Source organism: Manacus candei, unplaced genomic scaffold, assembly GCF_025592945.1.
Source record: "Manacus candei isolate 608988 ecotype Guabito, Panama unplaced genomic scaffold, ASM2559294v1 h1tg000017l, whole genome shotgun sequence".
Classification (NCBI taxonomy): domain Eukaryota; kingdom Metazoa; phylum Chordata; class Aves; order Passeriformes; family Pipridae; genus Manacus; species Manacus candei.
This window is the reverse complement of record NW_026138065.1, coordinates 27,900,107-27,962,346: the sequence shown is the minus strand read 5'-3', so window position 1 is coordinate 27,962,346 and position 62,240 is coordinate 27,900,107. Positions and strand designations below refer to the sequence as shown.

At 44.2% G+C, this 62,240-nt stretch overlaps 1 protein-coding gene across 9 annotated transcripts; it reads right to left on the bottom strand.

Moving 5' to 3' along the window:
• Positions 1–6,620: 6,620 nt before the first annotated feature.
• On the bottom strand, positions 6,621–40,113 carry FOXN2 (forkhead box N2). Of its 9 annotated transcripts, none has more exons than XR_007903975.1 (7): positions 39,673–39,794; positions 25,969–26,519; positions 19,335–19,459; positions 15,004–15,068; positions 12,078–12,146; positions 10,151–11,638; positions 6,621–10,120 (listed from the first exon to the last, which is right to left on the bottom strand). XR_007903975.1 is itself a non-coding variant. In XM_051783716.1 (7 exons), the coding sequence occupies exons 3-7, from the start codon at positions 26,503–26,505 to the stop codon at positions 11,121–11,123; spliced, it is 1,314 nt and encodes a 437-aa protein (XP_051639676.1). In that variant the 5' UTR covers positions 26,506–26,519; positions 37,368–37,515; positions 38,465–38,915; the 3' UTR covers positions 6,621–11,120. The 9 variants fall into 9 exon arrangements, 8 of the variants coding, with proteins under 8 accessions (XP_051639676.1, XP_051639681.1, XP_051639674.1 ...); XM_051783716.1 differs by lacking the exon at positions 39,673–39,794 and adding exons at positions 37,368–37,515; positions 38,465–38,915 and having other exon boundaries at positions 6,621–11,638; XM_051783721.1 differs by lacking the exon at positions 39,673–39,794 and adding an exon at positions 40,057–40,113 and having other exon boundaries at positions 6,621–11,638.
• Between the last annotated feature and the right edge of the window lie 22,127 nt (positions 40,114–62,240).

Sequence of the window (62,240 nt, the reverse complement as noted above, 5' to 3'; positions counted from 1 at the left end):
TGGAATGCCAGGCAGTGTCGGGTGGTGGCCACAGGATCCCCAGAACACCACCTTCTGCAAACCCACCCACGTTAATATAAGTACAGGTTATGGCAGCAGAACTTAATGCAAGCTAAAACATGATGTGTCAAGCAAAGAAATCCCTTTCACAAGGGTCATGGCATTTTTGTTTTTCCTGTTGGTTTTCATGAGGGAGAACGGAGAGCAAAGGGTGGGCAGCGTAACAGAGGCTGTGCTTCCCTTCTGTCTGTGCTCAGCAGCTACTATAATGGGTGTTGAATTTTAGATGCTGTCTCAAGACAGTTAATTTATTTAAGAATTACAGGGATTGTTTCAAAATGTCCTATTTTCAAGCTCGTTTATCCTCCCTTCCCTGCTCAAACAGTGCCTCCCCCTCTGTCCAATTAGTCAGAACTTGTACTCACAGACGCTGTGAATAGGTGCAGGTAAAGAAATAAACAAAGAATACATTTCAAATTATCCAGAATGTTTTCTGTGCTTTGGGAAAATAAAATCCATTGTCATCACTTACATGCTTACAAGTATTCACAACAAAAGGGTTTCTAAGAGACAGACAAAGATTCAAAAATGATTGGAAGGGAGCCATCTTCAGTCATCCGACTATCACAAGCAGCACATAAACCACATCCTCGGAAGCTGCAAACACCCTAAACTGGTGTTTTGTTTCTGTTATCGTAGCAACGGCAAGTACGAACAGCAGGATATGTGCTCACAATACCGGCTCGTTATTACTTGTGGTGACTCTGTAACAAACTGCTTGTTATATGTAACCTTTCACCTCTTCAAAGCCTGATTGTGCTGATAAAATTTAAAAAAAAAAAAAAAGTCAAGTACTAAAGAAAAAAAGTATATGCATGTACAGATATGCACTTCACAGAAGAGTTTACTTTAATAATTATTATGTTCATTATCATAATTTTAGTATTTCCATAGCAGTTAAAAATAGAAATGAGAACAAGTCTTTCTCTCTCTCTCTCACGTCCCTTCCCAGCCCATAGGATAAATAGCTTGAGTCATCTATAGGGTGTGTGCAAGGCCGAGGGAGCGGTGCCTTTGTACAGAAAGAAATTGCTGAGAACGAGAAGATGGAAAAACTGAGCCGGCAGCTGCCTGTGATAAGTCAGAGCTGAATTTTGCAGCTCACATTCCACTTGGGCACAACACATACCGGCCCTGGGTGCAACAGCAGGAGCGTCTGTACCTGCACAGCAAATCCTCACTGACACTCGCTGCCTAAAACAGCAGAACCCAGTAACAGCTGAAAAAGTTTGATTCTTACTTTTTTTTTTCGAATGCGGAATTACCCCTGTTCCAGGGAAATGAAACCTCTCCCCTAGCTCTGCCATCTTTTGTTGAAGGTCTGCACGTCTTCTACAGCCTCATTCCTTGATTTTCTTCACACTTGCAGGAACCTTGGCTAAGAAACCTTGGCCCAGCTCAAACTGCCTTCTCTCAAATTCCACAGTCTTGCACGTTTGCTGGAGAAAGAAAAATAAAAGCCATATACAATAAATTCTGAGAGACAAATTGCCTGATTTCACAGAGAAAGATAGAAGACTGAATTGAGGAGCACTGTGAAGATTGTACAGTGAGAAATGGATGCTCTTTCACATACACCAGTTGTGGACACAGACCTGCAGGCCTTCAAAAGAAGTCCCAAGTCACCCATGAGAGTAACATCCACAAAAAACAGGAGCTGTTACCTGAAGTAAAGATGACATGGGTTTGTCTTGGTTTTCTCATCTCCAGAGACAGATATGTGAGCAGAGAAAGGAGAGAGGTCTGAAAGATTTACTAGTAGTTCAGGAAACATTTTTATCAGAACTATTCCCATTCATGTTTTTTGTTGTTTTTTTGGTTTTTTTTAAAAATTTTTAAAAATATTGTGGTGCCTCTGGAAATAATTTGAGCTTTCGGAAAGAGCTAAAGGCAGGTCTTTGATGTGTATAAAGACTGTCAAGGAAAAAGAAGAGGGATGGAGGAGACGTGGGCAGGGTTCCTCACTGACAGAGCACAGGGAGAAGGCACAACACCACGCAGAAGGAGACAGCAATAAATAGTTATTTGTACAGCACAAGCCCGATGGGAAAGGGAACTGGAAGCAGTGGAAAGGGAAATGCCTCAGGAGGACTGAAAGGCAGAAGGGGGGTATTCCAATCAAACTGACTGCTGGAAAAAGTGCCTTGTTGGAGACAGGTTTGTCTTAGTGGATTAGTATGAATTGGGAAGGAGAAACAGCACGAGGAGCAACACAGTGTTGGTTTTGAATCCTAACAATGGGAGGAGAAAGAATCTTAGGGAGGATTATGAGGCGGAAATCAACTATCTTAACATTTTTAAAACTATGAATAATTTTTTTTTAATTATACTGCATTTAGGGGTCAGGGAGGTTGTGCAGTTCTCAGTGTTTTTTTCTTTTTTCTTTTTTTTGTAGTTATGATACTGACCGCTAAAAGCAGAGTTATTTCAACTGAGTGAGGTATCACATACCTTTAAGAAGGTAGCACTTGAATGCACTTACAGAGATGTGCATAGTAATTAGTCACAGAGTGACACAGTTGGTCAGAAGTATTTTCCTTTTTTTTTGGTAAAATACAGGAATAGGCTTCCAGGCTTCTACATTTTAGATATAAATGAAATGTAGATAACTATAAAAAACCTGAGCACAGCAAACAAAACAACAAAAAACCAAACCACAAACCAAACAGCAAACAACCTCCCGAAAAAGAACCATGAACAAAAAAACCCCTCTCCAGGACTTCATCATTATCTATAAATATTCTATGTAATAATTTAAAAGAGTTAAAGTTTTGCGGTGTTAAAAAACCCTTAAATTTCAAGATTACATCTGTTTTTTCTCAATGGCCATAGATAATACAACAAGCTTCTTAACCAAGATGAAATTCAGCAAGAAACAAAAGGATACATAATATTACTAAAAATTGAAGCTTAATTGTTATTGCCAGCTTCCCATCCACGAGCATTCATTCACTAGAAATCCAGCATTCCTTAGAAGGAAAGCAGGGATGAGCCACTTGCACAAGCCAGGAAAGAAAGGAAGATTCACAGAACAATGCACAATTGTCACCTCTAGTTGCATCCCATATTTCTGTGTATGGGTCAGTGCTAAAAGGAAATTTGGCATTGAGCTCTACCTGGGGCACTTGGGCTTCTCCTCTTTTTATGAGACATTATGTGTGATAAACAAAACAGCAACACTGTGAGGATCAGGGTACTTGTGAAGTTGGGACACCAACAAGTAGGGATTAACAACCACATCGGAAATAATGAACCTTGACAGATCTAGGGTTAAATACTTTAAAATTAGATCCTGCTGAAAGCCGAATCTTGTCGCTTAGCAACGGCTGCATGGGATGCTGCTGTCACTCAGTGGATGCTTCTCTGGGGAGTTAACATCATGCTCACAGAAACTGGGTTATGATTGGGTCAAGGTGACATCATGCAGCATGACAGCATCATTTTTTAAGGTAGCATCCACCACAATCACACCCAGAATTGTGTAGCCACTCGGAGATTTAAGGGAACATCTTTTGTTTTGGAAGGGCTCAGCTCTGCCTACACCTTACCTGGCCCACGAAAGGGCTCGCAGAGTCTGTGTGAAAGGGCAGGTCGTGTCAGCCACCACAGCACAGCCAAACTCAACAGGTGGATTTGTCATCTTTTCAAATTCCTCAGCACCAAAAGCAAAGCAAAATACAGGCTGCAATTTGGGGAGCTCTGACTGTATTCAGAGCATGGAAACCTCCACCAGCAGTTCAGAAAACACGCACAAAGCTTATGAGGGAGAATAAAATGTACTCTTACCGAAAATAACTGGAAATTTAGTTTGCTGTGCTAATTTTAGCATTTAAAACCACTGGGAACCTGCTGGATCTTAGTAAGAAACCAAGATACCAAGTTAATTAAATTTAAAAAAAAAAAAAGCCTTTGAGGCAAATCTTTTTTTCAACGTGATGCTGTGTTAAGGTTGGTACAGGCACCCACAGAATTTTTCTGAGTGCCTGCCTGCCAACTTCAAAGCATGTAAGTGTGAGTGTTTCTGATCTGATAGAGACCAACCTGCATTTCTAGGCATGAAAATACCGAAATGCTTAACTGCTACCAGCGTCTTTGGATACAGAAACTGGGTCTTCAGTCCAATCTAGTATGCTGACCATTAAGAGCATTGGAAAGTCAAGATACCACGGAAATGGGGATTATGGAAACCAGCATAAAAGCAACACAAGGTAGATATACCTAGTTTTAAGATACAGACGTCCTTCTCTGATCATTGAAAGAGCACAGACCTTCATTTTTTGGGACAGGCTGTGTCAAAAAGGAGCTCCTGGTGAGCAGGAAGGTTACCAGGAGGGATCACAAAGAGTCAGGATCATGAGAGATCTCATTAAATCAACTTCCAGGTCATGAACTAAGAACTTTTTCTGCTGACTGGGGCCTCACCACTTGGCAGTGATGGAGGAGAACAAAGATAGGGACACATTAGTTGATAACAGGATTAGTCAACTGCATGTGACAGGGTAAAGGCCATGCCAAGCCTAGGACATACAGACAAGAGTGCTGCAAAGGCAGGGAATTATTAAGGTCAGATTTCAAAGAAAAGCACTCTAGAAGAGTGGGTTTCACTCTTCTCATGTACATGCTGGCAGGCTGAATTAAAACTGGAATTGATGTACAGAAAAGTGGTTAAGAGGAACGAAGATCATGTCTTCCAAAAGGAAAGCACATAATCTTGGTTTGTTTAATAAGTCAAGAGTCTAAGGAGGGAAATGATTGCTTTTGTACTGATGCAATAGGAAAATAAACACGCTGGTGTTTAACGAGGAGCTGTTTAAACTAACACTGGCGGACAGCAGTTAATAATTTTACATTAGCTCTAAGTAGTTTATAATGGTAAGAGCAGGCAGCTTTCAGGACAGCCTTCTGAAAGAAAGAGAGAAAAAGAAATCCAACTGATCTGAAGACTGAAAATTCAAGCAGAGGTGATATTGCTTTGCCATCTCAGAGGGGAGAATGAACCTTGTGGGTAAAAACAGGGAAGAGTTTTTATGTCTAAATATGCTGGGGGAGTTCACAATAACATTGCTGGACTATGATGTGATTACCTCTAAGCACACCAGATGTTCACAGCTACATGTATTTACTCAAGACTACTCAAACTAAGAACACTTACAGGTACCTGTAAGCTCAAAATCTGTGAAAGAGTAACCATATTCTGTGTCAAATTTAGACAGCCATTTTTTCAAAATAAATCTAATCTAAGAAGTATTTCCTCAGCAACTGTCCTTAAAATACAGCTGGTGTAAGTGCATAATTGCTTCAGTTAATGCTTTATTTTGAGAGTTGTGGCTTCATACAGAGGGTAATTTTCAGCAAAGCCATAACAGAGGAAAACACTCTTGGGAAATTTAACAATGAGCTCAAGGTTCTCAGCATAATACAGAGAATAACAATTAGAAAGTTATCATTAACATATGATACATAGTTGTGATTTTGTCCAAACTAATTAGAGCAGTTGTTCTCTTATCAGTATATTAAGATGAACACTAAATCAAATATCTTAATAGCACTTATGTATTCTGTAATGTGTGATTTAAATTTTATTTGATATGGCAATGAAAGCAAGTCTTTGTTAACATCTACTGTATCATTTCAAGTATTGAGAAAGTTGTATTGTCATCAGATTCTACAGAGCAAGCTTAACTCAGTGATACTAGTAGGTTAAACAAATAAAAATAGAAAAGGTGGACCAATGTCTGCGTTTAACAGAGATAAGCATCATGTCACATCTTGTTTCCCTTCTCTGGTCTTTCTGCCTCTCAGGCACTGGAAGGCACTGGAATGGCACATGCCACGTGTGTGCATTTGAGGGGAAAGCTGGCCCAGGAGCAGCAAGCTGAGGCATGTATAAAGTGGGATGGGGAGCATTTCATTCCTGCTAGTGAGGAGGGTGCGTTCCCACCTCTGTGCTTTCCATAAGGCCTTCTGGATAAAGACTTGACAGATATCAAAAATCGTATCTAGGGAAAGTAAACACTGAAAAAAACCCAAACAAGACCTATGGAGCTTTATCCAGGGACACATTTTTTAAACTACCTGTCCTGTATTAGGTTGTTGATCTTTTGAGTTTCGTCCAAGCGACTTGGCCACAGCAGTATGGACACGGAACAGTAAATAATCACGGGTTCATCAGCAAAAGATTCAAGTTATTTCCATTTAAACAAATGCTTTGCACAGAAGGGCAAAATATTATGCAGTAGTGTTTCAGCAATTTCCAACATGTCAAAACATTCTTTAAGTTCCAGGTTAAAGGCTAAAATCTTGGCCTTAAAAGATGCTCTTCAATTATTATGGGCCAGCTATGGATGAACCTGACTGTCAGCAAATCCTGCTACGGACTGGTAGGTGTTTTACAGACGACTTCCACATGCATGCAACACCTTAACCAACCTTCAATGAAACACACATTTGGCTTTTTACACTGGTCCACTTCTCGTGGAAGAAGTTTAAATGGGAAGGTGGAATACTCAGCACCGTCGAGAGCAGAACCAGGGTCTGGAGATAAAGAGAGAACACAGCGCTTTCTGTTTGCAATGCTGTTTATTTTAGAAAAGCCCCTTTGATCATCTGAATGAAAAATGTGGGCAGAAAAGTCACAAATGTTATAAAACAAAGTTTATTCTGCAATATTTTGTCATAATGAATTGCATCTCTTTGGTAAAAATAAAATTTATAAACATTTTAATTAACAGAGATTAGCATACAAAAAACTAAACTTCTGTAAATCGTCTTTAAAACGGGTAAAGGACTAAACCGGAGGAAAAAGGGTTAGAATTGGTCACCTACTGGCAAAATTATTCTAAACAAACCCAAGGACATTGTTTATGCTACATTAGAAACAAGCTAACGGGAATGGTTTAAAAACAACTCTGGTTCATTTGATCAGAAAGCATTCTTACAATTCACTTTTAAATAAATAATAGTTACAATGAATTGGCAATTATAAAATGTTTTATATCACTATATGGCAGTAACATAATACTTTTAATTATGCACTTTTTAATTTGAAGAAATGTACACTTATAAAACAGACTTGATAATGGCACTGGCAGTTAGGTGTGAAGAATGTGCTTTAAGATAAAATAGCAGGTGCAACATTTAAATATTCTACCTTTTCTTTTCAATAAATATTCTGACCACACCATTATTCACGTGCATGAGTGTACTTTGCTTTAATTAAAGCTTGTACTTTTCAGGTTGATGAAAAGTTGCAAACCACACAACTTCCATTTTACAGTTGGATTTTAAAACATTTGATGTGACTTCTGCCAATCAGTAATTTAGGACTGGAATCTGGAAGGCCAATATAGGTTCGTACAGTATTCACATCAGATTTACCCTGAACAGAGCAACCTCCCAGGTACAAAAGTCTCATACACTTCTTCACTGCATTTAAAGAACTGAATGTGGTTCATTAATACTTTTCTTGCCAAAATGTATCCAAGTCAACCATTGGCATCAACGTTTTACATATGTCACTAAAAAAACCCAAAGCCCAACAATCAAAATAACTTTTAATTATACTCCATTTATACTATATACACCAGGGTCTCTGGCTGAGGTGGCAAACAAACCCAAACCCAATAGATATGTAAGAGAAAGGAAGGACAGCTCTTCTGCCACTCCCAAGAGGGGTGCTCTGCATCTGAGCTTTCGGCCTTTGCCTCCCAAATGTGCAGGCAGAGGTGTGGGACAACACAGTGGAACAGGTCAGGGGCACAGATTGTCTGCCTTCTCCTTTGAAAGGAGAAAGGGAAAACAGCAAAGCATGAAGAGCTTTGCTCTGTGTCCCAGGGAAAGACTACAATTGCTTCCCCACTTCCAGAATTCCAGTTCTCCCAGGCTAAGAGCTGTAAGGATGGATGCAGCTAGCTTTCACTGCTGACTTTGATTAGTAATTGGTTTTTACTGGTCATTGCATATGGTAATTAAATGCATTGTTAGCATCCCAACTCCATCTCCTCAGATATGCTGAAGTCATTATCACCAGCTTCAGGGTTAACAGCAGCACAGCCACACTCCAAGTCAGTATTAACCTTCTCCAATTTTATCTGAGGCATAAAATAAATGCAGAACCAAATCAAAACACAGAGCCAACTACGACCGCAGAATTTCCAGAATACTTGGACTTTGATCCAGCTTTCACTGGAAGCTACAGAAAGGCTGCAACCACCTTCAGCAGGAGCCAGGCAGCACCCCTTTCCAACAGCATGAAACTGAAATCATGGCACTGAGCAAAATCCCAGGCTGCTACACAGTATTTATGTGTATCTGAATCTTGGTTTTCACATTGACACAAACTCTGCCCTTTGCAGTTTTCCATCAAAGTTCAAAAGCAACCCATGAGCAAAAAGCAGTTCCACCAAGCATTCATATCTTCACATCCTGAAATCCAAAGAATCACTGTGTTGATAATTCATTTTCCTTTAAATAGCGAGTTTTACCCCTACTACCCATCAGTAACACATCCAAAATCAGATCTAATTGGCTAATGCAGCACTTGTGATAGCCAGAAGACATACACATCTGCAGACGTTGCTCTGCTACAGGTATAGGCTAACAGGTGTTCACACAAAGCAGGAATGAAGCAGAGTATTTTCCTTCCCTTTCCAGAAATAAAACAAATAACTCTTAAAACTGAAGTAATTGGAAAAAAAAAAAAAAAAAAAACAAAACAGCACGCTTTTTTTTTTTCTCCTAGGGTTTGTGCTTTAGATTCCAAAACACAAAGAACCTCAAATATTTCAGGCTTGATCCAACAGCCATTGAGTCAGCAGGAGCACCACCGTTGTCTTCAAGAGGCACTGGAATGGGCCCTCAGAGCAACAGACCTTCAGCAGCATGGCTGTGTTTGTATTTAAAACAGTTTATGACAGTATTCATGAATAGACTGACAAATACGAAATAAAAGGAAAAAGGGGCAAACCCCCCCACACTAGTCTAATAAAGGCATCCAAAGAGCCAGGAAAACACCCCCTTAGGGAAAGGTTAACTTTTGGCTGAATCCAGCACTGTTCTCCACAGTGGACATTGGTTTCCTAGGTGGCTCTGCTCCTAATTTTCAACCAGCTTGCCCAACACCTGCTGGAAGCAATAGCTTCACGTTGGTGAGAAGGTTTATGGCACATCATGCTACCTTTTAGCAACAGGAAAGATGACCTTGAATAGCTGTATACAATTCTGCAACATACTTAAGGCATCCTTGTATGTACAGTAATGTTAAAACCCACTCCAACTGAACTGCTTGTCCATTTTTTAACAGAAAATTAAAAAAAAAAAAAAAAAAAAGGCCATTATCTACAGGAAGATGTAAGCAATCGCCACTGATTTTAAAAGGAAAAAACAATAGGGATAAAGTTCAACATACCACAAAACATATTTGGCTGAAGGATGTCTAGGAACTATAAAAAGATTCTCTTATTGCAAAATGAATTGTGAAGGAACTTCTTCCCAAAACAAAGGTCCTCCTGAGCCTCAATGCACATCCAAAGGCAAAAGCCTTGCCCACTGGATGCCCCGTATGTGGCAGAAGGCTGATGGGGTTCAAACAGCACAAGGCACAGTGATCTGGGAAACAGAAGGTATGGATGGACAGTCCATGTGACAAAACCAGCAAACACTGGGGGAAGGGGCAAAAACCCCCAACAACACTAAATTAGGATGAGCTGTCATCTCCCCAGAGGGCAGGGAGGCCCTGCAGAGGGACCTCAACAAATCAGAGATGGGCAATCGCCAACTGCATGAAGTTTAAAAGGGCAAGTGCCAGATTCTGCACCTGGGATGGGCAACCCTGGGTGTGTGTATGGACTGGGGAACAAGAGCTGGAGAGCAGTGCCGTGGAAAGGGACCTAGGGGTCCTGTGCAGGGCCAGGAGTTGGACTCAGTGATCCTGATGCATCCCTTCTAACTCAGCATATTCTATGATTCTATGGATTCAGGGTTCAGAGATCCAAAAGGAAGCGATTCTATTTTGTCTCAGATTAGGCAGCAGGACATTCCCTTTTCAGCAGCTGTTTGCCAACTAAAGCCTCCACCTCATCTGCATTGTCACCACCACCAGCTGCTGGGCTCTTTTTTCCCTCCCAAACCGGTACAGGGGAGCAGAAGGGTAGATGTAGCAGGACTGTGTAGGTACTACATATTCAACAGTGGTGGTAACACAAAGACAACATCTGACTTGGAAGGCAGCAGCTGTCACTGTTGGCCACATCCAAGGCATGTGTGGGCATGCACGTATCTGCACGAAAAGGACAATCCCCCACCCCAAAAAAACTCACAACATGTCTTAAGATAAAACCACAAACCATGTTCCTTCAGGAATCTGAGCTGCACACAGGAGATTTGGGGGAAGGAGGGACAAAAAAAAAACAACTGTGGGTGGTACCCACTTCAGCTACCCCTTATCCCACTCTTCCAGGGGGTGTTTAGTATCTTGCTGAAAGCAGCTCCTGCGGGTTTTCAGCCACTCTGTCAGATAGGCCAAAAAATGCAGCAACTCAGAGTTGCATCACCAGTGTTTTCACTAGGACCTGTCTGAAAAGTGAAGAGAGGACAGGTGGAAGGAGGCAACCAAGGCCAGGACCTTTTCTTTCCCCCTTTCTTTTTTCACCTCCTTTTTAATCCTTTACATGGAAGTCAGAGCCCTTAGACAGAACAAAATTCACCTCTGCAGATGGGGCCAGCAGAGATGTAAATATGATCCACAGTGTGCATCTGAACAAACATATCTCTGAAAAAAAAAATAAAGTCAACTATTAAAAAGAAAAAAAATAAACAGTGATCATTAAGTATGCTTTCAGGTTTTCACAAGTCATGCATCTCTAATCTGAGAAGATTAAATATTCTATTTTTCTTTTTAGGTGGTGATTTAAAAATAAATGGCTAAATTATAGTTTGCGCCGAAAAATAAAAAAAGCAGTGAGTCCTCTTATGGCTTTGATCTCCCTTGTGAAGGGTAAAAGTAGAAGAGTATTGCCACAATTAAAAAAAATATATGTATATATTCAACACTGACAAACATATTATTTTTTCCTTTGTTTGTGACAGTGGGTCTTTGCAGTACTTATTAAGGAACTCAAGCACGTTTGGATGCCGGCAAGGTGGAGCAGAGACCCCGCTGCTTCTTTCAACTCCTCATCGATTTCTTGACATAATTCCTCGAATGCTTTCTTGCTAGACTGATTTTCCTTAGAGGTATCTACACAAGGTTGTGATGCATAGCCACTGTCTCCAAGAGGATCATCTTCATAGTCAACGTCTGTATCCACTTCGCTGTGAAATCCTTCACTGCCATCGCTCCCGTCATGGCTGGTCTTGGAAATAAATTCATACACCTCGTCGAGGGAGGACAAGGAAGACACGCTGGACCTGGATGCGCAGCGCTGGGAACCCATGCTGCTGGCACTGTAATTGTGATCCTCGTTTGGATCAATATTGGTGGCCGCAGAATCATTTTCCGGCAAATTTATGGAACTCGGAGGGTTGAATGCACTGCCATAGCTCCTCTTCTTGGGTGTCTTCAGAGGCTGAGGTTTCTCACCTATTAAAAACAAGATGTGTCAGTAAGCAAATGCTCTAATGGTGTCACCTGCACAATGAGCTGGCTGACTGCAAGGTGAGCTGAACATCAGCAGTTAAGAGTCCCGGTCTCTTGTGCACATTTACTGTCATCCACAGAGGACAGCAGTCCTCAGCTAATTGCAACTAAGAGCTGCAGAGAAGCAGCCAAGAAACTCTTCTTACCATTTAGCACAGAGAGGGCAGGGGAAAAACTTTGCATAAAACCCCCAAAATTAACTGGGAAAAGAAAAAGAAGGTTCTAATAAAACTGTTGCAGTGCTAGCTGAAAGAACAATCAAACCAGAATTACTTCTTGCTCCTATTATTTGGAAACTAGACCCTACTTGTTTCCTGGAATTTTATAAAGCTTTTAGCTACTGAGTAGAGAAGAAAAACAGAGTAAAATGGCTTATGCTTACAGTCCAAGATCCCTTGCTGAATGGAAGTATTTAACAGCATCATTGCAGTAGCAGCATCAATATCAGATTCTGTAAAGCAGAAGCAGCAAAATGTTAGATCTCAGGTAAGCCTGACAAGCTGAGGTCCCTAAAACATACAAAGAACATATATATCCGCCTATACTGGCCTACAACAAAAAGTGGGGGCAGGGGGAACGTACAAACTCAGACCAAGCATGACTTGTACATCACAGCACTGTTACAGATCAGTCTCATACCTTAACTATGCCGTTCAAAAGCCGAATTCTCACGTTGCACTTACCGAAGCCAAGAATCAGTGACATAATTAGACATTCATGTGACAATGCTGTTGCTATACTTAACAAGTGCCTTTTGTTTGTACCAGTCGAGAGAGAAAGATTAGACACATGGCACAGCAAAGCATCTCAGCAGCTTCATACCCTGGCTGTGTGAATGTGCAAGGCTGAGAACAACCGTGCCTGTTAACCCGGCACTAATTCAGAACACCTCCCTTCCCCAGCAGTATTTTTCACACTAATAAGTCAAATGGAAGAAAATGAGAATATGAGAGGGGAAAGAGCTCTGAACTGCTTGATCTAGAAAGCACAGGGATCTAAATAATAAATAGGCATGTAAAAATGCTTAGGTGAACTACAGCACTGTCAGCTGGGGTGACAAGCGCTGCTGTAAAATGCCATCCTTTGCTGCCCAGAGTGGATTGCTTACATCTCTGAAAGGCACCTGGAGGATATTAGGGCAAAGAGTGACATTTCTAACCAGCATCAGGTGAAAAGGAAAAGAAACAAGCACGCCTTTCCCACTCATTTCGGGATATGCTCATGCACTTTAAAAAAGAGGAAATCCAAGGTCTTCCTTGGCTCACTTCAGCAACAGATGATGAATACTCCCTATACAGGACAGAAATATATATGGTGGACTAACCAGGCAAAAGAAGAGCAAAGAGACAGTGAGCTCTCTCACAAGAGCCTTGGTGTCTGAGAACAAAGGGTCACATCTGAGGCATATGTAGGTATGAGCAGGGAGTGGAGAAGAGGAGCTGGAAGATATTGTGCTGGAAGGGACCAGCAGCAAGCACAACAGGCTCTCAGTTCTGCTGAACTGGAACCTGGGTGGGAACTGTTAAAGTGAAACATCAGCAATGTCATTTCTGATGGCATTTGTTTTCCCCCCTACATTACAGGCATTAACAGTATTACTGAATTTGAGGGGATGGGACTGCAGAGTCGTCAGTGTGGCTTCCTTATCTTGACAACTATCCCTACCTTCATCCCTGGTCAAGGAGAAATCTGAAGAACATGACACCTTGGGATATGTTGTATTGCATCAACATAGAAAGGGGACTGACCTGCTGTTTCCAGCACAGGTTACAAAACATATACATTCCCTCCTTGTTTTCGAAGTCTTTCATTTTAAACTCATCACACTTTAAGGTCTATCCCATTGTACTCATGAGATTATTTTTTTTATTCTGTTTTGTCTTTCTTTGGCAGAAATAGAGCCCCTGAATTTATAGGTCACATGCATCCAACCAAAAAAAAAAGAAGTGGAAAAAACTCCATGAAGAGTTAATTTGCTCCACTAGTGTAATCAGAAAGTGAAATACTTCCATTCCTTACTTGCTATCACAGACATTTTGTTTTATCTGATGTTGGTACATAAGCACCACTTGTTAAAATGGCAAGTAATTGGAGGCATTAATGCAACACAGGATTACTACCTGCAAAGAGTATTCTGCACTTTAATACTCCCAAAGAAAGAGGAGAGACATTTCTGCAGTGACTTCTTAGCAGTACTCTGTGTCACTGTTAAGGTGCTTTGGCTTCATTTGCAATTGCTCTCCTCAACAGAGCAGTATTTCCCAAACTCATGCTTCCCCAACAGAACAGCTGAGGAAGCACCTTATTACAAGGAATTCTTTCATGTGCACAAGAAGTGCCCTATGTGACCCCAGGAACATTAATGGCTTCCCTCTAATGCCAGAGAAATGCTGAGCAGGTTCCCTGAGATGCAGAAATTAAATGATAACAGACACAAATCATTATTTCGGCACCTCCGGTGTAGCTAATTGGAACAGTTAGCATCAGGCTGGCAATCTCCATACTTGTCACAGGACACACCAGCAAAATCATTAAGAGGAGGGGGATTCCTTGTATTCTCTAACGAGCCCTAAGAATCCCAGATCTAGCAGCCTTGCAGCAGCCAGCCAGGCAAGGAAGCTTCCTTGCCACTCACGTACAACCACAAACCTCCATCTGGATGCACGGTGACTATCATCTGTGGGCCAGGCACCTGATTCATCTCTATAAAGCCTTGGCTTTGCTGCCTAACCAAAGCTGCTAGTTTGTGTCCAAAACTAAAAGCAATCTTCTCCCCTCTGAGCCTACCACGCTATCAAAACCAGGGAGCTGAGTGTCTGCTGTGCTTGCTCACAGACCCACTCTGTCAGTGGCCTTTCACTGTCCTTTTTTGAAAGAGCTTTAACAACACTCCTATACAACACATGCTCACTTCCTGTTAGATTCAACTTTTGTGGCCACATCCCACAAGTTTTATACATTAAAATTTGCTGCCCTTGGTTCTCAGTTTTTGGTCTCCAGTAAAACTAGTACAGAGAAGTGTAGCTTTCGGATTTGTTTTCTACTGAACTATTCATTCTTTAAGTAGGTCATTTTTGGGAGTGATACGTGTGCTGAATACTTTGCTGCCAGAACAAGACGGCCCCAATTACACCTTGAAATTCACCTCATGGATTTAAAATTAATACACAGGTGGCTGTATTACATCTGGTTTTTTTTGTCATCTAGGAGACCCTTCAGAGCAGGTCTGCAGACAACATCAGCTGGGCTGCAGTACATGCTTGTGACTAAAGCCAGGGGAGCAGAGTGAAGCAAGAAGAAATGTTTACCTTTGAGAGCTCGGCCATGGTTCTGCTGAAGGACTGAAGTTAGGTAGTGAGGGGACGACGACCTACTGAAAAGAAATTCAACAGCTCAAAGCCAAGCCCTAATTTAGGCAAATGATTTGTACAAAGTGTAGCAGACACCATATTATGATCACAGAAGGGTAAAAATAAAACCAACCCTATTGCCAGAGGTGGGCAAGCAATTCCTATTGCCCTCAATATGAGTAAATGGCTTGACACTTGGTTGATAGTTTGTGTAGCACTATTTAAGCCATCATCAGCATTTGGAAAACACCTCCAAACACACACAACTAAGCAAAAATCTTGTTGGCAAGAGATACTGACTTCTACAGATTTTATGTAGTTGCCTAAAGGCTGGATTTTAAACAAAACCATGTATTTTTTAGTATGTAAAACCTACGTGTGAAGTAAACTTCAGCTTACACAGGGATGCTCAGAGCCCAGGAGCAACACAAGAGGTAAGGGGGAGTTGTGTCTGCCTGCTCCTCCAAACAGCAGAGGGCAATTAACAAAAATGAAAGGTAATGTGCAAAAAGCTGGGGAAGAACAAAAAAAAAAAACCAAATCAAGATACCTGATGATTTTAAAGTTATCTGAAGCTTGGCTGTTTTGGTGATGCTATCTGGGGCTTTTTCATAATCAGACCAGCTTTGCACCTGGCAAAGCACCATTAAATCCCCTACAGAATAAAGGGCAAGTTAAAGCTTTTGCATGTTTGGTTGTTGTTTTTTTTTTTTTGTTATGCACCCAGTCCTAATTATTCAGTTCACTATAAATATACTAGCAAGCAGTTAGAAATAAATACAACAAAAATAGTACACACTATTAAAATTGCATGAAACGTAGCAATGTGCATCTTTTATAGTGTTGCTGGAAGAATTTGAAGGGTGATGAGCAGAATTTTCAAGCCCAACCTGTAACAGAAGCCTCAGAGGAATAATGGGGTGATTTTCATCCTTAAGGTGTGCTTACCTTTTATATTTATCATATTTAGGCAACTCTGTTTTCCAAAATAAGGTACAGCCACAAAACCCCCCAAAATCACAAAGTTGCTAAATGTTTAACATTGTAATTATTTGTCTAGATCATTCATTAAAACTCAAATAATTACTTCAGCTTTAAAAATACCTTTTTTAAACTAAAATATTCAACTCTTCAAATTGCAGTTTGAAGAAAATGCTTTTCACTGGTGACTGGCTGCTACTGAGGCTGCACACATCTCAGCCACCCTGAGATCAGCTCCCCTGCACAGATGTTAACAAGGGTGCCCATTTAATAGCCTCACTGCTCCAACTTGCCATCACATTATCCAAACTCAGCTGGCCAAACTCAGCTCCAAAGGCTGCTACAGTGTAAGAGGAAAAAAAAAAAATCAAAGCAAGGTGGCTTGAAATGCACCATCTGGGCTACATAAGGAGCTCTTGCTGCACCACAGCCTGCCTGGCACTGGTAAGCAAAGCTACTGAAAAGGAGAGTAATATCTGAGCACCTCCCAGTGTCATAACCAAGGGGAAAAAGTTCCAGCTCAGCTGAATGGGAAAAAGTGGAAAACTAGAGTTCACTGTCTGGTATGTTTTCTTGTAGCAGCAATGGAGCACAAAGGGAACTGCAAAAATGAGGTGAAAAAAAAAATAATTAAAAATAAAAGGAAAGCAATGGTCCAACCCCAACAGGCTGGCTCTGCAGCCCACAGGTCCACTGTACAGAGAGATGCTTAACATCTTCATCCTTTTGTTCTAAACTCAGATCCTTCAAAAATCACATCCACATGGAGCTTCCACAGAGCAAATTAATGCCCAGTATTGATTAAGACAAGCTATGCATAAGGTATCTGCAAGATGAGGGCTGTGGCCATCCCCAGAGCCCAGGGCTGTAACACACGTAGTACTAGAAACAAAATGCAGCCAGGGGCTCTGCACCAACTTGTTGAACAAGCTGTGCAGAAACAAAATGCATCAGGGATGCCAATCATCTATGGTAATACGAATTTCAGTGTCACTAGACACAGATTACAGTTTTGGAAAGCTTCTGCTCAAAGTAACAGCTTAAATTTTATTTTAACATCCTGCTGAGTGACAGGCATACTCCCCACAAACACACTGTAAAATAATTATGAACACTAGCCTTCCCACAGAAAAATTCAGAGACTCCCACAGTCGAATTTTAGGATCACCCTGTAGATAAATTTGGACAGTACTTCCAGAGTCTCTCCAGCTGTACCTCTGGGCTTTCTCTCTCTCTTCAACAAGGCAGACCCTTGGGGGCCCTTCCCCAAAATTAGGCCAGAATTTAAATCAAATCCAAGAATCTTTAAACGTGGAAGGGGAAAAAAAAAATCTGTTTTTCTGTGTGTGATGGAAAGTCATATAAATGTTTTTTTTACTATTAAAGGAAAATAAACCAGCTTTCATTAGGAAGAAGTCTGGTATCTTAAAATGTCATTTCTTATTTTCTTGTACTCATAAATACAAGCACTGCAAAACCCTTCCTGTATTGAAGACAGTGGGAATTTTGCCATGTGGCTTCACTAGAACCTGGATTTCCTTGTAATTGTGATTGTTGGCAAGTGTGACTAGTCCTTCAGTGAAGGAAAAAAAGAAGTTACCAAAAACAACAGCTTCAAATTAGTCATGATCTTCTAACTACTTCAGCATTCAGATAATATCTCTCCTTCCCTACACCTGATTTCAGTATGTTGTATTTAGACAAGCTAAGTAAACCACACTTCAACATAACTTCGGCTGGACTAATCTTGAAGACCTTGGAGATACTAAAAGCTTAACTGAATTCCCTACCCTAGGCTGAGCCTGTCTGGATCCTCTGTGCCTCAGCTGGAGAAACAACATCCAGAGGTCACTCTCTATCTCCATTATTCTCTACATTTTAATGTCTGATTGTGTTAACACAGACATGGTATTAAAGCTTTCAAGGACTAAACTTTCACTTGAGTTGTACCAAAAAACCAGAAGAAGTCTATGCCCTTACATAGAAACATTAAAGCCTGTAAAAGCATTATCCTCTAGAGCCCGATTACAATCATTTCGATAATCTTTATTCCCATAAAACCAAGCAATACCACCAGTCATCTCATACTTTCCAAGCTGACTATTTCTTAATACTTAAATGCTTCGCGGTTATTTTAGTATTGCTCCCATTCCAGTAGAAAGCTGGAAAACAGGATACTTCTGCCTGGCTTGTTCCAACCCAAGATGGCCCTGGGTTGGAGAGAGACCAGAGATAACTGGTTATATCCTGTAGGTTACAAGCCCAACTGGAAAAGCCCCTGCCACACAAAAATCTTCAGCCAGACAGCTAAGGCTTGCATGGGGTTGCCAGCTCCCAGAGTCAATGTCCTGTTGGACCCTGAGAAAGGCCTGCTCAATGTTACCAGTCCAGTAATCCCAGTTCCTCCTGTTTGTTAAGGAAATTCCTTACAGTAAGATTAAGGCATAGGTCAATGTAGAGAGACCTTAATTATCTCTTATCTTACCCAAATTCTTTGCTGAACTAGACAAACCGGCCACATGCCTACCTAAGAACTGAGCTCACCCAATGCATTCCTCTGCTTTGTGCTCCTCCTCTCTGTCCCACCTCTACAGGCTGACCCAGCTCCTCTTCCTCTACTGAGGATGCATGAGATTGACTTCAAATTCCCCCAGATCTATTGCCTGATCTTAAAATGTGCTGGTAAGGAAGCCCTGGTTTCAGAAGTCTTGCATGCTCCACCTCAGAGTATATTTATGTCAAAGACTGTTTTTTCCATCCCTGCTGCAAAATCCTTTTTAACAGCCTTGGAGAAAAACAACCCTCACAGACCAGCCTCTCTAAGCATTTCTGACTGTAGAAAAGTTGATTGTTTTTGACAACGGCATGGAGTATATACATTTTATAACCAGATAAGTGACTTACAGAAGAAGACACCCACCTCCTCCAAAGCCAGCAGCACCAGGCACACTTGATTCAGTCCTGGTGAACTGTGCTTGAAGGAGGATTTTGCTCCAGTTCCCGGGACTGCTTGCCCCCTGGAGAAATTGGGCTAATCAGTAAGCACCCAGCACACTCCTGACCTTCTTCTTTGAAACTCTCCCACAGTTAAGGAGACGACTTGGACACACACCTCAGATGTCTATCTGGGAAGCTCGAGCTCATTAAATCTCCCCACCTCATCTAGCTGGTCTCACCTAAGCCCCACTCAAATTCTTCTCTCGGGTGGCAAATGGTAACAACAGATCAACAACATCCATGTGGGCATTTCCTTTGCCAGGTGGAGAAACGTGACCACACGCCCTGCTCGGATGGGAAAATTCACCTACCTCGGTGGCGACGCCGGCGGAGTATAAAATGCAAGTGCTGAGGAAAAGGGCTGTTTCTTCAGTGCTTGGACAAGATTAGGTTTGTATTTTGGGTCAACACACCACAACGACCCTTTTCCATTCACCTGCAAGAAAGAAGCATGGAAAATCAGAAAACCTGGGGCCAGACTGTTACAGTCCTTTCTAATTTAATACTCCCAAGTTGCAGCACAGTGCAATGACTGTACACAGGCATACGCCCCAGCACAGCTGATGTACAACATCCACAGGCAGCTTCACCACCAGCATGGAAAGTGCACGCTCCCAAATTAAGAAAACAGTCCTTATACACTATGGAAGCACCCATCTTGCAGCTTGGGCTAGCATCTCCAAAGCCCCTTCTCCAAAGCCCCATTTCCATTCTCATTTGTCCCCCGAAAGCTGTAAACCTTATTTTAACACTTGGTAAACACAGCTGTGCATTTAAGGATCTGTCCAAGCACCAGCAAACTAATCAGCAGTCTTTTCATTAATAGGTTTCTAAGTAAAAAATCTAAGCACCCTTCCTTTTGCTTAAATATGGCCACATACTCATTTAACTTTACAGCATCCTGTAAAAGGATCTTGCCAGATGCGCAAGATCTTCCCACATTTGCAAAATCTGAAAACTTAATTAATGTATTTTTGATGCACCTAACAGTGTAAGCACCACTGTGCTAGTAATTCTTGATATTAAATTCGGTATGTTGAAACTTGAGCAAGATTAAGCACCTCTTGCCCCTCCCAAAGGTTTCCTCAAAAATTTACTAAATAAAGAAAAACAACCTGTTTTTTTGAGCCTGTTAGTTCTTGAAGACCTGAAGAAAATTAAATAGGAAAGCTAAAACCTGACAGATCAGCTAAAAACTCTGTAGGTAGCAGCACCAGATTTTTTCGGGAGAACAGGTATTACAGAAATGATCATGTACCTGGCTGAAGGGTGGGGCAGCTCTACACCTGAACAGGAAGGAATTTTTAGAGGATCTGAGGGGGCTGATTCTCAGAGCAGAAACCCAAGCTTCGTGAAGCACCTCCTGTGAGCCCACAGACGACAGCTGGCCTCCTCCTGCCACAACCACAGGGGGCAATAATACCCTTGTAGGGATGGATGCTCCATGACTTACTCAAGACTGAAAAGGATTCATGAAGCATGTAAGTCTGCGGTTCTATTTAAGTAATGTTTTTTTTTCTGGAGAAGAGGAAAAACCTTGCTATCAACAGAGAAGAGAGCCCCAGCTGAGAAAGAGATGCAGCTCCACAATTTTAGTTGAAGTCACTGCCTTTCACAAAGATCTGAGCTGCCCCATCCCTCTGAGTTATTTGTTTTTTAACCTGAATCTTTCTTACACTCATATTTTCATACTAAAACTGAGCACAGCCTGTAAGATACTTATCAAGAAGTTTACCTTTAATTATTAAACAGCCATGGTGGCTGGGAGGATGATGTAGCCACCCTAAGTACTAACAGGGAGTATCCTCCCAACTGGCTGAATCCATCATCTCCATGACACTTAAAACCCTGATCCCTTTCCTGCTACCAGACCCCTTTCCCCAGCATCCCAACCCCTATCCAACTGACTTTTTTTTTCCCCCCTCTCTTTGGTAGCTTTGAGGCCCTCAGAGAACAGCAGGAACTCCCCTGACCAGCAAACCACTGCTCCACAGGGTTTTATCTGCTACTTTAGGTGAGCACTTTCGCTTCATGCCTAATTCAGTTCAGTTGCTGGGGATTAGTTTCCCTCTTTCATCTTCCCAGCCAGGTATTCCCACCAGCTTGCTGCTGTGACAACTTAAAACAAGGATTTTGGGTGGGTATTGCAAGCTGAACCAGGCACATCCTGAAGCCATACAGATACTGACCCAATGTAAGAGGCAGTAAAACAGTGACTTCTTCTGTGGGTTATGTTTAATGTGAAGCCACACTTCCACCCACCATTACAGATACTAAAAGCAGACACTGAGCAAAAGAGGGGATGCCCATGGGGCTGCTCCTGTGCAGTGCTTCGCCTGCACCCTCTGCCCAGCAAAGACACAGCAGAAGTCCAGCCCAGGTCTGAAGTTAAGTTTAATGTTTTAGGGGAAAGTCAGTCACAACTGGAGCTGGCAGTTTCAGAGAACTAATACATCCAGCTTTAAAACAAGACAAAACAGACTGTGCTATTTCTCCTAGCAAAGACTAATCCTAGGATGCTCTAAAATGCTAAACTGCCTTTGGAGGTTACCATTTCACATCAACAGCCAGGCAAGTGTTGATGTGCTAGCTGAAATGTAGGTGTAACTTTCATTTAAGATCTAGAGATACACCCCTCCAGAGCCAGTGCAGAGAGGCCACCAGGCTCTTCTTAATCTGCATCTCAGGACATGTGGAGCAGTCATACGCTTCTGAGATTAGTTTTTGGCCTATCATCTTTTTTGCATCTTTCTAATGTCTCTAATTTGACTTGCGGGACTTCATCTAGGCAAAAACAAGGGAAGGAAAGTAATCCCTATGTTTTGAAGCACTGGAGCTATTTTGTAAAGACAGTAAGTTTCCAGCCCCCAGCATTTTGGGACTGGATTATAGAAAAACGCTTTGGAAACAAGATGCCTCTCATGATCCAGCCTTATCCTTTATCACCACCCCACCACTAGTCCAGTAAGTAAAGATCAAGGAGCAACCACAGCAGAGCAACCCAGCTGGTGCTGCTGGCTCAGGCCCCCTGCAGAGGCAGACACATGTCCCTGTCCTGCAGAGAGCCCTCCATAAGCTTCAGCCCTGAGCAGCATCCCCAGCTCCACTGGGTATGGACAGTGCTCACCAGCTGCTTCCACTCGAGCAAGGTGAATCACTGGAAAATACTGTCTGTGTGCACAAAGGTATATCATATATTCACCAAGAGTTTTATCAGGTAATAGGCATCTCTCTCCTATCTCTACAGCCTTATGGATGGGACCTGCCCTGCTCCTTGCCCAAATATTTGAAGAGCTACACAGACTGCATACCACCATTACTTGCCAAAGAAGAAGCAAAAAAAAGACAAACACTAAAAGAAAAAAACCCTAAACCACATATTTACCTAGAAGACAGAGAGCTTTGTTGAAGGTATTCAAGCCCTGCACCCCATTCTGCAGAGGAGCCAGTGGCAGGGCCACCCACACCCATACAAGCAGTGGCCTGCCAAATTGATGCCTGATGTGAATGCCATTCCTGCCTCCTTACATCTTTTCTTCCCAGTGGTATCGATTAATGCATAGTTGCCACAGTTGTAAAACCAAGTCTAGAAAAGAGCAGGGAGGCTCTTCAGGGCTTCCAGCTCCAAAGTGCTTTTCACTTCGGTTTCTCCTGTGCTGTATAGCAGATGCTGCTCCCTCAAAAAAAGCAATTTCCCACTGTAGGCACCTCTCTTCCCAACCCCAGGGAAGCACGACAGTGCTTAAGATGCAAAGAGCATTAGGTGTATCTTCTGAAGATCACTAGCCCACAGTTGTACCTCCACATCTTCAGGGGCACCAGGGCCACAGCAGGTACATTGGAAGGCAAGCAGGAGTCCCTAAGACTGGCTCCAGCATTATCCCCTTGCTGTTCATCAGCCCCACCTCCCAAACACCATTACGAGAGACCCACTGGAAATCTCCTGTGCCTGGATGACTGCAGACAGGTGCTCAACCCCAGCTCCAACAAGAAAGGGCATTTCAGCTTGTAAGTCTGTTACCTGGGGTAAATCTTGACAAACCACTCAGATACAGCAGCGTCGTGCGATGTGCATTCAGAACAGCTAATGTGTGTTTTAGCAGAGATGTGACATACATACAACCCTGTTTCCATGGCATGAGAAGTTCCTCCTCTAGACTGCAGTGCTGGCTCATAAGGCATCTCAAACCAGTTACTTTCCCTTCAGCACCCTTCAAATCATCAAAAGAAAACCATAACATACAATTTTTTCCAGCTGTCCAAGCAAGGACAGCCTTCCCAGCAGGGAAGCTCCAGCAGGGTCTTGTGGACAATGTCCAGAGCCATCAGGGCACAGTAAGCATGCTACTGCAGCAACTCTTCACAAATGAATTCAGTTTAAGTGTCCTGAAACTGCCCTGCAGCGCCAGCTCAGTGGGGTAAGTGGGGAAAAATCAGGAGATTCATTTCCGTGTGCACTCCCAATCCAAACCAAAATATCAGCATTACAGCAAAGATGAGGACAGACTTTTCCTACTTTTGCTGCCAGACCTCCAAGAGGTGATTTCATAGCTGACAGCCAGCAGCAATAGCAAGGGAGCTGTTAGACAGCAGCCTGCCCAGAGATGTGGGGGTCACAGACCATCCCCTCTTGTCAGACATTTACACTCTTCCAACACAAGAGCCCAGATTCATTTGAAAGGCTTAAAACCCTTCTTACCCTGACATTACAAAAAAACCCATGCTCATCTAATACAGCATGCCATGGATCTCTCTGCTTCCACAGGCACTGGGGCTAAAAGAAAACTGACTGTGTGCTCCCTTCGAGATATAAAATGCCATTAACAAAGGAAAAAATGGAAAAAATACAAAATTATGTCGCCCTCTCAGGGAAGCACCTAGAGGCATGGCTAGCACAAAGTTACCAACAACCAGTAAAATAAGTTTGTAAGCCACTGCTGCTTGCACCAGAGGAGCTCATACAAGGGGTCTGCAGCATTTCCATCATCTATCAGATCAACTAGCATGCAGTCTGTGCATGATGCTCTGTGCCACAGACTTATTTTGCAGGAAGAATTTGGAGCAGTACCCTCATCTGGTCCTTTTCTAAGCAGAGTAGAAGAAGGTTAAGATTTAACTACTGTTTGCTGGAAATGGGGAAGCTTCAGCAAAGCTTCAGGAGGGGCTTTTTTGGGGTTTTTTTTGTAAATGCAGTTTCTGTTCTTTAGAATTAGAGAGCTGTGCGGTCTCTGGAGCCCTGGGAAAACACTGACAGAGCACATCAGCATCACCCTGCTGGTAGCAGTGGTAGCTGTTCTGCATTTTGCTCTTCCTACTGAAGATGTCACATCGAGCAGCAAGCCATCCTCTGAGCCCAGCAATACTAGTGGAGATGCCAGGGCAAGCAGGGGACCACGCCAGGCTCAAGCTCCTGCCACCCAAATGTCAAGACAAGAGGTTTGACTGGTAACTCCTAACCCAGCTAGAAACAGCTGAGCATTAAAGGGCAGATCCACAGACAGCAGGAACTCATATACCAATTTAGATTTCCCATTCCTGCCCTAATTCTTCTGAAACTCATGTCACCGTTCCTGGACAGAGCCACACAGTCCTTTAAGGGCACCTCTGTCACCTGCAGCAGCGTGTGGTCCCTGTTCAGATCCAGTCCTCCTCAAAGGCACAGCTGGCAGCATCCCAGTTACTCCATTGCAGCACCTGGAGTCACATTAAGAGCCTGTCCTAACTCTCGGCAGGACTTGACAATGGGGGAGTTACTGGACTTGTCACATTGCAATAAAAAGTCACTTTTTCAGGGCAAAGCTGCTGCTTGGGCAAACAGTGGCTATCAGTTAAATGTAAAAGCAGGAATACTGAGAAGCAGTGGTATTCAGTCCTATCAGTAGAAAGCAGTCCTCCCCGATGCCCACTCAGCTCCAGGACCACTATTTACAGCAAGAGGTTGTCAAGCACGCCAGGCATCACAGACATTTTTGATAATGAGACTGTTACCACTGAGGCTGACCTCCAAACACAGGGCTCCAGGATTTGTTTGTTGACTTCCAGTATGTGGTTTGTTAGTTTATTTAAGTCAGAGCCAGCTCTTTGAAGAACAGGATGAGAAATGAGAGAGGGAGGAAGAAAGTCATTAGTAAAATCGTAGAAGTCAAAAGCAAGAACTTGTACAAACAAGAGTATCCTTGACTTCAAGAACTGCGTCTGCACAATGCAGAGTCACACACTGTTATGCTATGACAGGGGTTAAAGCATTGCAGTACATTAAACGCAGGAATTAAGATGGTTATTGGAAAGCTAGAGCTGAGTGTAACAGGAGATCACAAGTGAAGGAGTCGGTTTAATATTAAAGAAAGCTGTTTGGACTGAGAAACACTTAGCCACGTACACACAGTGTGCCCCCAAGTAAGAGGACCTTGCAGAGGACCACATCTGCACCCAGAGGGGCAACACCCACGCTAACTAAGCGGGGAACCTGGTTGGCATCCCACAATCTCTTCTGCTTGTCAGTGAAATCATAGCCATGGCTGTGTTGGAAAAGAGGGGAAGGAGGAACATACCCCAGAGTTTCAGCACTGGAGAATAGAGAGAGCACTGGTTTAAGAAGCTTTATCAAGAAGACAGCCTAAGAGAGATATCTGAAATTTCATCTGGCTATTGCAGGCAAATTGTATGTGGAAACGAGGTCCTTTACAATTGCATGTTTGCCAGATTTAAAAATGATGCACCACAGCAAGATCTACCCAGGTCAGCAATAAATAACAAATGACTTTTGTCATCCTGTGATTTGTCAGAAGCAGCATTTCCAAACCATCTCCAGCTGCAAATAAAGTGTTAGAGGACATAAAGAGGGGAAAAAACGCCAAACAAAACATCCTTGAGAACAACAGAATCTTTTTATTTATTTCCCCCTGAATTTCAAACTTGCTCCACCTCCCTCCTGCCAGGTCTCACCTTGCCATGGCTTTTCTCCACCTTTCGGAAACACTTGTTCAAGGAGAGGTTGTGCCGCACCGAGTTCTTCCAGCCGGTGGGGGCTGTGGCGAAGTAGGGGAAGCGGTCCAGGATCCAGCTGTAGATTTCTTTGACTGGCAGGCTCTTGTTGGGGGACTGCTCGATTGCCATGTAAATGAGAAGGCTGAAAGAGTAAGGGGGTTTGGAAGTGGAGGATTTTTTTTCAGGGTTCTGGTAACAGGACGGTGAGAAGGATGGCACGCTGTCCCCCTCGATGTCGTATAAGGGGCTAACGATGGGAAGGCCCTCACTTCCGAGGCTGAAGTTTGTTAGAAGGTTTGTACTTTCGTGCAGCCAGTTCAAATTTGTGAGTTCATCGTCTGCTGCATCTCTGTCCACCACAGTGGCCTTTGGCTTGCCGGCATCGCCTGCGTCAGGCAAGCTGCCCATCCCATGACAGTGCCGTAGTCCTGCAGCTTTTTCTGCTCCTGGCGTTTCAGCTTTCTTATCTGGAGTCATTCCAGTGACTGGACCCATTTAGCTTTATTGGTCTGCAACAAAGGAGATGGTCAGAAATCACTGCAAACCGCCAAAATCACATTCAGCCCACCAAACCCAAACACAGGGCTGCACCACCCCTATGCCGTGCAGGAATGCTGTAGTCCCTGATGAGAGCCAGGGTCCAGCAGGAGCCTCCCAGTAAGCTCATGAGCATCTGCTAGCTCCCCTCCATTTGTAATCACAGATTATGGTAATCACTTGGAAACTGCTGTATCTATCTTGAAACACCAATTTAGACACAGAAATAATAGTTATTCTCATGTCAACATCTGAATCTGGAAAAGACCTTAACAGGTAGGATCTAATCCATGTAGGTCTGACATTAAGTCCTTAGTTATACTCACTATATTTGTAAATTGACCCTGTTTAGAAGTGTTTGCCTTTGGTGCCCAAAGAGTGAAAAAAGTTGCAAAACTTACAACAGCATAAAGTGCATTTGTGGGTTCAGCACAAACGAAGTCTCTACAACTCCCTACCAGTCACAGTCATTCCCAAGTGCTGTCACATATTTCTACCAGGGAAAGATCTGGCCAGTCTATCAGTTCATCAGCTGTGAGTCCCACAGAGCTGCCTGGGTCCAAAAGATCTTTTTCCCTCCTGCAAGAGCTTGCTGCCCTAACCTGAGTTCTCCTGCAGAGCAGAGGGTGGTGGGACCAGCTCTTAACAGGAAAAGATCATCTCTGGGGTGGCAGCTCAGACCTGGTGCAGGAACAATGGCTGACCACTTCAACTAAAAAAAAACCCCACACTAAATACCTAACCATAAAATTATTATCTACAAAAACCTGCAACCCAGAATGCATGGGCTAACATGCTTTAGAGGTATTACACTAACAAAAACCACCTTGCTTGCAGGATTTTAAATGGGATCCTCTAGTAAACTATGTTATGGGAAGAGCTGCTTTTTTCCTGCTGATGTGACCATGTCAGAGCTTCACTGCACCCACAGCTTTGGCCAACACAGCTATACCAGAAATACAGACCAACAAAACCACTGTACAGATGTGGGCTGTGTACACATACACACACACACACACTACAGACGTAAGACACGCCAACTATGGATGCTGTTTACCAGCAAATCTGAGGTTCACATTAACTGAAAAAAAAAAACAAAACCAAAAATCAAACATACAAAAACCCAAACCGCAACCAAGTTCCTCGTCCCAGTACGTGCTATCATTCTGGTCTCATGCTCTGGCCCCCAGTGCAAGAGCAAAATTGCAAGACAAGGAGTTTCCATATCAGGCTTCACCAGACAGCTCTGTGCAGTTACTGGATGCTTTCTTACAACAGTCTTCAGTTAACATGTGGCTCCAAGCACTTGCATCTTCTCCTACAAAGTGGAGGCATGGAGTCAGCCAGCCTGTGTACAGCTCTTGGCTGTCCCACCTACAAAACCAGAGCCAACCAGTTCCAACCTCACTGTGTCCATGGGAGTACCCTGTCCAGCCTGCCTGCAGACGTATTTGCCCAGCCTCCTTACTCTGGAGAAGGGGAGTGATGTGTAATGGAGGAGTGACATGGTGACCTAAAAAAGCAACAGGATACATCCATTCTATGCTCCTCAACAGGGGCCAGAGTCCTGCCAGTCCCTTCCTGGTGCCAGGCAGTCCTGGGGTACAGAATTTTTGCCTCCCCAGAGAACACACCAGGTTTCCCACCAGGAATTTTTGCTCCTCTCTTCATATGTTCATATGCTCTTGCACCAGCAACTGCAAAGCTGTTTTGACAGTAGCACCTAGACCTATGCTTACCAGCAATAGTGCTGGAAACCATTCCCAAACCTTCTGTTTTCTATTTCTTATTTCTATTCAATGCAGGGATGGGCATGATCAACTACCAGCTCAGTTATAAAAATAAATAAATAAAGTGAGCTGCTCAAATAGCTGGTCGAAAATAGCTTTGCTCTCCCTACAATTTACTTCTCCCCCAAGCCATCAGAGCAGATTTATACTGGCAGTCAGCGATGGCTGGCTTTTAACACAGCCATATATACATACGCTCATGTCACTTCTTCAGTGCTTTCTTAAATTAAAAAACAAACAAACAAACCAAGAGCTAGTGAAAAAATTTGTACAGTGAAACAAACCCCAACTCTGCTGCAACCCGAGCTGCACCGCTCTCCTTATGAAGATTAACTTTACCTCCTTGTTCAGCACCTCTTTAGCCAGCTACATACTAAGCTTACACCTCGCAGCCGTGTGTCGGTAATTTTAGCTCTCGGTTCACGTTACCTGAAATATCCCTTTGCGAATCTTCCGTCAGCACAGCCCATCAGGAACACGCACATGCACACACACACATGCGAGTCTGAGGTCACTCTATTTATTTCTTAGGTGAAAGGGGGCAGTAAAGTCTGTTTTCAACTCAAATGTGGCCTGGGCACACTCAAAATTGTAGAGGGAAAAATATTAACTTATTAAATTGGCATTGCATATCAGGCAGGATTTGTGGGAGCATGCAAACCAACAGTGCATTGACATTATCTTTTAGCAGAGAATCATCACAACAATTAACACTCTGCTTATAAAAAATATTATTTGCAGGTAATATACTTACAGGAACTGATTTAAGTTAGTGCCATGTTTCTCTTAGTAGATGTGTTACAAAAATCCACACGTCTCATTACCTTCTCGGTGCCTAGTTCACCACCCTGCACACCTTCTACCTGAACACATCACAAGTCAAAATATTTTTTCTCAAAAGCTAAGAAGGCCATTATTAGATTATTATCATCTCATAAATAAGAAAAAAAATAAATTTAGTTCCATAACTGCTGCAGTTTTCAAAGAGTGTTCTCCAGAGGTCTGCATCAAGGATAACTGAAATATAGAGATAGCAGAGTATGCAACAGGGAAGCTATTTTAATGAAGAATTTAGCTCCATTGTGATGGCAGTAATAAGACTGGTGACACTGAGGACCATCAGCTGATCATTTTGACACTGCTTTTCTGGAGACACCATCACCTCAGCCTCAGAATATAGAATGCAGCCTCAGAATCTCTAATTCTGTCTTGTTTACTCTGGCCTGCTGCTGCATCAGTCTGAAGAAGAAACCAACACTGGCAGCCTTCCGACTGCAAAGGACTGCAAAGTCATCAAAAGCTGGCTCTTCCCCTAAGATCAACAACCACAACTCCAAGGGTTGCCCCACAGATGGGGTCATTAGCAGACATGGTAATGTCTGTCTCGTCTCTCAAGCACCCAAGGACCATCTGGACCACAGGACCTTCTCCCTTCTCAAGTAGCCAAGGGCCACACGGACCACAGGACCATCTGAGACAGCACTGCTTTCTGCCTGCAGCAGCCTGGTGGGGAGAGACACCAGTGCCTCTGGAGCATATCTGAAGGCACACAAGTGGTCAGTTTGTGTGTTCTCCAGAGCCCCTCTTCATTCACAGAGACCTTTAATGACATGGATATTCACAATTTTTCTCTCCATGTGGGCTCTGCCTGGCCATAAGCAGACGAGATTGTGAGCACAGAGCTTCCAAGATGTCATTCTCAAGATTACCACTTCCAATATTCAGGTTTTAATATTTTACATAAGGACCGTGGGATTCACCAAAGCCACCTTTGCTGTAAGCTGGCAAGGTTTTGTGGGCAGGCATGACCCAGCGGGAAAACCACAGTTAAGAGTAAGGAGAGCAGACTGTGAGAAGAGCACGGAAGAAGCTCTCCGGTGCAGATGTTTTGATAAAATTGTACATGCTTAGACCATCAGGTTGTTTTCCTAATGTTTCTCACTGTTAACCAGCTCAAAGAGTCGAAGCAAACCAGGTTAGAGGTGGCCACCAGGACTTGCTCTCCACAGTGCTCCTGGACAAGCTGAATTAGCAGCACCAACATGAAAACAGGGAGGTTAAGAGTGCGTGTGCGCGTTGCCAGGTCACTCAGTGAAATTCATCTTCCACTCCTTTATTCCCTTACTGCCACCTTCCCTGCCTCTTCAGCTACTTCAGGAACAGCAAGAAAACCATTTCCAAATGACAGGCAACTGCTCAGCTGCTGAGATACGCTCCCCATCCCTCTACTGGAGCTCTCCTCAAGCCAATTCTTACCAAAGGGGGATGGCAAACAGTAACCATCTACCCAGTTTCTCCAGCTGCTGCACTGAATGGCCAGACACTTGCTGCAATTCCCACAGAAGAGCCAGAAAGCAACCTCCAGCCACGCACATGCAAAAATAATACGCTTTAAGCACACCTATGAAAAAATATGGAAGAGTTTGTGCTCTGACCTGCCTGCTTTACCTCACCAATAAGTGACACAGCATGCTGCTGCTCATTGGTATTAACACTTGCAACTGAAAGCAGAGCATCACACATCCAAACCTACGGAACTCAAGCATCTACCTCCTGCAAGAAAAGAAATGCCAATCAAAACATCTATTCCGAGTATCGCAGTGGAGGTGCCCATTATTTTGCACAGCAATTACAGACAGAGGTAAGACATGACTCAGGGGTAAGAAGATTAAAAGGCTGCAAAGTCAGCTGAGGTTGCTCAAACAAAAGTTAGGACGCATCAGAAAAGAGGTGAGAGAGACAACCTTCTTTCCAGCAGTCTCTGTGATTTCTGGCATCCCTCAAGAGAACACATAAAAGCCAGGAGCAGACCTCCCTGCTAACATGTGCCAGTCCAGCACCCAGAGCCCAGTGAAGACCTGCTCCTCCAGGCCACTCACAACCTGAACAGCAGAGCCCAAGTCCAAAGGGGCTGATTAAGGCTGCAGATGTGTTCAGTCAGCAGTCTGTTTCAGAGAAGCAGGCACAGACTGGAGAAGACTCAGTGTCTCAATGTTGCAAGACGATAATATTTTTTGCAGTCTTCTCTCAAACTCACCGAAGAGCTAACTTTGGGAAAGGTTATGGGGACTGCAAGGTTCTCAGCCTAGCAGAGCACACCTGGAGTTAAACCAGGTTTGTGTGCCCCCACATACATCTCCAGCTACAACTTCATTTTGAAAGAAGACCTTGAGGACTGATATGTTCTGACACAGGAGAGAATACTTTGTGTGAGCATTTTATGAAGACAAAGCTGCTTTAATGAAGGCCAACTGTTTAACAAAACTGAAAGTTCACTTGGGCATATCTTCAGGCAAGCAGGGAAGCATGCTTGTTTTGCAGCAGCCCCTCTCAAAGAAGCCCCACTCCTGCAGAGTCCAGGTCCAAAGGACAAAGCTGCAGCAGATACCACCAATCACCAAAGGTGACCTTCTCCAAATCCAGCAGCATTGCAGGTGTAAGTGCACAAATGTCATTTTAGCACTGCAGCCACCATGCCTGGACTCACTGACCTGGCAAGAAAGAAGTCAGTCTTTTTGTTAAAAGATGCCACAGCCTTGTCTGTGCTAAGTCAGCGTGAGAACAGAGCTGCTGTTGCTGCTTGATCCTTCTTTACTCTACACTGGCATCAGATGAAAGGTGCCATTTGGCACCTGCACAACATCAGTGTCCCAGGTTAGGACAACCTTCTCCGCAACTAAATGCACCTATTTATTTCTGTATGACCAGCCGAGCAACTAGGTCACCTCAGCTAACAGTGGGAAGATCTGGAACCTGCCAACAGTGCAGTGATTTCCCTCCAGGTTTAAAAAAATACAAAAATAAATCTTACCCTGCACTGTCCACGTCTGAGGAGCAGAATATAATTTTAATCCGGGAAAAAAGATTTTTAGGCATATCACACCTTGGTTAATAACAGCAGCTGTGCACCCACCCTCTCTGCAACAAGCTCAGGGAGCACAGTCTTTGTTACAGAGCCAGGCATTTGTGTGCTTTACACACAACTTCTCTACTAACAAAAACAGGCTCTGTGAGGGTATTTAAAACGATCAGTAGGTGCTTTTGCATGCAAGCACCTATACCAACAGCAAACTCTTCTCTTGATTTTCACATTCCTTTGCATTTATGAGAAGGTACTGACACCGGGGCTTGTCCTGACTTAAACGCATCAATGTACATACTGTGTTATTGAAACAGCCCAAGAATTACACAAATAAATGACTGTCACTGCTCACCTACACAAGTTGGGCATAAACTTCCAAGTCAGCATGCACACAGAACAGGACCAGCTACAAATCTCTGCATATTGGAGGGAAGTGCAACAAAAAAAAAAGATCCTGGCACAACTAATGAAAACCAATCACTAAAAAGCACCACATCTGCTTGACTGGGAACATTAAAAGCACAACACCAGACCATTTCCTCCCATTTTCCCCCCCTATTAATTCAACCTTTCCCCCCCACTCATCTCTTTGTCTCAGGCTGCCCTGCTCCATACCCTGCACACCTCACACCCGTGCTCAGCGGGCTGCAGGTCAGCTGAAATCCTCCCCCCCAGCCCTGAGAAAGGCCTATATTTGATTACAACACTATATGATGTCACGTATCCAAGACAACTAAAGGCATTACAGTCTCCTGAGGACAAAATCACCTCTGGGCCATAGATTTCAGCAAGCTGGGACCCACTGCCTGCAGAGGAGACGCGCAGGCAGCTGCACCCCTGGGTGACAAAGGGCACCAAGAGATGCTCCCTGGGGTAGCACCTCCGACAGGCAGGGCCCTTCCTGCTCCTCTTGGCTTGCAAAGCGGGGAAAAATTAGAAATAATTGTTTTAAAAAGCATTAAAAAAGCAGTTACTGGCTTCTCAAAACCAACCTGAAAACAAACCCAACCAACTGAAGGACTGCACAAGCCGTAAGCTCAGGGGTTTCATTTTAACCCTGGCATTGGTAGGCTCAAAGGGGAAGAGAGGTTTTCCAGGGATTTGCTGAAATACTTCTAAGCCTCTCTCATTTTAATGCTCTTTTAATGTCAGTGTTCTCCCGCACCCTGTGATATAATTAAGGGGAGAGGGGCGGGGGAAAGTAACTAAAACCAATTAAAAGGTCCAGTATTAGGAAAAGCTGAGAAATGCTGCAAAATTTAAAAAGGGGAGGGATTAAAACCTTATCATAGCCCAGGGAAGGGCAGGGAGCAAGAGAAAGATTTCGTCTGATCTGACCTATACGAAAAAATTTTCTATTTTTTTATTAAGTACACATATACACACACAAGTGGGTTTGTGTTCAAAACAAGTATCTGAAAGAGAAATGATAACATGAATTCTGACATGCCCAGACCCCAATCCAGACCCTGCGCAAAGCCCAGAGCCTCTGAGACATTTATTCCATCACTGCCTTCAGAGACTTTGCAATCGTGTTGCCTTTCCAAAGGCTGCAGTCACTGTTGGACCTAGTTCTGTGTGCCTCAGGTTTAAAACACGCGCATGAAAACAGTCTAACAGAGAAACAGGGAAATGAAAAATATAAAAACCAAACCAGCAGTGAAACCTAAACTATTAAGAAAAACCCTTGGTGTCAGAGAAAGGGGGGTGGGGATGGAATAAGTGCTTTTAAGAAAAAAAAAGCTTCACTGCCAATAAGAGCTTTTCAAAAGATGCCTACGGGTCATGTTCCTTAAATTCAGTACTGTGCTTGCTAAATGGACTAACATGCAAAAAAATGTAAGCCATTGATATGTTCCCAAGTGAGCCATTAGAGCAAAAGCCTTGCAAAATAATTCTGATGCTAATTCCCTTTCCAGGGTAACCCTTCCACGTGTTTCTCTACCATCCTCTTGAAACAGAAGTGAATATAGCTACATTTCAGCTGGTGTCAGTGCCAATCTACCAATGCTAGAAAACATACTACTGTCTTTTATATTCAGCTTTCCTCCCTTCTTCAGCTGTAAAGTACCAAAACTCCTGACTTTCAGCCAAAAACCAACAATTTGAAGCTTCGCCCCAAGTGCCCCTTCTGCAAGATTTAATTTGAAAGCAACATCAGAGCTGTATCACAAAGCCACGGCCACACTGCCAGTACCAACTCTGTGATTGTGAAGCTCTCACCACTTGCTGCTTCCCAGCTCCTACTCTCAAAGCAAAAGTTTTCCTCCAGAGCTCCAGGGAAGGCAAAGCGATGCTCTTCACCATGCTGACCCCCACGGCCAACTTGCTTTTAATTTTATTCCACAAGAGTCGAACTTGGCTGTTTTAAAAAAAAAAAAAGTCCTACTTTTGACTGCTCAACATCCCTAAAGTAAAACTAAACTGGCTGATAAGCGGTCTGGTGATGGTCCTCACAGAGCAGAGGATGAGGGATGAGTGGCTGCTCCTTGCCAGCAAGCTTCCCAACTCCCACTCACTCAGCTCTACTTGGTGCAACTTCTCCAGGCACTGAGCTCTCTCCATATACAGTAATTAACTTTTAGGCAACCATGTGCTTGCCCCAAACTGAAGCACAATGGAATCCAGTGAGAGTGGTAAAAAGAAAGCAAGCAGGGGACCACACTCAAATCAGGAAACTAAAAGCAGCTACAAACTTCAAGATAGGAATGCACTGAAAACAACTTGAGAGAAGAAACGAGGCCTGAGCGTGGCATCAAGATACGCTGCTCCAGGAGATGGGCTTCGGCAACACATCCCCTCACGTGTCAGGAAGCCCACAGTAAAAACACGATGGCAAATAGCACGACACACTGGTGGGACACTCAGATGCATAAGCAAAGTACCACAAGGATGGAGCAGCATCACCCACACACCACCCTTCCAGCACCCAGCAGATGGAGAACGCGGTCACGCCGATAAAGTCAAAGGTGGGACCCAACCATGCTGTTCAAAGGCATACTGAGGTGTGGGGGTCTGTGACTGTAGTGCAGAGACCAGGTTTGTTGCTGGCCAGAGGGGAAGGCCAGCAGACAGCCAAAAGCACTGCAGCTGGAGGGTGCAGACCTGATCTCAGCTCACCGCTGCATTCAAACCCATACCATCAGCAAGTTCAGTGGAGCAGTGACAGCCACCTCAGACAACAACTACCATCCTGCCAGGCAGTCAACATACACCACTGACCCGAGTAAATCACGTTAGGATGTTCTGCCAGCAGGACCCGGGTAAAAACATTTCCAAATTATAATCTAATCCTTACAGAGTGTGCAGAAGAGCAGTGGTGGAGGGTGATTCCTGCAGCACCAGTAGTCAATTTAGTGGAGTCCCTAATGTTCCCTAACCTTTGAGGAAAAAGTAGGGAGCTCTAAGTCTAGTCTGAACATAATGGAAAAAATCTGAATGCAATAGGAAAAACAAAAAAGTCAAAAATCCACATTGTTGACTTTTGGTATAAATATTCCTACCTGTGCAAATTCCAAGCTTCTCTTAAAAGGGTCCTGGTACCCCTGAGCAACCATTTGGTAACGTGGGTATTCCTGCCCCAGACACAGCATCCAGGTTTCCCAGTTGCAGGCCTGCAGGCACTCGGCCTGAGCACTCAGCAGTGTTCTCTCCAAATGGGAAAGGGACCCAACCCTCGCGCTTCCACAGCCATAAGGTTTTACAGGGAAGAGGCAGAGCACCAGGGGTCATAAAGACTCTGGCTGACATCAGGCAGCACTTCTTCCTTTCCATGTAATTTATTACCAAATAATGAGCTGCCTCCCAATTGCTGACTGAAATTGTATTTTGGAAGTACCCTGGACCATCGCTGCATGCTTTTACCCCTTGTGGCGAGGATGGGATGGAAAGCTCACCATCACACAGCATGCACTAAGTCAGAAGACACGTAATGTGACAGGGAACAAATAAACACGTATCACACGTAAGGGTCCAGCCGGATAAAAAGTGAAGCAGCATCTCAGGGCTTTCTTGTTTTACTCGTGGGTGTCTTCTGCAGGAGCAAAAGGCAGCCGCTGGATCTGGGAAGAGACACCCCGCATGCACCCACCCCGAGCCTCTCAGCACTGCACTGGGACATGGACAGGGTTTGCAGCCTGCAAGTGTGCACTTGTTGAGGCACAGCCGCGTGCTGACGTGAGTCACCGGTGCCGCTGACAGTGGTGCCTCTGGTGCCTCGGTGCAGGAAGTTGCCCAACACCATTTCGGTTGTCACAGTGGCAACACACACACTGGGATGAGGCACTCGCTGCCTTCATCTACTTCCCTCAGAAAAAGTTACTATCAGTGCAGTGACATCCTACAGACGAGCTTATACACAATACATTCATTTACCAGGAGGGGAGGAACAGCAACTGCCACGGCAAGAAAACTCAAGGAGCCAAAAGGAATAAACCAAAGTTACACCTGTGCTAATAGGTAGTGAGCACGCATCCAAATCGCTGACAGACTTTACTTACAGGGACTAAAGGCTGCTTTTCACTGATTTGCAGCCAGGAAAGGTTGTTTTGCACCACAGTAGTGCAGTGAAAGTACCCCATTGCAGGGAACAGCCTTAAGGGATGCATGGCACGGTGGCTGTGGGCTCGCCCTCACTCCTCCCAACACCCATACTTCCTGCCACCTCCCTGGCTCTAATCCCACTGTGCAGCTCCTTCTGATAAGGTATCATGAACCTGCACATGGGAAAAGTCTTCTGAGTGCTTGGGGTATTTCCTCTCAAATACCAGCTCCTTTGAACCCCAACAATGAGCAGTCAAGGAGTAACAGCAGGAGAGGAAGGTGGAATTACAACCCCAGTGAAACCAACATAAAAACTTCAGCTGCTCTTCTGGGAACTAACATTTCTGCACAAGAACTGTGTGGCTTTTTTAAACTATATCCATATACAGCATCTTCAAATGCCAAACCATCTCATTCACCAAAAAAGTTTGCTTTTGCTCAACATGTCAGGTTTTCAAGTCTATTGCACTGAGTGGACAGAGCCTGTGGTTAATAAAGATGGTAAAAATCAGCTTCACATGTCCCTAAGCCTCTGTCACCTTTGTCAAGCACTACACTCAACTGCCAGGCAGCACTTCTCATTCAAGGGGACCATTACACAGCCCTGTACCTGCTCCATGACTTACTGGACTGGCATGTCCTGACACTCAGATAGTTGCTGTCAATGCTGGTACCATCAATCCCAAGTTCCTCAGAGGACATGGGAAGGCTTCTCAGGCAGAAAACCCATGGTCGTTGGAGCTGTTGAAGCAGCACGCTCCTTGGCTGGTGTCCCTTTTAGACAAAAAATATCTTACTTTTGGGCTGAAAAATCCCTGAGGAGCTCCTTCAGCACAGCCTCAGTGGCAGCACCCAAAGCAGGTCACAACTTCATCCTCTGGTCTAGATGCTGCCAACAAAGATATTAACCAAGTTTTATTTCAGCAAGGTCCCTGAGAGTGCTCAGGGCCACATGCCTGGATTGATACAGGGTCAGTGCCTCCAGCTTCCCTCAGGACCTGAAGGGCAGCCAATGCAGCATCTCCACCACAGTCTGCAGGTGTAGACACTGTGTACAGCGTCACTGCTCACTTTACAGGAGCATTTGATAATAAAAAAAAAATACTAAAAGCACAGAAAAGTCTGATACGTATTTCAGGCAACTCAAACATCCAAAGTAGGAATTACCATCCCCTCTGTATTTCCACAAAAGTCAAGTCGCACAGCTGGGCACAAGTGAGCCCCCAGCAGAAGCTGCAGTGCTGTGGCAACACACAGCCAAGCTCAGAGATAACATATCCTGGCACTCAGCTAAGTTCATCAGCTCAGGCTGTGTGCTGCATTAATTGCTACTACAGAGCTTTCAGTTCAGAGTTGTGTCCAACTACCTTCTGCAGAGCTTGGGAAATGTGAGTTGGCACCTGCCAAGAAAAAACAAAAATCAACAACCTGCTAACTAGTTCAAGTTTTATGACTTAGTATAATGTCAGCTTAATTGTTCTTGCATAGATGTAACATAACACCAGACTTCTAGGAGGCAAAAAAAGGACTCCAAACCAAGAAACACAACAGAGGTTAAATGATTCTCATGTCACTGTATTACTACCCAATCATTACTAAATCCGTCTAAATGCAAGTCCACCAATGATAAGATTCGGAGAGTACATATACATATATATACATGGTATATTACACATAAAGTTAGCTTGATTTCATACATTAGCCACAAAGCTAAGCAAGTTACCTTCTCAGCATTGAAATCCACCATAATTCGGCATTTTTAACTTCACATTTTGCATACAGCATCCATCCCTAGGCAGGCACCAGGGCAGGAATGTGAGTTTATTGGGCCCTCCTCAAGGTTACCCCTTATTTTCTGCTTTTAATCTTTGTCCTCTTTACTCTTTGTTTGGGCCTTGTCAGAATCCAAACCTTTACCGACAAAAGCCAGTCTCCGCTCCTATAGAACCTGGGCAACCAAGCACGTTGGTGTGTCCAAGGCGGAATAAGGCGGGAGAGCAGTGGGATGCTGCTCCTCTGCTGCCACCAACTCGTTGCGCAACTTCACCAAAAGAAAAAAAAAAAAAACAAAAGAGACGGAAAACTCTTAAGGGCCACGTGCAGACAGATCCCAGCCTCACCTCGAGCACCTCATCAGCCGTTTCCTGGATTTCAACCCAAAACGCGGGAACCCCGGAACGCCTCCCCTACTCCCCCCTCACCTCTGCAAACCACAGACCTTCTGCACATCCACGGGGGCTTCCCGCCGCTTCGGGGACGGCGGGGCGCGGCGGAATAACGCCAGAAGGGTCCCTACTTACTTAAATGAAGCGCCCGAGGGTTTTCATGGGGGCGACCCGGAGGCGAGGGGCACGTCGGGGCCGCGCTCCCGGGTCCCGGCGCCGGGCTGGCCCCGCTCTCCATCCCCGCCGCTGGAAGCGCGCACGGAGCGCGGGACTGCCCTGCCGGGGGAGCGGGGGCTAAGAGGGGTGTGAGGGGGGGGTCACCCGCGTAAATCCCGCGGGCGGAAGCTCCGCGGAGCCGCGCCGGGAGGAGGAGCAGCGGAGCGGGGTGTGGGGAGCGGGTCCGCGGCCGCCGTGGGGAGGGGAAGGGGGGTGTCCCCACGCATCCCCCTCCCCGCGCATCGCCATCCAGCGCTGTCCCCACGCGGGGCACCGGGGGACACCGGTCACCCCCCGCCGAACCCCCCCCAGAGCCAGCGGGACCCGCCGCCCCGGCGCTCCCCGCGCCTCCCCCTTCCGCCCCAGCGGAACCCTCCCGGAGCGTCAAGAACAACAACAAAAAAAAAAAACCCACCCCATCCCCCCAAACGCGCGGAAAGCCCGAAAACTAAACCAAAAAAAAAAAAAGGCGGGGGGATGGGGGGGGAAGCGACGAAGCCGGTGGCGGGGTGGCGGGAGGGGAGCGCGGGGCAGAGCGGGCGGCACTCACCGCGGTCATGAAGCCGCGCGGCCGGCGGCGGACACACAATATGGCAGCGGGGGGATGTGTCAGGGAGCAGCTGCTCCCTGCGCAGCGGCGGCGGCGGCGCCGCCCTCCCCGCCGTGCTCCCCATGGCAACCGGGAACGAGCACGGCCCCCCCGCTCCCTCAGCGCCGGGGCCGCCTCTGGCACCGCCGCCGCCGCCGCCCCGCGCCCGCCGGGGTGGTGCGGGCTGCCAGCGGCTTCCCGGCTCCGCGTCCCGCCACGAGCATCCTCGCCGCCTCGTAAAAGTTCACCTTCCCCCCCTCCTCCTTATCCTCCCCCCCACCCTCAAAAAAGCCCCCAAAATTTCAAACATAAACCCTCCTTTTAGTTTCCCTTCGCTTTCCTCACCTTCTCTATATTTATTCTTTTTGTCCTCTCAGCAGAAATGAAGCCGCCGCCGTGTTTGCTCTGCCTTGTAGCGCATTGTACTCCGCTCGTGCCTTCGGCTTTAAGCTTTCCAGGGCAAGAACTCGGCTGTTTGCTCGGAGGGGCTGAGCCCTCCTGCGTGTACACTTGCAGTTTTACAACATCATAAAGGGGACCTCGGGAAGTCGCTCACAGAGAGGAACTTTGGTTAGGACCTGATCTTCCACTGCAAAAAAAGTTTATTCGCTTTTCCAAGGTTTCCTCACCTTCTGAAGGACACAGCTTATGCCTGCTTCATGATGACTCGCGGTAATTTTATTTATAAAGAACGATGAGGATGTGTTTCAAGGAAATTCCCCCACTCCACGTTAGGAGGAACCAGTTGTTGGAGTTTTTTTAATTTGAAACAATTTCAGAGAACAGCCTTGTGGGTTTTTTAAGCGTGAAGATGTATCAGGCTCGGGGTTATAGCACGCAAAATATTCTCCTAAGGGCAGAAGATCAAATCCAGTGGCAGGGAGGCTCCTTCTGCTGCACCATGAAGCATGACCAGCTTCAGAAACAGAGCCCAACCACACAGCTTTGACCAGAATAAATTATTCTCAGCAAATTTCATTTAGCTCCTACCTAATTTCCACTGATTGAATGTGTTATGATTCATTCAACCTCTTCTTTTTCCTTTTACAGCCTCGAAAGTTATCCAGGGCCTTCCTACCATCTCTGCAAACAACAGAAATGCACTTATATTAATTATGTATTACCAAAGCCATCTAATGCTGAAAGCACTCTCCATTCCTAAATCATTAAAAATAGACCTAGCACTGCTGGTACCAGCAATGCTTTGCCCGTAAGAGGCTCTTTTGACTAAATTCCTATCCCTCAGAAAGTGCACATCAGCGTGCCTTGTCTACCTCTCACACCTCAGATGCTTTGGCAGAGGGAGGAGCAGGGCTGAGCAGAGTGTTGTTTGCCTGTTGGGATCAGGGTGTGTTGCTTTGACTTTTGCCCAGCTGGGCGGCAACCTGAAGGAGAGACATTTGAATCCAGGATCCCTTCAGCTTCAATTTATTATGGGAAAGGTTCAGCGTGGGCCACGGAAGGTGGTATCTATTCTCAACCTTTGACTGCATTTACACTCTGGCCTTTAAAGTGGGTCTGCTCACTGGTTTTTTCCATTTACCCCTTGAAAATGTAGTCTGGGTTCTGTAGGAACGCACGCTCTCTCACCCTTTATAGTTTAGTGGTAGGAAAAAAAACCACCAGAAAACCAAACAAGAATTAAAAAGATAAAAGCTGTAAGTACCCTGAAGTCGCCACCCTCTCACAGACTTGGCCATTTTATTTAAACAAAATTGTAGCACAGCACTTCATATGAAATAAAATGTTTCCACGCCTCCTGAAAAACATTGTCACCTTTACCTTTCTCAGCCCTCCCTACTCTCAACATACCCACATTAGGTCCTTGTGGCTTTAAACTGTAATACATTGTTCAAAATCCAGCAATTTTGCATCAATACAGTGACCAAGATTTGAGGTTTTTTGGAGCACCTTCTGAATCTCTCCCTTAGCTCTGAGTCCAACCACAGTCACCTTCACTCAGCCTGCGAAGTCATCAGTGGCTGCAGCAGTGCATCTGGGGACAGGGGACAGAAGAAAGCCCAGCACGATTCCTAGAGAGGCTTAAACTTTCTGCCTTATGTCGCACTCATCTCCATAACATGCAGTAGCCAGTTACTCTTCCAGCAGTGCACATACAGTCACAGTCCTGCAACAGCTCCTCCGTGCAGTGTTAGAAGACCTGTAGCCAACCTGGCCCGGTCTGGGCGCAGAGCATTTTGTGCAGGCGTTGCCAGGTTAGGTGCTGGGTACAGGACAGGTACATGCACAGATATGGGATTTGAAATCCCTAGTGTTGCAGAGATGGGAGTCACTCCTCAAGCGTGTTCCTTCTCCCACCAGCCACAGCCTCCAGGAGCAGCCCAGCACATTCCTGCCCAAAGACCATTTGCAACCCGGGGCAATGCTTCATTTCCACCCTGTTTTCAGCAGCAGCCCAGATCCATCACTGCAGCTCACACAGGAGCCAGGGCTCCAGGCTCTCCTGGTCCCCACCAAACACACAGCCAGAGAGAAGAGTACACATCCTTCATGAACAGGCAGGGACAGTCTTCCACCACAGGCCCTCTGGATCATACAGGTACACACTCACACCTCTCCTGATGTTTGCCTGCTCTGTTTGTCCCTGCCTGTATTGACTCCTGACTACCAACCTCTGTCAGCATCAGGATGCTTCTCTTAGTCCCAGGCAGCTGCCAGATAATCGAGGGAACTGTGTTTATCTCTGTTCAATGTCCACACCAACTTTGATCCCTGCTTCCTTACTGTGATCCAGTTTGCCTGCTAACTTGCATGTGATTTGTGAGGGCAAGAGGGACCAGCTGGAAGCAATGGCATCAGACAGAGCCAAGGCCACTGTTATCATCCTACTGTGCGTTTGTTCACCCCCAAGGAGCTGGAGAGCCACGGCATGGAGGATGCCCTGCCAAGCTGTTTTGTGCAGAATGCCTGAAAACTGCTTGCTCACAAATTTCAGACTGAAGGCATTAAACCATTTTTTCCTGCAATGTACCCTGTCCCACGATGGAGGCTTGTGGCTGCCAGCAGTCTGAGCTCACATACCGCCTTGGTCTCCCTCTTGCTCCATCTCAGTTTTCTATTGCAGACAGCACAGGCACCAGAGTTGAGGGAAATCTACAGCAAAACAGCAACCAAGCAAAGCAGAACTCATCCAATAAATATGACAAGGACATTGTGCATTTTTCTAACACAGACCTTTAAAATAGGTGGGACTGACATTAGTCATGGTACTCCCTACAGGTCTCTGCACAGAACCTCAGGATGTTCGTGCAGCATCTTCTGCAGCCCCCCCAGGCAGGAGGCATGGGGAAAATGGGCTGCAGAAGTGGAGGCAGGTGCTGAGGAGGTGGCAGGAGGCACCTTCCACCCTACCCTTGTCAACTCCTGCTTTGAGCCAAGATAGACTTAACAGAGGCTGCTGGTGCCTCCTGGCCTGGCTCCAGGCTGTCCTTGAATGTACTGCCCACTGAAGGACATACCGTGCCTGTTTTGCCAAGGCAACTGTACATCACTGCAGTCCTCCTTCTCAGCTCCTTGCGTGGTTTCTGCCAGAGCCTGGCCGTCCTCTCTCCTTCAGAGTACAGTCATGGGTCTGGGTGACTTGCCATCACCACAGGTGATGAAATGCAAGAAAACAAAGAGAAAAACAAGAGGTGGTTTTGTTGTCTGGGTTTTTTTCTGCTCCGTGCAGAAAATAGGCCTGTCCACCTCTCCCATGTCAGGGTGAATATCTTCAGCCCCTCTTTCTTGTTTCAATCCGAGATGTTGATAGTAAATGGCATTTATATGGGCATCCTGGGAGAAGACTTTCCCTGGGCACAGAAGATGGTCATCCAAACCTGTTATGTGCAGGACAAACCCACTGGGAAGCCAAACCTGTTATGTGAAGGACAAGCCCACTGGGAAGATGCAACCTGTCTCCTGACAGTTGCAATTCACCTCTTCTGAGAGGAGAGGGCAGAGTGGGGACCCTCTGAGGGCTGCGTCAGCCGAACATGACCCGTGCCACCCAGCGCCATGAAAGCACCTCCTCACCCAACCTAAAGTTGTCATCTAAAGTTGGATGAGCATGGAGAGCAGGGAGCAGCAAGAAGGGAACTGCTAAAAAGCAGAGGGGTGAGTGCAGGAGGTTCAGTGGCATGCATGTGTGATATAAAAGCCAGCAAGCCCCAGTTACTGCGCCGGGATTTCTACCACAGGTGTGAACAGTCAACTGGGCTTCATAGTGTCTCAGCACTTCCCATCATGAGACCTCAGGCCCTTTGATCCTGGTGAACTACAACTGTAGTATCACCCTGCAGAAAGCTGGCATAAGGGAAGTTTGTCAGGTTAATCCATCCAGGAATAGCATTGTCTCCTCCACAGGAGCAAATCAGGCTGCTATTTGCAGCTCAGGCTAACCTTTGTTTCTGCCCAGGGATACTGTGGGAGAAATGCTGGCCCAGCACTGGTTGGACACCTGCTTCTTCTAGGTCTTCTTGTTGCAAGCAGCATCTCCAATTTGCATCGACAGCCTGTTTGAAGTAATAACTTCAAAGGGACTTCCTATTTCTCCAGGTTGCTGTGTCTGCCTACTCAGCTCTCACACCGTAACTTTCTGCTTCTGGTTTCTGCCTGGGAATGTCTCCTGCTTTGCTATCTCCTGCCACCAGTCTAGTCTAGCATTTGATCTCTTCCCTTACCCCAGGCAAAGCCATGAGGGACACTGTGCAGTGCGTGGTTCGTAGCATTTCTTCTCCTGCCATCCTGCTGCCTGCCACATTTGCTCTCAGCTCTTGTATGTCCTGAATGGGAGTCGGTGCTTAAGTTCTTGTTGTTGTACTTATATACAGACAGGCCCAAAGTCCCTCATTTTAGGGACTGAAGTGCTGTCTGCTATTTTCTTTTCCCCTTAACAGATCCTCCTAAGACTGGGAGTCTGTTAACATCTCCTGAGACCCACTCTTCTATGGATATCTCCGCAGTATAGATCCAGATTTCAGACAAGCGGGTAACTGTAAAGGAAGTCATAGGGGTAATGTTACCTGGCAAAATTAATAATTAGATTATTTCTCAACCATACAACCACTGATTGGAAAAATGTTCAATACTGGTTGCAGTATTCCTCCTATGCCACATGCTGCATGTCCAAGAACTGAATTAAATGTATTGAGTTACCATCAAAACATTAAGACTCTTCAATATTGGCTATCAAAAAATGATTGCAAAGCTAAGACGTTATCTTTATTAGAAAGAGTTTGAGAATATTGCTACTCTGGGAAACACTTTGGGTGGGAATGTCAATCCTAATTGCACCTGGTTGTGTGGTATTGCTTATGCTATCTCAGTAAATTATATAAGCCTAAACCTATGTGAAATGGTTCTGCCAAAACAGAATAGTGAACATTTTGCCAGTTTAGCTGTGTCACTTGAAGGTGAGGGGTTGGGTTTTTTTTCAGACTTCTAAATGGTACAGCTGAAAGATACTCACAAGGAGAGCAGGTTGATGCAGCCTGGTTTGAAAGCTTGTGTAGAACTTACTCAAGAATGGAGAAATCAACCATGGAGTAAAGCAAATGTGGTCTACCTTAGCAACACATTATATATTTACACATGTATATATATTGTATTTTATATATATATTATATATATGTTCTATTATATATATTTACTTATATATATTTATATCATATATTTAGCACTGTCTTCTGTTTACTCTTAAGCAGAAGGAAGTTTATCTGTAGACTTGCTATCCTCAACAATATACAAGGAATAAAATCTGCATCTTTACTATTGGAAAGAATCTTGCATTGTTAAGAGGTAACTTACTTACCTCTCTTTAGGAGTAATACAAATACCTTACAGAAAATAGTAGCAATTTCCTAAATAAGACCAAGTCAATTGCTTTTGTTGTGCACAAACAAAAAGATTCATGCCTTTTAGTATCCAGCCCACTATGCAATGTGCCCGGCTGAATTACCCAGAGATACTTTGTTTTGAAAGGAGTACAGAAATCCTGCAGGTTTAATTGCCAATAAATCAGCATGACCTCCACTCCCTGACACTTTTTTTCACAATGATCTTTTCAAGCAGAAAATGAAGAGACTGATTTTTACAGTGTGTGCCTACTGCCTTTGGAGAGATAACAGCAATGACACACAGGCAGGTTCCTCCATTAAAAGCTATCCTAGATAATGAAGGACTCAATCAATGGTGTGTTCTGTTTGCTTTCTGCTTATTTTCACCTTGTGTTATGGCACTCTCTTTTTGTTGTGATTAGGAGAGTACTTGCTTGTTTAACAATTGGCTTTCAACTTGTATTCAGCAGCACTTGAGATGAATTTACTTGTGGTTCATTTTTATCCTGATGCTTAAAATTTTAAGGCAAATGGCAATAGTTCAAGTTCTGATCTGAGGTTAAATATCTGAGTAGGGACTTGGCAGCCTGAAGAGAGCTTGAGTACTTTTAAAAGAAATTGTTTTGATTTCAGTGCAAAATAGTCATTATGGTGCCTCTCAGCAACAAAGTTTTATGGATTTACCTTTTTATTCAAGAGAAAAGGTTTGATTTAAAGCCCAGTGAAAAACCTGAAAGCTAACCCCGATCTTCCTGCATGTTATAAGCTTTACTTGTCATATCAGCTTTTGCTGAGCCTATCTTTAATACAAATATCTTCAAGCATTTACAAGTGCTTAGCTTCAAAACACCAACTGAGGCAGCTGGTTATTATAATCTCCTCTAACAGATAGATGGGTTAGTACAGAGGGTGACTGAGAGGGGAACAGCATCTCATCATTGTACAGTGGTAGGCTGGGGTTCAGCAGCTCTTAACTAATCCCCAAAGAGATTTTCTTTCATCCTGCTATCATGTGTTTTGGCTGAATTAGGAACAGCACAGAAGAGCTGTGGCTCTGCTGTTGGATATTTTTGGACTCATGTTACAGGTGATGCCATCCTCATGTTCAGACCAACAGCAGGAGGAATGCACAAGCTTTCCAAGGCTATTGCTGGGAGGACAACCTTAGGAGATGCTCTCTGAATGTCCCCTTTTGCACATGACACTTACAAACCAAGGAGTGCCTAGCACAAGACAAAGGACAGTGATCCTCCTACCAATTCCTTCAGTCTTCCTGGGTACTGCAAAGGCAAGGAAACAGACACTGCCTGGGTCTGAGGGAAGGAAGGACCACCAGTCTCCATATACAGCTGCTGATGGATGAGTTGATCTTCAGACAAGAGACAGAGGCAATAGGAATGGCAGTGATGGGGGCTCTGATGACAGCAAGGACACAGCTCTGGCATGCATGCATAGCTCCTTGGCTCTCCTGACTCTCCTTTGTCGTAACCTGTAGTTTAAGGGATTCCAGACAGGGCAAAAAGATTGTACATGAAACTGTCACGTTATTCTTATGAAGTTCGAAGCGTTTGCAAAAATACACAAAGGGTGAAGAAAAGAAATCGAGACAAGAAGTGGGATTATGGATGGAGCAAGCAGGAGGGCATAGTTCTTATAGATATTTCTTGTGTATATATATTAGATACAAGGAGCCTTGTGCAATGCTCTTATTGCTACAAAGTTATGCCATCACTGGTATTGAAGTACTGACCCAGGCAGTCCAAGTTATCAGCTCCAGTGACTTCATGATGTGACAAGAGTTCATAAGGAGAGTAATGTGGAGTTCTGATCTTCCCTGTCTAGGGCCCACATGGTTTGAGACTCCAAGTGCATTGATAATTGTGGGTTTGCAGCTTGGTTCTGCAGGGAATTTACCCTTTGTCTGAATCTCCCTCCATTCCTGCAGTTGCTTGATAACCTCTCCACACAAGAGAAACTCAAGATGTGGTCCTTGTATGAGGCAAATACCAATGGCTGACTTGGTACCTGCAAACCAATCTTCAATTAATTTTTCAAGCAAGCTAAGAAAAGTCACTCTTGCATAGATTATATTCCATCATCAAACCTGAAACATCGCAGCCTGTTCCAGTCAAAGATTTCAGACAGGCTCCCTGGCTGGAAATATTAGAAAGACCACAGAATCACAGGATATGCTAAGTTGGAAGGGACCCACAAGGATCATCGAATCCAACTCCTTGCTCTGCACAGGACCATCCCCAAGAGTCACATCCTGTGCCCGAGAATATCAGCCACATGCTTCTTGAACTCCAACAGGCTTGGTGCTGTGATCACTTCCCTAGGGAGCGTGTTCCAGCATCCAACTACTCTCTGGATGAAGAACCTTTTTCTAATATCCAACCTAAACCTCCCCTGACACAGCTTCAGGCCATTCCCTCTGGCCCTGTCACTGGGACAGAGAAGAGATCAGTGCCTGTTCCTCTTCCTCCCCTCACGAGGAAGTTGTAGGCTGTGATGAGGTCTCCCCTCAGTCTACTCTTCTTCATGCTGAATAGAAATCCACTGAAATCCTAATCACCATGTGCTAGGGGCTGGCATGGCTCCTGTGAACTATTTCTGAGGGACTGATGTGGAGTAATGAAATGAAGGCATACCAAGTAGATAAAGGGATCAGCCTGCCATATTGCCATCACTCAGAGTATAAAACGCATGGGATGGGAGGGAGATTGAAATGGCTTCTTCATTCTGTAGACAAAAAATACTATTTAATTCTTTCATTGCCCAGGTAAGATGTGCTTGAAACTCCTGGCTATGGAATAAAATTTGTTCTCTTCAGTGCACTAATGCTGCCTATAATCTCATGAGTCAGAGCTGGAGATGGATGAGGTCTTGGAAAATAATCTGGACTCAGATGTCCTGTTGATTATGGACTTATTTGGCGAGAAGAAAGCCTATTCACCTACCAGCTGGTGCATTTCTCTGTGGCACTCAGGAAGGTGCCTTCCAGTTGATTAAGGACAGCATAATGATCACACAGTATTTTGTTCAGTTGATATATTCATACACTCACTGTGACCAGCAAACCGTATGCCACTAATGGTCCTGGTTGAGTATAGGAAGCCTTTTCTCTGGAAGCCAGTCCTTTTGGGCACACTCTCAATACCCATCACTCATGGATTATGAAGGTTTTAATCCACTTCGCTATCAAAGCACCAACAGCTGGCTTGCCAACATTAAGCCTGTGGATCATGGACCTGCTGGGTGTCTGAAGTAGTCGTGCTAATAATGATGTCCTTTAGGAGTGGTGGTGTAGACCTCTACACAGACCAATACATCCTGCTGGGGAATGGCCCTTGAGAAGCTCAAGTGGCATCTCCAGCTCTTCAGCTGGGTAGTTTTGCACCTGTGGCAGCTCGAGCGGGGCTGGTGGGTCCCCGTGCAGCACAGAACCTCTCAGACACATATCACCACGGCATCCAACGGCAGGCGGCAGATGGGAGCTCCTCACGGATGTTTCCAGATGTGAATGGGAATTCACAAACTGCTAAAAAGCAAATAAAATAGAGGATGGGCTGAGTGTTGGAAGGACAGAAAACAATTCTGTGCAAGGCCACATGTGTCTGCATATGTACGTCTAGAAAATGTCCTGATCCCCATCTAAGGCTGGTTTTGTTCAGGAACCAAAGTCATCCTCCCTCTCCTTCACAAGGTTATTATTGTTGGCTCCCTTCTGGGGCAGACAAAATATTGGTGACCAGTCAAAGATAGTCCTTAAACACTTTGTTTTGTTCACAGGGCACAGCCTGTTTTGAACATGCAATGGAGAGAATCCACAAAAGAAATCATTTGAGATGAACCTATTGTTGCCTTAAGCTGGCTGCATTGACCAGAGCTGCTCAGTGAAGGGCTGAGACCATCAAGTTCATTAAATTATCAGGAATTAGCAATGTACATTCCCCACATTCTATTCCTCACTTTTCATTTGTACTTTTAAAAAATTAAGTGTTTTGTCCTTTTATGGATCCGTGGTGGAAAAAAAAAGATTGAATTAGAGATCAAATGCAAATAAAAAAATTAGAGATCAGATGCAAATGCATCTGATAACTGGGATTTGCCTGGTAGAGATCAGATGCAAATGCATCTCATAAAGGATTCACCTGGCAAGAGGACCCCAAGCCCAAATCAATAGGCTGGTTTGCACAGAGTTGGTGCCAAGGAGGAAGATCCAACACTGTGCCCTGGAAAACTTGATCCATGAGCTATGGAACCCCTCATCAGAAGGCCTTTCTTCACATCTTATCTCCAGTGTCTTCAGAAAAAATAGTTTTGCGACATATGTTGCATCTACATCCTTGGGGAAAAGTTGGGGGCTTATGACCAGGATTTCCTTTGCTTTTTCTTGTGCAAGATTAGATTTCAGACAGTGAAGCTGAGTTTTGGAAAGCTGATGATGTGTCCTCCATGCCTACAGCTGCCACTGGGGTGGTTCTGCACTCTGAGTATCACAGGCTTTAATAACCTTGATGTTCTGATCTTTCACCTGTAATAACCAAAATAATTTAAAATTGACTAAAGCTTAAAGCCATTCAGAAGAAAAAGGTTTTCTCTGTCTTCCACCATACCCAAGGCTTGAGATGATCCAAGGAGGAATTAATATTCCTTCAATCTCACTGCTGCCATATATCAGACTTCCCTAAAATGACTGTAATCAAAACACTTATCACTGAACATTACACTTAACAAGCAATTTCCACATTTGTATGTAGCATTGGTTACTGCTCAGCAGCAGTTTACAGCTCTTTAATCATTGCAAGAAATTTTCTCCATATGTCACTGAAAACATCAAAGCTGATGTTCCTGAGCTGTTCTGTCTGACATATTCAGGATTATCCTCATATAAGACTTTCAGAAACACTATGAGTTACTGATTGTATTCCACCTGTAAATTTTTTTTGTCTTTTGAAGATTAGATTTTTGTATATATGTGTGTACATATATGTTTATATACAATGTGTACACAGATATATTTGATATGTGAATATATGTGTATATACAATTTGACTGTAAAATTACACTAAATATTCAGTATTAGTTATAGATATGCTTGGAGTCCAACAAAAGAATGGGCTATATTCAGGTTTAAGGTATCTGGGAGTACAACAAGTTGAAGAAGAGTAGTGAGAAGCGGCTGGGCTCAAACACAGTAATCCTCACTTGAATAAACTTTCCAGAATTTATCTGGGCATCTTTCTTGGTTTAGAATGACAGAATCTGCCTCAGAGCAATTTCTTTCCTTTCTGGACTCTGTGAGAACACCTCCAGTTGGGCGCACGACGTCAAAAGCACCTTCTGCACACCTATTTCCTGTGTGTGATGGGAATTGCCTCTGCCAGCACAACATGAGGGGCTTTCTCTGCCCCTTCCAAGGAGGCAGAAGGGACCAGAGTTCAGGCTCCAACACCTTTTCTGCCAGTCAGTCTAAGCTTGGGGTCCCAGGATGGTTACTGGAGAACCTTTTAGAGGTCTTTATCCCCTGGGACAGGAGCTGTTGCTACAAAACCGTTGTAACTCATCTGCAGAGAAGTGACCACCACTGTGACCCCACTCTGCAGAGCACCTGCACTTCCCCAGCAATCCTGCTGGCAAACCTGCAAGCTCTACCTGTTCAGTGGGTCACATCCTTTCTCTGTCAGATCTCTCTTAGGCTTCTGAAAGTCACTCCAGATTTACAGCAGTGTAACTTGAACAGCATAACTTAGATCAAAATCAGACTCCTAGGCATGAACCAGCTGTTCACTTCACTAGACCATTACACTTTATCACCAGAAATCTTTTAGATTCATATTATTTGGAGAGTTATTTAGAAATCAACAGTTTGGTACTACAGCCCACTGGAGAGGCTGTGCCCTGGATAAAGAGAGGAGGATTCTCTTAGATGGAGCTTGTTGAGTTTCCCAAATTATAAATGCTTCCAAAAGGCACATCTGTGCAGCAGCTGGCAGGGATTACTGCCTAGACCCAACTACAGCTGTCCAGAGGACTCATACTTTCTGTCATCTGCATCTTCCATAGATGAGGATCCATCTATTTCTGTTTAATGCACACATAAAGGATGTTGCATTGATAAAACTGCATTGTTTGCCTTCCTCCAGAAAGCCCAAGGCCTCTAGACACTGCAGGTGCCTTGGCTGAAACCTGGGGGTGGAGAAAAGCCTCCAACCCACCCAGAGAGCACACACTCATCCTGAAAGAGTCAGTTAGGGAGATGGGAACCTGAGGAGAAACATGATGAAAAATAAAATAAAATGCAAATAATTGTTAACATTTCATGTTATATTGTTATACTTTGACTCCAGTTCTGGGTCTGACCTCTTTGTCTGAGAGAAAAACTTCAAACAAACTCAAGTGTCTGAGAGAAAAACAAGTTTTAATTAATTATCACAATGAACAAAAACTGCATTTAATTCTCTCTGAGTTGATATCATGCTCAAATCAGATTTGACATGGAAACAGGGGAAAAGATCATCGAGAGGACCAAAATAAGGTTATTCCACTGGCATCCCTGTTGTTGCTTTTCCTCTTTACTGCAACTTGTATTTTGGAGCTTCAATGTATCAGTATGAAGCATAGAAACTGGAACTCCTTTCTTAAGGGTCCATTTGATTATTCTAGGAACCTATGAAAGATAACGTAGAAAAAACAAGTTTTATTTTGTATAATTTCTAACCTAAAGAAACATTGTACATGAGTAAAATTATAATGAAAGTAGGGTTAGGCTTTTGTGTAGAACTTTATTCATAGATCTTTAAGTACACCCCCCACCAACAAGCAACTTTGCTCTATTAACTTTGAAAGATCACTTCTAATTAATAAGGTTATGAATAAATGTTTAAACAAAAAGTCAGTCAAATAAAGTTAAAACTTATTCTTGCTCTTACTCACTGTTCCTATACCTGAAGGTTTGAGCCACCAATAAGGCAATCCATGCAAATCAATTACCAACTTAAGGAGAAAGCAGCCGTGTTGCCCCAACCCTTACTGTTCTGAAGACTAAATCCTTAAGCATGGAAATACAATAGCTTGTCCTCTGCAGAGGCAGGATTTCAGCAGGGGGTAACTTCTGTCTGAGCCACCATTCAGAGGCTACATTTTGTTCCTGAAAGCCACTGATGAGGTGACAAGAGGGCTCCACCCAAGGACCCCTCTGGGCCATCATTCTGTTCCCTGCTGTGGCCATAGGTGGACAGCAAGGGGAGGGTAGGAGCAGCATAAGTGTGTGTGATCCTTCTGCCCCTAATATTCTCCCAACCTCTGCTTATGTTCAGCTTGGGGGCTTCTTCCAGAGCCTGGTGCACTTTGTCTTTCAGTAATCAAGAGGTCTCTCCCCCAAGCACTTTGCCATCTTCCCTTTGAACTCATAAAACACCACCTTTTGGCAAAGACTTCCTAAGGTCCTAAAGTCCATCATTCTTTCCTGGAGCACCATCTCCTTTTGTCCTGAAACTGGTTTACTTGTTTACCTACATATAATTTGGTAGCAGTTGAGTAGGGGTCGCCCTGTTCATTCTACAAAATTCCAACATCTTTCTTTGTAAAGACCATATTTATAGGACAAAGGCTACCCAGTTCCCCAGTTATATTGACAATAAAGTATCTGAATGATCCAAAACAAACCTTTGCTTTTCAATAAAGGGAAGCTAGGACGGGTTTCCCAAGAGATGAGAGCAGGTGACCAGGAAGCAGCTTTGGTGATGGGTGAGATGACCCTGCACTGCAGATCCATGACCAGATGGGGACATCCAGCCAGCATGTGAGGAGCAGCCAGGGATGGGAATGGTGTGCACAGGGATCCCAGGAGCATGGCAACGGGTGCACTCAGTGCCTTGGCAGCCAACAGCAAAGGCCAGACACACTGCTAAGGGGTTTTTGGCTCATTTTCCAGTTCCAAGAGGAAGGAGGCTGTGACAGGAAAGTAGGAATTAATCTTCTGGCTCAATCTCAAAGTCCAGTCTGTTCAGCAATTCTGATGCAGACTAGTATTGGATGCTTCCCAGGGTGTAGAAAAACCTGTATTTCTCATCCCAACAACAGGAGTTAAACAGCGGCTTCCAGGAGGCCATTCAAGAGCTTTTTCAACTTTATTCTCATTTGGTTTAGCAATAACAATAGTAACACTGGATACTCTTGATCACACCCGCTCCCTTTTGAAGATCGGTGGCAATCGGAAAGCGGAACTGGAAATGATTCATGCGGCTGAAATCTGCAGAACAGAGGTCAGCTGTTGGCTGAGCCAACGTGCGTTTGCACAGATAACTCGGAGTTTTCTGGGCAGGAAAACTCTTCCTCTGGGAAACAGGAAGACCCCCCAAAAGGCATTAGCAAACCTTTTTAAACTTCCTGACCACATAGCTGTGTTTACACCACCCGCGTTATTTACTGGCGGTGTGCTTGACAAGCACTTACCACGAGGAATGCTAATTCAAGGTGGCAGTGAATTTCAGGAAGAGAAGCATGCATTTTTCAATTAATATTAGTTTCAGCCTTACCTAGACAAGAGACCTGCTTGTATGGAGATTTGTATAGTAAATAATTTACTTTGTCTATACTTTTGTTTGTTTGTTTGTTTCAAGTACATAAAAGAAACACTTTGTTTAATTTTCTACTAAATCCAAGCGATATTTTCATAAGCTAATCCATAGCATCACACCTTTACACACTTGCTTGTTTTCTGATTTCTGTGTCAGAATTTCCTTATATGAGTCCTGAAGGGAACAATATCACTTGCTTCAACTCTGCAGCCAGTTACCAAAAAATACATAAATACCACTCAGTGAGAATAAAGCCAATTGCTTTATTGGCCTCTACTGTTCTGTCAGGAATACTTTTATTAACATACCAAATGTTTCTGACTCTCAAGTCAGTTGTAGCTTTATTCATTGTTTTTCATAGCTTCCCAAAAGTGAACGACACAGCAGCTGGGGCTGGCAGCTGCTGGGAGCCAGTGACTCTTTAAGGGTGGCTCCAATCTGGGGGGAGCAGGAGATAAATTTGCCAGTCATTTGGCCAGAGTCATAGGGATTTCAGAAGCATGGATCAAAGCCCCATCCACCCTGCATCACCACCTCGAGCTGAGATCATCATGGAATAGACTGATAAGGGCACAGAAGAATCAATCCACTCTATGCCATAAAAACCTATGGCATGTGCGAGGACACGTGTGATGTGGTATTTCACAAAACTGAGGTTACACATGACAGTAGATTCCTCTGCTTATGTAACCATTGTATTGGTATTTGCTGCAACCTACTTGCAGGAGCATATTTTGAATTTTCAAAGCATGGCTAAGCTAGCAGGTGCTGTATGAGTCAATATTGAACTGCAAAAATGTATCTGAGTGACGTTCTATCACACATGAATATCAGTGCTATGCAAGGACATGAAAAAAAACTTTACAAGGTTTAAATTAAATATACCTTAATTAAAATTCATTATGGCAATGATCTCAAACTGGATGCAATCACAGCTGATTACTTTGTTTCCAAAATGTGGCAAAAGTTCAAAGAACAGCCCTGAGTTTTAACCTCTGGAGATGTCCTTTCGCTTGTTTTTGCAACCAGATTTTCAGATTCTCAGGAAGTTCCTGAAGCTTTGTTATATATAAGTTTATAAATATGTATATATAAAAATTATTTTTATGAAAATATATAAATATTTATTTATTTATTTTACCCTATAATAAAAAAGCAAAGTATCTGCTAAGAAGAGGGTGCATGAGCCACAAAAGATTACACATATCCAGGCTTCTGCTAGCTGACACCATGAATTCTTGCCATACAGGAGACCAAGCCAGTGCCTCACACTCTGCCACGTTGACCCACCCAGGAAGAAATCCAGCAGCCCTCAAGGTGGCTAATACACAACATTCCTGTATTTGATGCTCTAGTTCCCATCTGCTGGGCAGCCATGCCCCCAGCTCTTCCCTTGGGCCAAACGCTTTCACCATCCCTTTCTGAAGATACAGACAACATGTTTCTGGGAGCAAATAATAGCACTCAGGCCAGATACAGGTGAGCCAGATCGCCAGTTACCACTTCTGAGATGGGAAGAAAGGGAAATTTTCTCTGCTGATGCAACTAGTTCAGCTTCACTGAGCTCATTAGAAGGATTTGTGTTTGTATCAGCTGCACATCTGTCTCCCAGCTTCCTTTGCTTACTCCTTCCATGGATGAGGGAGTCTGAAAAAGAGTCCAGAAATGTCACTCTGGGAGACTGTTTTGATGCAAGGACGAGCAGGTCAGAGTTACTTACACGTGACAAATCAGGCATAACGTCAACACTATCGACGTGCATCGGGCCTGCTTTCAGCCCCCAGCGCAGCAGAGGATGACAACATCACAGTGCCACCACAGCCTCACCGGGGCCAGCACCACTCTGGGTGGGACTGTGAAACGACAGGCTGGCTCACGAAGAAAAATAAGGCTGACCTTGCTGTGAGTTACCCAAGACTCCTGTCTTCAGGGGATATCAGATGTACAAATCCAAGATGCTGAATTTGACGGCAAATGGAAACCTTGCAGTTGGACTCCGAAGAAATGCAATTTAGTCATGGCTGTAAATTAGCTTAATTTTATTTATCCAGGAAACATCAGGCTGATGCAAGTCCCATGATTTTGCCACTTAAAGCTGCTATCTAGTTACCATGGCGGGTACATCTTCCATTATGTTTCTTCTGAATTTTCCTGCTCTCTTTTCCCATGTCTTGTATGATGTTGTGGCAGCTGTCAGCATTTAATGAGTTACACAAAACTGAAAGGGTAAGCTTTTCCCATGAGAATCGAATCAAAGCATAGGATCATTTAGGAACTTTATGAAGAACAAGGGAAGCCAGCAGAACTCCTAAAACACCTCTGTAGCAGCGTTTCATTAAGTTTTATAACTAAAACAAGGCTTCATGCTTTATTGCACCTTAAGAAATGTTGCAGACTTAGGGCAGCTAAATTTTCTTCCTAGTTAAGTGACCACACAGCAGCACCACCCAGTTACCTCCAGGCTCCTCAGGTGAAGACTTCCACCCATGGTCAAAGCTATACTTTTAAGCCAGTTTTTGGTGGAGCATGTGCACTGGACAACAGGACTCAGTGGAAGCCTGTTTGGTGGGGCTTCCCCTGTTTTGAAGTTTCCTGGGATTAATTTAACACAAGAAAGAGTTTGATGGGAAACTCAGCTTGACCAAAGACTGAGAGCAAATCATCCTCTTTGGTGTAGGTCAGGTCCTGTGCAGACTCAAACACGCACCCACCGTGACACAGACTGGAAGAGCACAGAGGTGGGAGGGCAGTGGGACTGCCTTTCTTGGTGGCAGACAATGCTAGATTAAAGTATTGTGGAAACTGCAGACTGAGGGCTTGTGTTTCTCATTAGTAGGCAGAACTTCTGGCAAAGGGCTAAAACTTACCCCAGGGATCCCACTAAGGGCAAACAGACACTCCACAATGTAACATGCTACTCTGTGTTTCTTGCCTCTCTTGCCACCAGCACTTCACTGTTTGCTTCTGTCCCAGTGCTTCTGCCCACTCACACCCCCCTGGTATCAGGGTGACTGAGCAAATCTAGTGCCAGGCTCCTGCAATGAGCCACAAGGACAAAAAAGTACTCTCCCACTGGTGAAACAACAGTGGCAAAATAGCCCCCAACACACGCAGAACAGACAGCAGCAGTAGAGTCTTTTTACGATATTAATTACGTTAATTGGGGGATTTTTAGCTTTCTAGCAAGAAGATGAATTTTATCGTTATAGGCATTGTCTCTGCTGCAGTCATTGCTGACAAAATCCAATCAACAAAAATGTCTGCACAGTGGCCTTTAGTTACTCCTGGGTCCCTGTCTTAAGATGTGGATGCAAATGTACTGTTTGTATTAACTGAAGAAACCTGATCTTTCTGCTCCCAGCAGTATCAAACAGCTCCCCACACATCCTCTTATTCATATTAATTTATTCCCAGCAGCTAAGCCAAACCTTACTCACATTTATGACAATACAGATTTAAAATCTGTATCAGTCTGATGATATTCAGACATTCATCTCGAAAGCACAATTTAAGCCATGACCACAGAAGCAAGTGCACTTGCTTATCACCACTGTGGTTATTTGTAACACTGTGGTTGCTTGAAAAATACGAGATCCTTTTAAGTAAATGCTTTTGGCATTCTCTAAGATGTGTGTTAATGTAGATAGCACACTTTCAACAACTACAACCATGTATTCTCGATAATGACTGTAACAGTGAAACTGTTTTTCATGTTTTTACTGATGTGATATTTGGTTAGAACAATGCAAAGTATGGGACATGGAAAAGAGTAGTTGTTAGATTCTAGAAAAGCTCTTCATTCTGTTTCCATAACACAAGGGAAAGTAATTATTAATGTAATTTGTAAAGATGGCCTTACATTAGTTGTGCCACACAAATGAAACAAGGCAAACAGCAACTGAAAGTGTTCTCAATATCCATCACACATTTTGTGCAATCTAAGGGATAATTCTGTAGCTACCAGCTAAAAAAAACCCTTTACTACCTCCTGAAGTGGCCCTCAGTAATATAACCAGAGGAAAGAGTTGGATTTGATTCCATGTGAGAAAGGTGAGCAAGGAGAATTACAATAAAATTGATTTTTTTAAAAAATAAACAGCCACTTGGAGGAGACAGAATCAGATTAAGAGTATCACAACACTTAATTGGCACTGGGACTTATAACAATCTTAATGGTAAGGTGGAGACTTTAAAAGAAGGAGTCAAATTCATCCATGCTGTTCCTCCAAAGGTGCAATGAAGCCACCAAGCTACTTCATGGAAGAAAAGAAGCCTGCTGCCTTTTTTTTCAAGAGTCACATCTTGCAGACTTTGAGCTAGAGGGAACTGTACTTGTATTTTCAGGAGATAAGGCAAGACTTTCAGGTGGCACAAATAAGGCAGCACTGCAACTTCCATCCATTCAGCTTGGATGTCTGGTGCCCAGCCCACTCAGGCTCAGCATGTGCTTCTAGGTGACACCCTCCTTCCTGATCTGCTTTTGAGGTTGCTTTGATACAGGATTTTTCCTTCCACTAGTTAATTTGCTCCCCATAACACTGAAGCTGGAGCTCACAAGTTTCCCCAGCAGATGCTGGCTGTAGATTGCAGTGGAGATCCCAGCTGGTGAGGGGTGACAAGCCTTTAGCACAGATGGCACTGCCAGGCTGGATTGCTGCTGTTTTCTTTTTTTTTCCCCACCAAAACCCTCAAATGACCAGGTGAGGACTAACCAAAACCCACATCTCTTGTAGTGGTGGGATGGAAGAGCGAGCCACTTTAACTTGACGGCATGGGGGAGGAAGGCTGGTGCAAAAACTGCATCCTCATCCTGCATCCAGATGAATCCTTGAAGAGTTGTCCCAGGCCATGTGCAAACAGCTTCCTCATGAGGGGAAATGGAGGGGCAAACACTGATCTTCCTGGTGACCAATGACAGGATCCAAGGGAATGGCATGAAGCTGTGTCAGGGAAGGTTTAGGTTAGATATTAGTCATAGAATCATTAAGGATGGAAAAGACTTCCAAGATCATTGAGTCCAATCTTTCACCAAATACCCCCATGCCAACTAAACCACAGCACTAAGTACCTTGTCCACTCATTTCTTGAACACTACTACCAGGGATGGTGATTCCACCATGTCCCCGTGCAGCTTATTCCAATGCTTGATACCCTTTCAGCGAAGAAATTCTTCCTCATGTCCAACCTGAACCTTCCCTGGTACAGTCTGAGGCCATTTCCTCTCATCCTGTCCCTGGTTCTCTGGAAAAAGAGTCCAACCCCCACCTGGCCTCCTTTCAGGTAGTTGTAGATAGCAACAAAATCTCCCCTGAGCCTCCTTTACTCCGGTCTAGGAAAACATTCTTCACACAGAGGGTAAAGGGCACTGGAACAGGCTCCTCAGGGAAGTGGTCACAGAGCCAAGCCTGACAGAGTTCAAGAAGCGTATGGACAACCACCTCAGGCACATGGTGTGATTTTGGGGCTGTCCTGAAACAGGGCCAGGAGATGGACTCAATGATCCTTGTGGGTCCCTTCTACTCAGGATATTCTATGATTCTGTGGTGACACCGTGTCCACAACCTGTACTTCCAGTGGTTGCAGGGATGGAGCTGACATGGGAACTCCACCTCTCCAGCAGCTGTTTACTGCTACCAGCACAGATAAAACACACAGTAGCAAAGAGGTGAAAAGCAATTTAAGGTTTAGTGATCAGTGAGGCACCAAATGCACCAGGAAGAGAGAAAGAGAATGCCTTAATTGTTGAAAAAAGTGGTGGTAGGGATTGCTTCTGGGGTTTTTTTTCAACATCAATTTCCTAGAGAGATAAGGCACAGACACAGGACTGGGATGCTGACAGACAACTCCTGCACTTTACTACCCAGACAGTAAAATTACTGTTGCATTTTCTCCTCTAAATGAGATAAAGTTTGTAAGAAGAGATTACATCTTTTATTAAAGCAACCACCCACACAGGAAGAAAATTATCCATCACTTTGGGTGCACAAGTCCCTTTCCTAGTCATGAAGAGAACTTTAGAATAAGAAGCACATCCATGAATGCCAAACAGCTGTATTTGGCAACAGGTCATGCCCAGCCCGAGGTTTCTGCTCAAGGGGCTTGCCTGTCTGCCCTTTACCATCACTGGAGCTCACAGAATCAGTCCTCAAGTGCCTGCTTTGTAATAACTCACTGCTCTCAGAGGCAATCTTACTACATGTTCTCAATTACTGCTGCAAAGGAAAAGGGACCTTCATGGTTTTAGGGATTCAGGAAAAGACAGCTTTGCTGCAGCTTCTCAATTAGCTGCCCTAAAATAAGAAACAGGATGTGCTAATAATATAACCAAACTTGAATACCAGACCTGGGAATTTTCTGTGTAGATAGCCTGGTTTGATCCTCAGGAGATAGCCACTGGCCCACTTTATGAGTGCAGGCAGCACGTGTTGGGAAAGGACACCAGAGGCATTATCACTTCTCTGTGTTTTACTCACACAGAGAAATATTATTATTGATAATCTCTAAAATGTCTAAAAAGGCACCGTGTCTCATTACTGAGACACTAAACCCAAACTTTAAATGGTTCTGATATTCTGCTTGTACAAATATTTCAGAAACTGAGCACCTCATGCTCTTGAGGTGCATAAACTATCCACAATCATCTGACTAAAGCCACATTGCTGATAGAAACTCTTTATCCATTTCTTTGAACTTGTAAAGCTGCAGGAATGTTTTATCAGTGCAAGAGGAGCATGGTTGGACAGGCAGAAGATGTAGCCTCTGTGATCTTTGCTTGGCCACTGTTTACCTGTGTGATGATGAATGTTGACACACTGGCCAAAGATAACCTCTTTGAGCGGTTTTCATGGAAAATATTTGAATGTCTGAATATTTTACCTGCCTCTGTGGCATCTACACTGAACAGGGTAATCTGTGCACTGAGGCAACCCTATGCTTTTAGCCAAGTACCCAGCACTGACAGGGTTTCATAGCTGAGGATTTAGGGCCACGTACTCAAAGCCTGAAAATGGGCAAGGAGGGAATGTCCAGTCCAAAAGAAGCTTTCTTCTAAATCCTGACTAATGGCAGTTGCCTCACGTCTAGTTTGCAGCTCATCTGATGTAATTGGGGATATTCTCACTGTTCCCATAAGCAATCTAACATCTGCTCAGCTCCTGCCTGTACCAAGTCTTGTCACAGTGACTACTGTAGCCCCTGGTGCAGAAGTCTCTTCTTCACTGCCTTACTCTGCAGCCTCCAGTGCTTCATGGGATAATGGAGACAGAGAGTGCTTTTGGTCCAGGTATTGTTCTGGACAGCACATGCCTGTGAACACGCAGGCATTGTGTGCTGCAGTCCCTGTGGCTCTCAGCACCTTCCATCACCACAGGGCCATGGCAGGAGCAGACACCACAGGGCCACTCTGAGGGACATGAAGGAGCAAAGGAACTTGACCTGCCTCTCACATCTGCAATGCAGATGCTCTTTGCTTGACATGTAGTGAAAAGTGGAACCTCTTTCTCTTGCTGTTGATGTAACTGGCATGAGCAAACACCAGTAGAGCACAGAACAAAATACCAGGAAGGCAGTAGGGGATACTGATAATCACCCCTCGCATATGATGGAAGCAAACTGTGCCAGTCCACACTGCCTGCAAGGACAGGGTGGCCGAGACATCTAGGAAAACATTATCCACTCCATAGCAATAAACAGCATTTTGTTTCACTTTATTTTTAGCTTGGTTCCTCCTCTTCCTCCCCACATATGAACCCTTCAGCTCAAGGCAAACGTCCAAGAACAATAGCATTTCAAGCCAAGGACTAACCTCACAATCAGAAAACCAGAGCCTAAATATGACAGGCTGCTCTATTTACTAACACAGAGCACACAAAACCAAACTAAACCAAATCAAAATAACCTACTTCAATATTTTTGCTTCATAGAGCAAAGAAAGCAAGTCTCCCTTGCACTCAGCTCTGATATGTGCCATCAGGAATACTCTGAGAAGTCAGATGAAATTTATTTAGAACACTGAAACCCTTGTGTGTATGTTCTTGCTATAAATTTGAACCTCAAATGGGAATGTGATTTGAATTTAAACACTTAAAGCTGTGGCCTTAACAGTAGG

Excerpts from the sequence above, each read along its gene's own strand:
- FOXN2 (XM_051783721.1), bottom strand. The coding sequence starts at position 26,505 with ATGGGTCCAGTCACTGGAATGACTCCAGATAAGAAAGCTGAAACGCCA. Across the intron at positions 15,069-19,334 it reads CCGCCGGCGTCGCCACCGAG|TAGGTCGTCGTCCCCTCACT; the intron begins GTAGGTGAATTT and ends ATTTCTTTTCAG. Across the intron at positions 11,639-12,077 it reads TCAGCAAGGGATCTTGGACT|GTGAGAAACCTCAGCCTCTG; the intron begins GTAAGCATAAGC and ends TGTTTTTAATAG.